The sequence below is a fragment of the Danio aesculapii genome, chromosome 4, assembly GCF_903798145.1.
Source record: "Danio aesculapii chromosome 4, fDanAes4.1, whole genome shotgun sequence".
In the NCBI taxonomy this organism is placed as follows: domain Eukaryota; kingdom Metazoa; phylum Chordata; class Actinopteri; order Cypriniformes; family Danionidae; genus Danio; species Danio aesculapii.
This window is the reverse complement of record NC_079438.1, coordinates 7,631,646-7,703,124: the sequence shown is the minus strand read 5'-3', so window position 1 is coordinate 7,703,124 and position 71,479 is coordinate 7,631,646. Positions and strand designations below refer to the sequence as shown.

Below are 71,479 nucleotides of genomic sequence, written 5' to 3'. Positions count from 1 at the left end.
CATTGCCTTTCGTCTTTGCTCCTTCATCACAACAGACAATCACATCAACTGCATCATCCAAGCTATTCAGACATTAAACACTGCCCCACAGAGAGTACCCCGATCCCAGGCGAGCTGGTGGGCACTGTTGGCCTGGAGGACGGGGATCTCGCCTCATCCAAGCTGTTCAGACATTAAACGCTGCCCCACAGAGTACCCTGATCCCTGGCGAGCTGGTGGGCGCTGGTGGCCTGGAGGATGGGGTCCCTCCCAGGGGCACCAATTCCACAGTTGGTTGAGTGAGAATTAGCGTTTGGGGGGTGGTGGGTCTTTGTAAGGTCCAGATGGCGCGTGGCGACAATGACGACGCTCACCGGTGGAGTTGATTAGACCCAGGCCTTTCCGAGACATCCCGCGCCTGGAGGTATGTGTCTGACGCCAATGATCTCTGACCTGCCATCAGGTTTTCGGAGAAGGCGAAAAAAAGTAGACTTAGGTTTTGCCGGCTTTGCGTTTCAACGAAACAGGGGGTCAGTGGCCAAGCCGTTTGCCCGAACTGATGCGTCCATTTCCCGTATGCCTCCGGCCGCACGTTCTTGGGTCATGGGAAAAAAGCAGGGGGTCAGTGGCCAAGCCGTTGGCCCGAACTGATGCGTCCGTTTCCTACATGCCTCCGGCCGCACGTCCTTGGGTCATGGGAAAGAAGCAGGGGGTCAATGACCAAGCCGTTTGCCCGAACTGATGCATCCATTTCCCCGCATGCCTCCGGCCGTGCGTCCTTTGGTCATGGGAAAGAAGCAGGGTATCAATGGCCAAGCCGTTGGCCCGAACTGATGTGTCCGTTTCCCCGCATGCCTCCGGCCGCACGTTCTTGGGTCATGGGAAAGAAGCAGGGGGTCAGTGGCCAAGCCGTTTGCCCGAACTGATGCGTCCATTTCCCAAATGCCTCCGGCCGTGCGTCCTTGGGTCATGGGAAAGAAGCAGGGGGTCAATGACCAAGCCGTTTGCCCAAACTGATGCGTCTGTTTCCCCAATGCCTCCGGCTGCATGTCCTTGGGTCATGGGAAAGAAGCAGGGGGTCAATGACCAAGCCATTTGCCCGAACTGATGCGTTCGTTTCCCGCATGCCTCCGACTGCGTGTCCTTGGGTCATGGGAAAGAAGCAGGGGATCAATGACCAAACCGTTTGCTCCAACTGATGCGTCCGTTTCCCGCATGCCTCCGGCCCCGCGTCCTTGTGTCATGCGAAAGAAGCAGGGGGTCAGTGACCCAGCCGTTTGCCTGAACTGGTGCGTCTGTTTCCCGCTGCCACAGAAAACACGTCCGAACATCCGGCACTGGAGGGTGGCAAACACAAAACCCCATATTATCTGCCGCTAGAACTACCTGCCGCTGGTGCACCCCAGCCACCTCACAAATTGAGCACTGCCCCTGGTGGTGGAACAGGGAAAGGCTGGTGCAGCCGAGCTATCTTTGAACCACAGTACGACAAGGTGGTGGAGAGGGTGGTGCGCCACAGCCAGGGGGGTCACCAACGGCACGTCTGCCTAGCGAGTGCTATTGGCTAAGTCAATGTTCCCGGCTTAAGTGTGGGGCGCCCAGGCACTGCTGGAGAACAGGTGTCAATCTAGAAGACCCTTTGGGCCCGGCGCTTGCCCCGTAAAGGCCGTGGGTCCCCGGGGAGAGGGGGTGCCAGTTGTGGCTCTGGAGGTCAGGGCCTCCAGCTCCTCTAACGTGGGCGCTTGCCCCCCGGGGAAGGGTGTGGTGGCTCGGGGAGAGGGGGTGCCGGGCGTGGTGCCTCGGGGAGAGGGGGTGCCAGTCGTGGCGCCGACTCCAGCCCCTGTGTGTGCGTGACCAGTGCTGCCGCTCCCGCCCATCCGCAAGCCCGCCCACCCCTTCAGGTTTATCCTTGCCGGCCCTCGGTGGTCCTCCCTGCTCCACCAGTCCCCTCCCCCGGGGGTGGGTGGTGGTGGAGGGTGGGCGCTAATAGTCTCCGGCGAGGTGAAACAAGCCGGGTTAGTGGTGTCCTGGGTTACGGTCTGGCCCCTCCTTTTGATGGTTGTGGTTCATGATGTGGTGAGCCCCGAAAAAGTGCGTGTTCGATGGGGTTCTACGGAACCACTTTGAAAATGGGAAAAGCTGTGCAAAAAGCCCCCGCAGCTGGCGCAGTTCAAGCTGCCCAAAACAGTGCGTGTTCGACGGGGCTCATGCCATCCCTTTGTGTGGGAAAATACAAATAAAAAGCAGTGCAAGAAAGTCCCCGCTGCTGGCACAGTAAAGCTGCCTGAAACGGTGCATTGTTCCTTGGAAAAAAATCCACCAAAAGTTGTAACAACTGCTTCTAAATATACATGCGTGGAACCAAAGTGATCTTGAAAGTATCGGTTTTACACCCCTGGTGCGTCGACGGGGTGTTTTCCTCTTAAAGAGGGGGGTCATCAGCGTCAATGACGCGGAAGTGAACGCCTCGTCTGCCATCTTTTAAACCGCTTCACGCGTCGTGTGGGTCTCTTTCCCCTCCAGCCTTGGTCTTGGACTGTCATGCCCGAATGTGCACTCTGCTTCAACGTCTACCGCCGGCTCTCGCCGCACCTGTCCGCAGTCCACAAGGTGTCAAACTCGGACGAGAAGAAGCTTTGGCTGGCGCTGGCCGCGTAGACACGCGGAAGATGGTGTGCCCGGTGGCCGGCTGTCGAAGGACGCTGGCCCGCCTAGTCAGACACCTGAAGCAGCACGCCGAGCTCTCTGCCTCTGCCAGGAAAGAGGCCATGGGGAGAGGGAAGCGTCAGAAAGTGGCTCGAGAGTTGCGGTGGTTGCAGTCCACTCAATCGACAGTACCCGTGGTGTCTCGGCTGGAGGTCGTCCTCAGAAGAGGAACAGGAACCAGACGGCCTGGAAGCCGAGCGTCCGTGCGCCGACCCCCGATGCAGGCTCGCTACGGAGTGCACACAGTCCCAGCTCTCAGACCTCCGCAAGCAGGTGGACAAGGTGAGGTCCACCCAGCTCGAATTAACCTGCCGCTATCGAGAGTTGAGGAGGGGGAAGAGGGGAGGAAGAGGAGGCGGACAAGGTCGTCTCCTGCACCGCCGACACCATCCCCCGATCCGGCCCCCGTTTTGTAGACCTGTTTTAGAAAGAGTTCGAGGGTTTCCAATTGGGAAGCGAGCCCATCTGCCATCTACAAAAGGCCATGTGGACCCAGAAACCTTGTCTTTTCTCAACCAGCCGGCCCGTATCCAAGCCTGGTCCGCTCTGCTGGGCCAAACGGGCATGGCTGGACCCACGAGACAACACTACCTGAAGAACGTCACGCAGTTCCTAGATTATCTCTGAAACCCCGCCGGCCTACTGCCGCCTCTCCAGCACCACCCTGGTGCTGATTCGCAGGGAGGTTCGAGCTCTCATTCGCGGCATACGCCGCCGCATCGTGGTACACGAGGTAAGAACCAAGCAGTCGAAAGAAGGTTGACTGATCTCCAAAGCCACCCTGCTATGCTGTCACCAGACCGCTGGAGGAAAAATCCCTGCCCTTCTAGGTGAGTGTTCAGTTCCACCACCACTTGTGGAATCGCTGACCTTTCCGTTCTTCCCTCTTCTGCTTTGGGGCACTTGCAGCTCTTGGTCAAACAACCCACGTCAATGTACCCCCCTTAACCCCCAAACAGGGAATGGAGGTACACTGACGTGGCTCGTTTGACCGAGAGCTGCTGGCGCCCCGGAGCAGAGATTATCCTTTTGCCTTGGGGCACCAGCGGCTATTGCTAAGTTAAACCATTCGTGGTGTAACAAGGTATGTTGGAAAAGTCTAATCCCTCTCGTAACTTACTGCCTTCCATCAGATGGCCTCGAGTCCAACCCAGACACCAGGCAGCAGTGGCGCTGCCATGGTTGTCTGACCAGCTACCTGACCTCCATCACAGGCCATCGCTGTGGGGTCTTCCAGAACCTGACCATCCAGGAGCTCGAGGTCATTAACGTGAGTGTAACTCCGCGGGTGGGGGCCACCAGTGGTATGCACTCACTCATCTTCTCTCTGCTTGTCCAGATCACCACGCGTAAGACAAACAGAACCTTCGGCTCGGCCCAGTTGTCTCTCAACAAGGAAGAATACAGCTGGTTCCGGAGGTTCTTGCAGCTGCGGGCTAGCCTCCCATGGGGGAGCGAGGGCTCCTATTTTTTTTTTTACTTTCAAAGCCAGTCCCTGTAGAACCCTGAACAAATATATTCAATCTGCGTGGACCAGAATGGGGCTTCCCTGCAAGCCCACCTTCACTGACGTTCGTACTGCCATCGCGACGCACGTGAGTATCTATGCAGTGACCCCCATGACTGCCAGCGGCTTTGATCCCAAAAAGGTTCTGTCTGTCTGTCTCTGACGCAGGCAAAGAATTCACATTCTTCTGAGGATCGCAGGAAGGTGGCGCAATTCATGTGTCATGACACTTCAACCTCAGATAAGTTCTAGGCACTTCACCTCGGCCCTCTCCAAGCACGTGAGCACCGCAGACTCTTCGAGAGGGCCTTGGTGGAGGAGGAGGAGAAGGCAGCGGGCAGAGAACGCTACTCAATGAAGGGGCGCAAGAGGACAGAGAGTCCCGGGTCACCCCTGGTAAATCAGTTCCTTTTTGGCATGGACGTCAACAGCAGGACGTGTGGTGTTAGCTAACTGGCCTTTCTGTGTCTCTTTTTCAGGAGGGAACTAGCAGGAGGACGCTGCCATGGCAGGCTTCAAAGGGGAAACGCCGCCTCGAAGCAACAGAAGACTCTAAATCTTCCTGAATAAATATTATACAATTTAACAATAAAGGTCATACGGTGTTCAGTGTCTTTATTATTCCTCTATCTGTGTGGTAAAAATAGCTTCAATCAGGACAAATGATCCCTATCTCCTGTGTTAAAAGTGTCGCGTGGGACGCCCGGGCTCAGGTTCAGCCTTGGCTAAGTGCCAATTGGGACAAATGATCCCTGTCTCCTGTGTTAAAAGTGTTGCGTGGGACGCCCGGGTCCAGGTTCAGCCTTGGTTGATAGCGCATCAGGACAAATGATCCCTTTTTCAGCACAAAGAGGTGGCAGGCTGGACGAGACTGTCCAGGTCTGCACTGGCGTTGAATGGCCATATGGCCCGTAGTCCAACTCTGGGTGTTTGCAGGTGTCTCCCAGGACGGCTCTGTCCTTTGAGCTGCATAAAGAGGTCGGAAGAGGACTGCCCAAAAGTGGCGGTTAACTTCTGTGAAGAGTTTTCCATTGTCATGTCTTTTTGGCCTAAGGGTATGAACCTAGCATTTTAAAGGTCACACTGGATTGTCTTGCACAGCCAACTTAAAAGGAACTGCATCAAAGACAACCTAGTTGGTACTTGAATCCACAATCCCCAGCTTCGAAGGCTGGTGCCTTATCCATTAGGCCGCTGGGCTGTGTTTTACTGTCTGTGAACTGTAATATGCATCTAGGGAGTTGCTGACACACATAACAAAAACAACATGAACAAAGAGTAGATTGGATCAGTTTCACAGAATTTTTTGTGGCACTGCAGACTGCTTCTACAGGGCTTGTTGGTCTAGGGGTATGATTCTCGCTTAGGGTGCGAGAGATCCTGGATGAGCCCTACGCCTGTCACAGAAAAAGCAGCGGTGCTGTGCTATCTATGGTGTTTGTATGTTAATTGTAGCAGCTTTTGCTGTGACTTTAGTTAATAACCATTTAATGGACTTCTGATCTAAATCAGTCTAAAATGTACAATTATACAGACAAAAAAAAAAGGAATGGCAATGATTCGGTTGTTAGATTTGTTTATGGATCTTGAACAAGCCACCAGCTTTATATGTAAGCATCATTTTTGTGTTTGTACACAGTCTCTTCTCTGTAGGCACCATGCAGGATTCAAAACGGCCTTTCGCGTTAGGTATCTCGTTACTCTTTTAGTCATAACAGGTAATATGCATGGCAATGCAGGAAGTTAATGACATGCAAACACATCTCAAGAAGGTTTTCACAGCTACCGTGTTTCATCCACCAAACATTGCTCCCAAATTGAAGTGAGACCTTCAAAGACAACCCAGATGGGACTTGAGCCCACAGCCCCCACCAAGCCCCGGAGGCTGATGCCTTATCCATTTTTTCATTTATTTATATTTTTTATTAAAATCAAATATTTACATTTTTACAAAGAAATGATTACATCACGTAAAAATCACATGATACTTACAACATTCATTATTAAACTTCATAATTTTCCCATAACCAACTGAAAATGTTGTCCTTGTATTCAACCATTACGTTCCCTTTTACCATTATTTCTATAAATACATCCTCCTTTTCTTTTACTATAAGATAGTTGAATATCAATTTTACTGCCATCTCCATTCTGTTTTTAAACATACGCCATATATCCACTCTCTTCCCATCATGTTTAGCCATATTTCTCCTTATCCAAATCACATACTTAGCAATTGCTATACATATATTAAAAGCATACATACCACATTCATTTTGACCAAATAAAAACATTTTTTCCCAGTTCTTTTGTTCATCCACCTATTTGTCCCCTATTAACGATTTAGCAATTTTCTTAAATTTTTCCATAAATTCCTCCCAACTTTTCACAATAGAAGAACAAATGTAATAAACCTTCCCCTTCCTTCATACACACCTTACACATTATATCTTGTTCAATTCCCATTTTACACAATCTCATTTCTGTTAATATGCAATTTTCTAAAATTGGTTCCATATATTTCATTCTGACATTTGCCCATATTTCTTTTTCATTTAAATCCTCATATCTTTCCTTCCAGTAGTTGAATGCTATAGGTCTTATAAAAACCTTTGATCTAAAAACAACATAAAAACTCTTAACTGTACATAAGCTCATATTGATCTTTTCTCCATTTTTCTTCTTAAAATAGACCTCTGGGAACCCAGCAAACATTGGTCGGACCGTCACGTGCTCTCCACGGCCAAAAGAGGTCGCACTTGGACCGCACAAATGGTGTGTGGTTGGTCTGATTGCGACATGCACTCCACGGCCAAAATTGGTTGCAGCTGGACGGCACAAATGCACAACATGTCCTAAAATGCATTGATATACGTTTGTATGCATTTTTACCTGTCTATATTCTATTGGGGTGGCGTATATTAACAATTTTATGTACATACAGTTTAATATATACCCCGTCATAATTAGGTCCATAAATGACGTCCTTTACACGTTCGCTTGTTGTCCATTAGGGCCCTTGAAAAAATCATTAAGTAATATGATACAAAAAGATTGTACTTAAACATGGATATGCCCTACATGTTGAATAAGCCACCAAATTACAGTAATAATCCTGAACTTTATTTCTACAATTCTACAATAATGATAACAATTATTATTATTATTTTTTTTTTTATTATTAATGTTTATATTATTATTTATGCATGTATAAAGTCTAAATTTCTCGGGCCATCACTATAAGTCTGGGTTGAAACTGTGTTGTCAAGATCTTATCCCACCGTGATCTTGCGAGAGCACCAGCATATTTCACTCCAGAACACTAGGTGGCGGAAGTCTACCTTATGGTTTACCTGTTCGGCAAAAAGCACACATAGCGCACGCTTCTTTCACAACCACGAGGAGACTGGAGAGAATAAGGATGCAAAGTTGCCATTGCTAATTCTGTTGCTGTTTGTTATCGCGTAAGTACAGTTTCAGTATTATTGTGCTTGAGTTTATACAACTTAGATTTATCTGTAAAGAAAGTATGTGCAAATTATTATCGGCAAATTTGGAGTTTTACCATTTTGGTTGGGCAAAAATTAGCTGTTTGGCTACAAGTTAGCCTTTTGCTTTATCCACAAAAAACTTCTTTGACCTGAATCCACAATTGTTTTACTTTTTAAAAATTCAATACAAAAATCAGGTCTTAAAGTTTTTATTTTTATTTTGTTACTGCTAATCCTTTCACCATTTCCAAATAGAGCTTTTTATAGTATTAAGTGGGCATATGCATGTTCACTGCCTCAGAAATATCTTTTGATAAATAAATAAAAAATTCATCAATCCACAAATTTGCTTATGTCAAGCGTTTTTTTTTTTTTTTGCAAAAACGCATTGTTAGAAATTTTTGTTTATAAAATTTCCTCTGATTTTATTCATTTGTCCATACTTGCCCATATATAGAATGTAAACCACTATTTAACATTTATACCAGTGTAATGTGAAAATGATACTATTTATAAAGCACCAAAAACATATTTTGTGCGTTTTTATATTCTTCTTTTGATATAATACTTAACTTCATCAGTTAATGCATTTTGTAGCAGTTGTAAAATAAATTTTAATGTAAAATTTAAGCTTTGCTTTATTTTTTTATATTTAATTTTGTTTGTTTGTTTTATTAATAATTAAGTAGTGAATCTCCTAAGCAATGTACTGTAGTCTGCAAATTATGCTTAATGTCAAAGTTTACGTAAATGTTAAAAGTATTTTGTACTTTTAGATTTGTTAAAATGTCCTCTGAGTATCAAAGGAAGTGGAGACGACGAAGATCAAGAGTTGATGCCTTGGCTGAAGATAGCAGCTCTGAGTCCGATGGGTCAGCGGAGCCAGTCTTGGCAGGGGAGAGCATTGCTGTTACCAAGGATTCAACACATGATGATTTACAACTTATGGAGGGTTGCAGTTCTTCTTTTAGCACAGCAGCAATGGCTGTTGGCAGTGAAGAAGAATGCACTACCGAAGATCACTATTGCTGCACTGATTCTACTGAAACTGAGTCTGATCATCTGGATGAGACCCTTCATTCTTCACTAGAAACAGCATCTCTCCACAAGGACTTGGCAAGATGGGCTACATCCACAAATCAGACACACAAAGCAGTTAACGAACCTCTTCATGTACTCAGACGTCATGGTCACAGACTTCCCAAAGACGCTAGAAGTCTTCTTGAAACACCACAAGGAGTGCCAGTTCAAAATAAATGTAAAGGACAGTTCATTTATTATGGTATTGAGCGTTACCTACTTGAACACTTCTCAAATGAGACACAGCCAAGGCAAGTGGAACTTTGTTTTAACGTAGATGGAGTCCCATTGTTTAAATCAAGTAAAATGTGTTTCTGGCCCATTCTTGGCCAAATCCCAAACAGTCAGCCATTTATTGTTGCACTGTTTTATGGGTCCAGTAAACCTGACTCGGTTGAGGAATTTCTTCAAGATTTTTTGGTGGAATTGCAGCAAATACTCCAAAATGGCATTTCTTCTCAGGATTTGCTTCATACAGTGACAGTCAAGGCGATTATCTGTGATGCACAAGCCAGGTCCTTTCTAAAGTGCATTAAAAGTCATAATAGTTTGCACGGATGTGAGCGGTGCATTGCAGTAGCACAAATGGTGGAGGGGAGGGCAGTGTATTTGACAAAGGGTCCTTCAGAACAAAGAGAAGATGAGGTGTTCAACCAAGCTGGATACCCTGACCATCAAAAGCAAGTATCACCTCTGGTAAGAGCTGGTATTTTATGTGTCAAACAGTTTCCACTTGACTACATGCACCTAGTTTGCCTTGGAGCTACAAAAAGACTTCTTACATACTTGTGGCGTGGGCCTCAGATCTGTCTACTGAGTAAGATTCAGAGAGAGAAATTAGAAATGAACATTATTCATTTGAAGGGTGCTTTGCCCGCTGAGTTTTCAAGGCAGCCAAGAGGCATGGTAGACTTAGACAGGTGTAAAACTACTGACCAGTACCATCACTTTCTTTGTCTAAGTGTTGGCATGAACATTCTTTTGGAAGACACAGATGGGAAGAGAGAATGTTATCTAGGATATGCTCGTGACATTTTGGAGCACTTTGTAGATACATCAGTGGATTTCTATGGACCCACCTTCCCAACATACAACATTCATTCCATCAAACACTTGGCTGATGACGCAGCTAACTTTCGTAGCTCCTTGAACCACATATCTTGTTTTCCATTTGAGAACCACCTGCAGGTTATAAAAAAACTTGTGAGAAGTGGAAAACAACCACTGGTGCAAGTCACAAAAAGTCTTGCAGAAAGAGAGTACTGAAATGCATGCAAGACAATTACAAAGAAAAACAAAGATCACATCAAAGATGCCAGACAACTGTGTGCTTCTCATGGATAATGCGGTGGGGTTTATCAGAGAGAAAATAAGTGATGGAACACTAAGGATTGATATGCTCCGAGAAACTGACTGTGATGGTGTGTTTGAAAAGCCATGCAACTCGAAGCTGTTCAACATTATGTTTGTCAGTCGTGACTTGAAAATGGCAAGAAGTGTAATTCTGAGAAACCGAGAAAGTGTCTACAGAAAGGCCGTGTGTCTCCCTTACAAACAGGGATTTGCAATATTCCCTCAGCTACACCAACCACAATAGGTACAATTGTAAACAAATATTATTAAGTGTGATTTTTGGGAAACCATTCCGAAAATAACTTGTGTAAACATTCAATCCGCTGGGTGCTTCTAAATTTGTGCTTTGCTTGCTTTGACTTGGGTGTAATTCATAGCAACAACTAAAACCACACAGCAACTAACATACTTGCATGTACAATTAACTGCATGTGTGATGCAAAGAAATAACCAATTGGGTTTACGCTCTTTCATGTTAAGAAATGTCTTAGTATGTTAAACTTCATGGTGTTTTTTTTTTTTTTTTGTAGATGATGGACAGACAGGGAGAGATGAAAAGAAAACGAAAGAAAAAAGTCTATCAGGACTTTGTTAATGGTATGTGGTGATTTTGTGCTTTAAAGTCACTTCCAATAAGATTTATTTTTGCAATAATTCATGTCTGACATCTGAAATTCAAATTGTCATTAATTAAAATTTTGTATTATTTGTAGACTTTGATAATGACAGTGATTTAACTGATATTGAGTCTGCACAACTCAGCCAGAGTGTTTTGCCACCCAAGAAACGTAAGTTCCATACTTTTGCAAGTTGCGCTGTTGTGATTCTATGACTTATTCTTAGTAATTCATCTGTATTTTTCCACTTTTCAGTGTATTTGATCGTTCCTGTTAATTACTGTTATTAACTCAGTTTTTTTTTTTTTTTTTTTTTTTTTTAACGAAGAAAAAGTACCACGTCCTCAAACTCAACCCAAACCACCAAATAGATCTAATGTGTCTTTCCCGGATTCTCCGACAAAATTTTATGATCTACAGGCCAAGACGGGTAAACTGCTCAATTCCTAAGTATACCTTTTCAATTAAAATGCATTTCTGTTTCTGCTTTTGGTGGCAATTTAAATGGTTAAAATGTTACTCCATATGTACAGCTGAGGTTGAAGAAAGTCAACATGGAGGCTTTTCCCCAATAAGCTCAGCAACAGAAGGTAGGTAGTTAACTGGGATTACTTGTGTAGATGTGGAATAAACGGTGCACAAATTTTTCATGTTTTAAAATTTGATGTTTTTTGTGATGTCCAGTTCGCTGTCCACAACACTTAGATGCGATCTGCCCAACACCTGAACTATTTAATACACAGTTAAATTGTGAGTTTTGCACATTTAGATGATTACAAAAAACTAATCATGCTGTTATTAACAAATCTTACTGAAGTCTAATCGTTTCTTTGTACTTTATGCAGTGGATATTCAAATAACCCCTACACAGCTACCAACATCCCCACCTTCACCACAGCAAAGTAGGTGACATTGAAAATAATTTTCACAATTTCCAAATTTTAATAACGGTACAACACAACTGCATGAAACTATGCGGCTGCAAGCCAGCCAAGTAATCAGGATGACAGAACGGGTATGCAACAAAAATTGAACTTGAAAATGGTACATTATTCATCAATAGGTTTTAGAGATGATGTTTTATGGCATGTTTAAACACTTAAACTATTAATTCAATAGGCTAACATGTTGCAAATGGGACATTGTATTTTAAGTTTGATTTTAAGCAATATCGTGCTTGCGTCATGCTTTTGTTACTTGATTTCATATTAAAGAATGGCCGATTTGATAAAAGTAAAAAAAATAATGATACATACTCTATGTATCTTTTTTTATAGGACAAACTACTTTAAGCCCGTTCACTATACGAATGAGACAAACGCAAACAACCACATCACATGCGCTACTGACAGGTACACCCAGAGGTATGCCCCCTCCCCTTTTTCGATCTGATTGACCTACTATATGAAATTTAAATTATTTAGAAACTATTTTAAATTTACAGTACTTGCATTTTTTTTTTATTTCACAGTGGAGTTACAGCAACAAACCTTCAGGGGTGAACACCTACAACCGAGAACCCCAGATGTGTCTCACAGCCTTCGACATGCATTAAGACGTAAGTGCCTTGTTAAGGAGATGAACAATAGTTGTGTTATTTACAGAAATTGTTAGTGATGGTCAAAGGGATGCCTCTATTATATAATGATATTATTGTTATATTATAAAAATTAAAACATGCACACTTTGTAAGGCATTTCAATAAATTGGCATGTTACAGTTGGTGATAACAGGCTTGATTATGTAGACACAAATGCAATCGAACTACAGTCTATTCTTGGAATGCAACATTGTGCAAAGTACATTTACAGGGTGTTAAAAAACAATTTCTTGGCTTTAAATTGCTTAGTATTTAGCCTATGTTGTTAGTTTCTATTTAACAATTGGAGCTTAATTAATAATAATTAATCAATCTTGTGGAGTTTGACTTATTTGGTAAGAATTTTATAAAGTTGTGAATTTTTTATTTTTTTTATGGATTTCAGACTAAATTTCTTTTTTTTTTTTTTTTTTTTTTTGCAGGTGAGCTAACATATGTAACCGGATCGGAGAGAAGGCAACATGGTTCATCACCAATTGCCTCAGCTTTGAATAGAAGTAAGTGCAGTTTCTTAAAAGTCATCAACGATTAAGGACAATTGAGCAACATTATACAAGAATACAAATTTGGTCAGCACTTACAATCTACTGGGCTTTGCAAAAAAAAAAAAAAAAAAAAAAATTGGATAGTAACCCATTTTAATTCATGTAACAGTTGCCATTACTAAAAAAAATAAACAAAAAAAAAAAAAACATTAGGAAAACAAAGAAACAGGTGACACTCGCATTCGTGAACATTTTGATGAAGTTGGTATGATTGATAAATCACCGGGTATCACCAGCCGAACTTGGAGACGTGTGTACTAGAGAGAGGTTTATGGGGCGGCATGTGTCAAGAAATTTGATTGATGACGGCCACGCCCCTTTTAGGCGGGACTTCCGGTTTAAGCCCCGCCCCTTTTAATATACATTTAATAATTCCGGTAATTAGATTCTTATCAGTTTAATTAAAATAATAATTCCGGTATTTAGATTCTTATCAGTTTAATTAAATGAATAATTCCTGTAATTAAATTATAAATCCGGTAATTAAATTATAATTCCGGTAATTAAATAATAATTCTGGTATTTATATTCTTATCAGTTTAATTAAATTATTATTAATTCCTGTAATTAATTCTTAATTGTAATATTAATTAAAAAATAGATATTATAATATTATTAATTAGATTTTAATCAAATGAAATAAAATTTATCAACCGTTATTAAAACCATATTTTAATTATTGTACTACATTATATTATATTTTAAATATTGTAATACATTATATTATATTTTAATTATTGTAATACATTATATTATATTTTAATTATTGTAATACATTACATTATATTTTAATTATTGCAATAAACTATTATAATTATATACTATTATACACTATTATGTTATACTAATATATTATATTTTAATATAATTAATAAACTATTAGTATCTCCCACGAGGTCTTGCCTGCGCTCTGGTATGACCATACTGGCTCTGTGTGTGTCTCTGGTACGGGTGTTGGGCTGGGTCTTGGTAAATTGAAGACGTTTGAAGTCTGCTTGTGAAAGATGCAAGACATATCTGATGACTGTTACAACATATTTCCTATATGGTGTTAGGAGATAAGGAAAAATTGTTGGTCGTTAGACCACAACCAGTCAGATGCTTCAGAACGATAGAATGATGAGTCAATCTTTGTCCTAATGTTAAATAATGATAGGAAATTGCTGACACGACATACAACTGCCAGAACGTGGGGTGTGTCATCTGTAGATGGTATCGCTCTATGTGTATATAAATATATATATAGACCTAGTAACACAGTGACTGTTATGTCAAAGCCATGTCGGCCTTCGAAGTAAGCGCTTGTTTAATAAACGCAAACGTCCGCTTACAGGGCTATCAGTCAGTGTGGCTCTTACCGGTTGTTTAGGCATGTGTGTGTGTGTGTGTGTGTGTGTGTGTGTGTGTGTGTGTGTGTGTGTGTGTGTGTGTCTCTGTTTGCGTGTGAGAGAGGGTGATTGATCAACATAGTCGAATATTTAATTACCATGAATATCATGGTTGTTTAACTTTATTTTAAGGTTATAATAAACAATAAACGATTAGCTATGTTGGATGACCTATTTCTAATGTAATATATCTCATACAATTTTTTAATCTATGATGCAGCCTGATGATTATTTCCCGGTTAAATGTTCAATCACAAATAATTTAAAATCCTACACATACATATTATTTTGACACAATATAAATATATTTGTTCATACTGTTTAAATTTTGAATTCACGACATTTTATTTAATGAATCTGCCTTTATTATTGCTCATTAATAGGTTTTCACATTATTTCACATATATTTTAAGACAGGCAAAGGATCACCAGTAACGTCATTTTAATGATTGCCGCGATCACATGTTTACAATAATAATATGGTATACGACAGAAAATCTGTATTGACCGCCTTATTTTAGTCTATTTAATTTTATTTGATATTAACATTAACCACCAATATACGTTTCTGTGAATTTGGCTGTCTGTTATGCGAATCAACAAACACCCGCACGACACCTCGGTCAGATTTCCGCATCGCAGCTTGAAGCGCCAGCAGGTCTCGGTGATAAGGTAAAAGGTGTTTGTCCGCTGTAATAAACAACGGTATTATCCAGAGAGATCTGTGAAAACGAACAGCGGGTTGTTCCTCGATATCCTTTTGAAGTTGAAAAGTGACCTGCGCTCCTGGCATCTCTGAGCACAAACATAGACCTCTAGCACCATCTAGTGGATACTCGACAAATATGTATTTATCTATTTTTATTTTTTATTTTGTTTAAATGATATTGAAATGAATGATATTTAGCATGGTCTGAATAACAAACGTTTATATTACGTCAATGTACATTCAATAGTCTAAAACACCGTATTAGTTACAATAATCATATTAGATCTTTTATCCAAACACAACTGATATTTTAATTAAAATTACAAGACATTTATAACATCATTAAAACAGTAATATTACAATTAAAACTGTTTCCGGATATTTATTTATAGATTTTCTGGTTACAATAATAGATATTATCAATGTTTTTATATTTCATGCATATATAGTTAAATGTTTCATTAAAGATATGTATATATCCAGCTTATTTCATTACGATATACATGGTTTTAACGATACTCATTAATAAATCAAAAAATTAATAAACTACCTGGTCATATAAAGGTCGTTTATATTTCTACTATTTTATATATATATATATATATATATATATATATATATATATATATACATATGTGTGTTTCTTAAAGTAAGACTTTCATGCCATTTTTATTGCCCCTTATCGTTCTCTGCCACCTGGTTCAACCCCCATCTTTTCTTACTTAAATACTACGGTCATTACGAGGGTCACCCCACAAAATCTATTCATCTGGACAACACGCGGTCGAAGTAACTCGTCTCCTTGATCAACTCCTCTACAATACTCTTTTTAGGAGTTATGGCTTTTCGTAAGTAAAATACTATTATCATGTAATTCAATATTTTTGTAATACTTCGTCGACCAAACTGCATCCTGCAATATTTTCAATCTATCAGCTTTTATGTTACAGAATTAAATTCTACAGAGACTGCTGCTTTTGATGCCATCAACCAATACTGTGAGTAAATATTATTATATATGGTTATTTTACATGTTTTATAATCGTTTGTTTTTAATTCATACATTTCTGCTTTATCACGTAGTGCATCCTCGGCCCACTGCTGATAACCTGAGTCAAGAAGGTAAATATTTTATTTAAATGAATTAATCTTGGTCCATTGTTACAGTGTGTGGATTCGAACCTGTATTGAAAATGCACGTGGCTCGGAGACGAGCGCTTTACATACAGGCCACAGCATCTGGCCGTTTAAGCTGTGCTCTTTAATGTCTGTAGAAGGGCTCTGCCGTACGGGCCCTGAATCTGTTATTAATAAACTATTTTCACTTTTCTGATTTAGATCTAATTGAGGTTATTGATTTAACCGTAGAGGATGAACAAGAAGCGCCCGAGGTGGTTCAAGCGCCGTCGGTGAGCTCCACGCGTCCGGAAAAAAGAAGCATTGAATACACCCCTGTTTTAAACAAGAGACGGATAATTTATACACGCGTACAGGAACAGCAAACTGAATATGACGGTGGTGATGAAGACGAAGGGGATTTAGGTAATGTATCATCTTGTTTTATAAGGTTTAAAGTTATGTCGTTTATTACTGGTGATTTGCGTGTGCGTCTACGCGGCCGTCCAAGCGTACACAGCCGTACACGTATGTTTCGTGCACGAACACTCTGAATGCTTAATTTATTAGCTTAATTTTTATTTGCTAATATGTACTAATATCTGTTTCTTCTGTAGTTCCGCGGTCGCCAGCTACCAGCCCGCTTGGACCTAATGAAAGTATTTTTGAGATTCATCAACGTGAGAGTTATTTTATCGAATGTAAAATTACATTAAACAGTTAATGTTGTTTATACATTTTTGTTAATTTAAAATAAATTACTTAAAAGTAATATAATGTATTGTTTATATTTTACTTACTACTAGTTTCTAAACAATATATTAATAACATTACTTTTTTAATGCTGTTTCAGAGATGAGCTCAGAACTCTGGAGTGATAACGGTGGATCCGCCGATGGCTACGACTCAACGCTGGGTGGCGATAGCAGTCCTGCATATACCCCTCAACAACCATTAGAAGAAGAAGAAGAACACGTGTTGGAAGAGGACCCGGATGTAAACAAAGAAAACACAGCCGGTGTTTTTAACCAGCACTCTGCACAGGCTGTACAAACATTCTCCAAAGGCATTGACGAATCCCGCTGTTATGATCTAATTCAACAGTATCTGGACCGAAATGAGGTAAAAATTAATCAGATATCCGAATATGTTGTAAATCAGTTGCGATCTATAGATGAACAGCAGAGGGCCACCATTGAGAAACTGACTGAAGTCCAGAATATACTGTGCAAGGGTGAACGCGATTGCCGCATCTTGAGTTCTATGGTTTGTTCAATTAAAAATTCGCTGGTACATAAATGATTCCTGAATAAGAATGGTTGGTTTTATCTCCCCATTGTTAGATTTTTAGATGTTAGATAAATGAGAACATTATGTTAGGTGATTTAGTTAAAGATTTTTGATCAATCCTATTAAGTTTTTATTTCTTCTTGTCAATTCACTTGCGTGTTTACCGATAGAGTTTTACATATTAAACTTGTATTCAATTATGTTTAATTTGTTTTTGATTTTACATTTTTAAAAGGATGTATTCAATTTTGTATATTTCTATCTGAGTTTTTACATTGAAAAATTGTATTTGGTTTGTTTAATACTGTTTCACCTATACATTTAAAAAAAAATTATGTGATTTTGCTTAATTCTGTTTGTGTTTTACATTTTAAAACTGTCTTCAATATTATTTTATGCTGCTTGAGTCATACATTTTTAAAAATTTATTCAATATTGTTTAATTCTGTCCATTCATACTTTGTATTTCTGTCCATTCATACTTTGTATTTCTGTACAATTATCATGTTATTCCATTACTGTTATTGTCGCTAATGTATTTCTAATAAAATAGATCTAGTTTGTTTCTATTTTCATATGAAAAAATAAAACAATAAATAAATAATAAAACAAGATTAATATAGAAATAATATAACAATAAAGTATACCTAAAAATAAATTAAATAAATAAAACAAGAGAGGTATACAACAATAAATAAAATAAAGAAAATAGCAACAAATTAAATTACAGTCATAGCTAAGATAAAATAAAAGTAAAATAATCAATAAAAGCAAAGAATAAAAAAAAATAAAAGTATTCATTAAAAATAAAACTTAGATATAAAATATTAATAAAACTAGAATAAACTAACTATAAATAATCAATAAAATAAATACTTTCAAAATAAATAACTAAAATAAAATAAATCTAAAAATAAAGTAAAGAATAAAAATAAGTGTATTCATTAAAAATAAAAGTTAGAAATAAATTATTAATAAAACCAAAACAAATTTAACTATAAATGATCAATAAAAGAAATAATTTCAAAATAAAAAATAAATAAAATAAATAAAAAGTATTCGTTAAAAATAAAAGTTAGAAATAAAATATTAATAAAACGAAAACAAATTTAACCACAAATAATACTTTCAAAATAAAACTAAAAAATAAACTGAAAGGTTAAATAAATAGTAAAGTAAAATATTCAATAAAAGAATTCATTAAATTATAAAAAAAAAGTAAAATAATGATTAAAAATTCAAAAATAGGAATCAAGTAAATAAAATAACTGTAATGGGTAACGTAAATACCACGGATGATACACACAAAAACCAGCCAGATCAATCATTATCAGTTACAACACAAAGACCTATCGAGACGCCTACAACTATATTCTTAGACGATTTCCAGTTGAATTCTAGAGACGATGCGTTTAACATCAATCCTATTTTACAAAGTCCAAATATAGATGTCATGGATCAGGAAAATGAATTAAATTTGACAGAATACGACCGATTGTTATTATCTAGCGAACAGGCCGGTGGTGCACTAACTCAGGATGCTAGCAGTAGGCCGTCAGATATCCCGATTGACTATGATCAACCAACGACTAGTAGTGTGATAGATAAAACAACGCATCCGTCAGTTGACGATGATCTGCAACCATCAACATCCGATATTGTTGATCCTTTAGGTCAACGACATATCGACATTGATACATTGTTGCGAGAGGGTGGTGACGTAAACGAATATCATGTTTTACCAAGACCTCGTTTCAACAGCGTGTCGTTGCGTAGGTCTTTGAATATGAGAGAAATAAGATCTCAGGATTTAGCGACGTACCACATACGTTTACACGAAACCATGGATGACATAGTGTCATTCGCTAGACATATTGGTGGTGATGGTAGTGTTATCAATTTATGCCTTAGATCCCCGGCTCTGAAATCCGATGTAAATGCTGTTTTAACACAGAGTAATAATTATGACGTCAATCTTTTTACAGACCAAATTGTAAATATTCTACAGAGCGATGACCAGTTAGCCGCTAACGATGCTGTTGAGATTGAAGCAGATGTTGTAATGAACAGACTAGGAGGTGGTCGACCTCGTCGTAAACTTACTGATTTGGCATTTGATCAGGTAATCAAAAGAAAAAAGACAAGCTTATTCATACCTACAAACATATCAAACAAACTATGCTTCTCTATATGTCTAGCACATTTTCTAGATCCTCAATTACCAGAGTGTGAATTAGAAAACCGTGCATCGATCATACACAATAAAGCTGGTCTTACTATCCAAGACGAGGTAGGCCTTCACGACATAGCTAGATTTGAACGACTGTTTGATATAAAAATAGTAGTTTTTTATAGGACTAATGCGGGTGTGTTACAAACCTACGTAAATAACAGAGAGCCACACCTTAAAACGGTGTTCCTTTATTTACAAGATGATCATTACTACATGATTCTTAATTTGAAGTCTTTTATAGGCGCTAGCTATGTATGTGAATTCTGCTATAAAGGGTTTGCGTACCTTAGACACCATCAATGCGATTACGTCTGCAACGTCTGTTTCGACAGCGAATGTTACAAATATCCCCGATTGTTTGCGTTATTGCAAATCGTCTTTCTGCTACGATGCTCATAAGAAACCTGTGCTTGAAAGAGAAAAAGTACCTTGTGACGTTATAAAATACTGCAAGGATTGTGGTAGACGTTACGAAAAGTATAAGTCTCAGCACAAATGCGCCCCGATCCGATGCGATGCATGTCATGAAGAACTTACCGACGCTGGGATACATAATTGTTTCATTAACCCTGAAATAATTAAAATCCCTCAGAATAAATATATTTTTTACGATTTTGAGACCCGTTATGAAAACGGGAGACACGTGGCTCTTTTTTGTCTGCGCGATGACATTTCACGGTGCACGATTTGTAGCCGCAGGAACTGACTGTGTGGAAAAAATGATCACACATTTCAGAAAACCCAAATACAAAGGCTACTGTTTCATAGCTCATAATGCGTCCAGATTTGATTCGTTTCTAATTCTTGAATATTTCTGCAAGGCAGGACTTCAAATGGACATCATCATGCAAGGATGCAAATTAATATTCATGTTCGATGATACGTTTAAACATCGTTACATCGATAGCATATCCTTCATACCGATGGCTCTGTCTAAGATGCCCTCTGCATTAAATCTCACCACGACAGAAAAAGGTTACTTTCCGCATCATTTCAATAGAGAAGAAAACGAGAACTATGTCGGTCCAATCCCAGACAAAAAGTTCTATGGCTATGACAACCTATCTGAAAAAGATCAGGCAAAGTTCGATGCATGGTATACCACTGCTTCACAATCGGTCTTTAACTTTAGGGAGCAGTTGTACCACTATGGTGAAAATGACGTTATCTTACTACGCGAGGCGTGTATGAAATATCGAGAATCCTTCATAGAGTGTACTCAAATTGATCCGTTCAGTTACACGACTCTTGCAAGTTGTTGTATGGGTGTCTTCAAAACTCATTATCTCAGATACGACACGGTGGCTCTAACCCATAATAATGCGTACATTCACCAAAATAAGACATTCTCAAGCGTATCGATCGAATGGCTGGAATATGTAAAAAAGTCTAGAAACGTTGACGTCCACCATGCTCTGAATCATGGTGAAATGCAAATCGGTAAATTTTTCTTAGACGGGTACTATGAACAGGCCGGATCCAGGTATGCTCTCGAATTTAACGGTTGTTTTCACAACGGTCATCATTGCCAGTATGAACCCCACAGACTGAACCCGCTCTCGGCTATCCCATATGGCGTTCTCAGAACTCGGTCTGACGAAAAGGTTGAAATTCTACAAAGTGTTTATGGTATGAAAGTAGAGGTTATCTGGGAGTGTGAATGGACTAAGATGAAACAGACAGACGCTTCAGTGATGGAATTTATGAACACTTATTCGGCTCCCGAGAGACTGAAACCAAGAGATGCTCTTTTTGGTGGTCGCACGAATGCTTACAAGTTGTATCACAAAGTGGCTGATGGGGAGAAAATTAGCTACCTTGATTTTACATCTCTATACCCGTACTGCCAATCAAAAAAGAGCTACCCTATAGGACACCCGGAAATAATTTTCAATGATTTTCAACCGATTGAAAATTATTACGGTCTTATCAAAGCCACTGTGTATCCGCCACGTAAATTACTACATCCGGTCCTCCCTTACAGATGCGGCGGTAAACTCATGTTCCCCTTATGCAGAACCTGCGCACATACTGAAAACCAGACATCAAGCTGTGGTCACACGGATGATGAGAGGGCTCTTTCTGGGTGTTGGGTCAGTATTGAACTTTTAAAAGCGATAGAGAAAGGTTATGTTGTAGCCAAAGTCGATGAAGTTTGGAATTTTCCTGAGAGGACGGACATGTTGTTTAGCGAATACGTTAAAACGTTTTTACGTTTGAAACAACAAGCGTCCGGTTACCCTTCAAACGTCGTCACCGATGCTGAAAAAGAGTCTTATATCCGCGAGTACTACGAGAAAGAGGGGATTCAACTTGACCCCACAATGATTTGTCATAACCCCGCCCAGCGGTCCATAAACAAGCTGTTGTTAAATTCGTTGTGGGGGAGGTTCTCCATGCGCGAGAACCTGCCGTGCACAAGGCTTGTGCATGACCCTGAAGATTTCACCAGGATCGTTTTTGGTACAACCGATAATTTGAAATATTTCACATTCGTCTCGGATGATGTAGCGCTCGTCCAGTATCAACTACCTCAAGACACTCCTAGTACTACTCGCGACATTAATGTGTTCATAGGGGCGTTCACAACAACGTTTGCCAGGTTGGAATTGTACAATCTGATGGACAAACTCGGCGATCGTGTGTTATACTCTGACACAGATAGCGTTATTTTTGTATCTAAGGACGGCGACTGGATGCCGCCTCTTGGTGATCATTTGGGGGAGCTGACGGATGAAATAGGTGACGGTGATTATATTACTGAGTTTTGTTCCAGCGGTCCCAAATCATACGGGTACCGTACCGCCGCCGGTAAGGTTTGCATGAAAGCTAAGGGTATAACTCTGAATGCTAAAAATTCCCAAGCAATAAGATTAGACACATTGATTGGTCTGGTTGAAGGGTATGTGACATCCGGTGATGACACCCAATACATTTTAGCTCAAGCTGACAACATTGTCAGGAATAAAAAACACCTCACGCTGCACAACAAATCAGTCGTTAAAAAGTTCAAGGTGGTGTATAACAAACGTAGACTTTTACTGGATTACACGACTCTGCCTTATGGCTTTTAATTCAACATACAGAGGAATGCGTGAAGCGGTTGATTTTGATTTCAGGCTTCAACATCCGTTTTCATGTGTTATAAGCGGACCATCCAATTCTGGAAAGTCCTTTTTTGTAAAAATGCTTTTGGAAAATGCTGTAAATACGGTTTCTAAAAAAATTGATAATGTTCTTTTTTTGTATGACTGTTGGCAGCCTTTGTATGATGAATTGCTGAAATTGTATGACATTAAATTTATTGAAGGTATACCTCAGAGTCTGAATGATGATTATTTACTACCATGTGATAAAACAAACTTGTTAATTATCGACGATATGATGAAAGAAGCTAGTGGAAATTCAGAGATTGAAAAAGTCTTCACACAATATGTCCACCATCGTAATCTCTCTGCAATTCTTATCGTACAAAATTTGTTTGTTCAAGGCAAATCCAGCAGAACCATCAGTTTAAACACAAATTATTTAATTTTGTTTAAAAATCCACGTGATGCAAATCAAGTAGCGGTGTTGGGTCGCCAGATGTATCCTGGTAACACAAAATATTTTATGGAATCCTACCAAGATGCCGTCAAGAGTCCTTTCGGGTATCTCATGATAGACTATAAAGCCAAAACTCCGGAGCAATTTCGTCTCAGAACAGGATTGTTTTCAGATCGCCAGGTGGTCTATCTCCAGAAAAAAAGAAGAGCGTAATAACGAACCATGTCCGCGAGGTTATGTAAGCATCTACCTGTATTAAAAATGTTACATAAATCTAGTCCAAAACAAAGACGACTTATTCTACAGTCAGCGTCTGACGATCTCATTGTAGCGTTGTGTGAACTCGCTCTCAACATCTTATACGGAGTTATCCCAATCAACAGACAGCAATACAGAAAGTTGAAAAAGAAGAGGCAGGAGATAAAATTCCTTGCTAATAAAAAAATCAACATAGCGGCTAAGAAAAAAGTCTTTAATCAGACCGGTGGGTTTCTTTTACCGCTCCTAAGCGTCGCTGTGCCATTTATTTCAAGTTTGATCGCATCTAGACGAGAGTAAAGGATGGAGTATACTGAGAAAATGTATCTCATACCGCAGAATCAGCTAGATAAAATGCAAACAACAAGCACTCGCGAGAACATTCAACAGGTCGTAGAAAACGATCTTGATACGGCTATAAGAAATATTTTACTCAGGACCGATTTGGATCAACGTGAAAAAGTTAAACATTACTCAAACATCTTAACCAGATATTTAACAATTGTTAAGCTAGGCGATCGTGAGAGTGGTGTTTTAACACTATCGCTACCACCATCAGAACATGATCATAAAGTTAACTCTGTCGAGATGCATGCTGAAGACAAGTTGAAAGATGATGTGACGTCTGAAGTTCTAAGAACGTACCGACGAGACGTGTAAAAAATAGCAGATATATATTAGACAAAATGTCTAAGGCTAAAGATCTCAGCTCCTGGTCCGAGTCTGGTGAGTTTGTGTTTAAGGGAAAAACCATACCTGGTTCACACATGCTCGATTTAATAAACAACGTTACAGCACCGCAGCAAGTACAAGATGACAGAAGACCTAAAGGTTGGACCGAGTTTCTTCAAGCATGCGCTGAATTAAACATTCCTTTTTCGACTGTACCAAACCAACAAGTTAGAAGCAAGATTATTACTTTAAAAAACAATCCTATTGACGACGCTCAGCAGACTCCTAAAAAGGCTCGTAAAAAAAAACCGTATCATAGGACACAATTGGCGGATCAGGACATGTTTAATTCACAGACTCCTGATAGCGGTCGATGGTTGGATTATTAATGTCAACATGTTTCGTGATCTTTAAATATTTTTATGTTTGTGTATCACATTCTTGAAATAAAATTCAACAAAACAGATGATGGTTGTGTTTTTTTTATTTGTCATTAAAAACATTCATGCATCATGGAAGAGTTACAAGTCTGAACACAATGGGTACACAAATACATGTTATCACTGCAAACATTAGAATTTATTTTTTTTACAAAAAGCTCAACCATTTTGTCATTTTTAACATAATTTTCACTATACATATTCATCACATGGTTATAGTCACGACCCCTAGACAGATGATACAAGAAAAAAACACAATGATGACCACATACATTTGACATAAAATCCTGCACACGTTTTGTAGAATATCTTGTCACTGTAGTATTTGTCATTAAAAACTTATTGATGGTCATTGGAAATCCATCATTGTCCGGTTTGTTGCCGAAACTGTCAAAAAAACATCCGATACCATCTCGCGATAAATAAACAGCAAGCCAGTGTTCACCCGGCATGTCGGAAGGGTGTGTGTTAATAATAACCATAGTTGGTAAGTTTGTTAACGGTCTTTCAGGTAGTTGATCAGATGGTAGAGTTCCGAGAAAATGTGTGTTACATGTAATTTTATCCATGATAGCGTTTAGCTGTATGGTGTTCATAACCGATTAATAGTAATCAACCAGAATCTGCCTTCGATTAGACACCTCAATGATGCTGTCAAACACTGAGTAGATGATAAGGTTGATGGTATGCGGCAATGCTTGTCTGAAACGGACTTCGAGTCTGATATTTCCCGACTTGATAAGCGATACGTGTTGACCGCAGTCTTCGTCCGGTGTAAGGTTGAATGCATACAGGGAATATCCCCTGGCAAATTCAGATCTGTTGATAGACAGAGCGTGGTTTTTAAGATGCCTGCCGGTAGCTGTTACGAGTTGATAAAATTCTCGCACCACAGAGCCGTCTGTAAAATTTGGCTGTAGAGGTTTAGCAGGAATTTGTTGCCCGTCGACGTAGATGGCCAAGAACTCCAAATCGTAATGTTTAAACGAGAAGGGGTTTTTATCATAAGAACCGGTAAAGGCGTCGTTATCGGTCATCCCCAAGACGATTGATTTTGGTAGAGTACCCAAAAATAGATTTTCCTGATTTGAGACTCGGGCTCCTTGTGGTATGGAGAAATTTTTCAGGCAGACCCTGTCAATCGGATACTTTGCATTGGTGGACAGTAAGGCCTGAGCATGGGCCAGCCGCACGTTCGGTGCGACTGTCACTTTCTTGACAAATAGGGATGCAGACACAATCTTTAATTTATAGGCTACGTCATCACTCCTCATCAGACAGAACTCGTCTTTACCTCTGATCATGCGTATTTTTATATCGACGCCATTGAGCATTAATTTTCTTGAAAGAAAATATCGCTGTGAATAGGTGCCATCAGATCGACAATCTTGCTCTTGGTTGTGTATGATGCCCTTTTCGTTAACCCCAGGTTATTGCCAGCTGGATCTTTGTCGTCCATATGACCGGCCATGTCTTTGATAAAAAGACCTGCAGAGAATGACGATTCCAGCGTGTCTTTGCTGTAGTTGATGAGACTCTCGATGATACATCTGTACGGGTGGGTGCTCGAACTTTGGGAGATTAATCGGTCTCCGAGACTTACGTCGACTTGTGAGAAAATTGTGGCAGCAGGGTAATTGATTAAACCAACTTTTACAGGATCTGCTATTTCACCACCATTAGGCTTTGTGATTTTAAGTCTTAGATGCATCAATGTGTTATTTAGATCGATGTATTCCTCCCCGGACCCTGCTATAAAAAACTCCAAAGGCGACGAATCCGAGATGGCCGACAGAGGAGGTACCTCCACATACATATTCTTCTCTATAGACGTCTGTGTTAAAGGTACTGTAAATAAGTCAAGCTCCGACTTAATACACTCTCCGGACATGCGGTGCAGTAGCGCCATGTTAGAAAATGGTGTTTATGTTTCTCTTAGCGGCTTTGTTACGTCTCACAGTCTTCCTACGCTTCCTGCGTGTAAGTGTCGCTTTCTTGACTGTGCGCTTTTTCTTTATAGGACGACCACGCCTCCTGACTCCTGGTGGTTTAGATAATCTCTTACGGGCCATAACCATGAGTCCTGAACCGTCTTGTTGTCTATCGTCACGAGCTCTTGACAGCACGTTTGAAATAACGTCCGATGCTATGTTTTTCGCAGCCGTTTTCAAGTGAGGTTTAGCGATGTTGAACCCTGTTTTTAACAACGGGACCGCCATCCTAAACAGACCTCTGAATAGTCCACCCAGGCCTGACCCGTACATGACGGCACCGCCTGCATATCCAGGGAGCCCGCCTCCGGCTTGATTTTGGTAGTAGTTGACATAATCGTTGATTTCACCACGGTGTGTATTGTAATAAGACATTTTAAAGTCCCGAATGTCTCGCTGGTCTAAAGTGTAGTTTCACAATAACTTTACCGTAAGCAAATCTGACCTTGCGGTTTTGATCGTCCTTTATTTCTATGTTTATGTCTGTGATGATCGATTTGTTGACCGATGCGTAATGCGGTTTGTCGTATCTGACACTGACGATATCGTTGTTTTCGCCGGTTATATGTACGCATCTTAAAAGGGGGACGTATGAATCACCAACTGATTGGTAGTCGATGATGTCGGAGTAGACATATAATGTGTAGAAACCTCCATTGATGTCAGCTTGATGGGGTGCATATGTGGTGACGGTCTTAGTAAAATCTGCTTTTTCATGGTAGGCTGAATGACCTAGGCTCTCTCCAGGTTTCACTCCTAATACGGCCCCTAGTTTCTCATAGAAACCTATAGATACGCTAGGTTTTGCCACCAAATGAATTTTATTTTTTAATTTATCGTAAAACAATGTCCCTGATGGTTTGATAGCATCATTTATAATTTGATCACGGTTGGTATATCCTTGTAGTACCCTCCGGGTATTCGAACCAGCCTCGAAACAAAGAAACCAGGTAGATCTTTAAGTACTTTTGTTTCTAGTTTTTTTTCTCTCTTCATTATCAGGGTCGGGGTATGTGTTTAGGTTGAACATGCCGTCATCGTCAGTAATGTTATACCAGCTTCTAGGATATTCAATTTCAGCAAGACCCACTTCCCAATCACCTTTCAGGTGTATAGTTTTAGACAAATTAGTCGTATAACTAGATATACGATTTTCAGGATATACAGATAAAGAGGCGTTACACGGGAGCCTAACGTAGAAACCGTTGTTATCCATAGCTAGATTGTACAATAATAAACAGCATAGAAAAAGAAACGGGTAATTTAAGGTTTTTGCAAATCCATCAGAGCTTTTTTGTCTATATAACTATTAAATTTCGAGGGCCATCCTAACCATTTCACTAAAACAAGTGTAGACCGCCCTTGCTTTTTCTCACCTAAAATCTTTTCCACTTTGAACGATTTGTTTTTATTGACCCATATTTTCTGTATCTCTTGCTCATAAAAAACTCCTTCGATAACATCACCGTCATAATCTTTGAGCCTGTAGACGGGTGGTTGGCGTGGAATACACTCAGAAACTGTAAAGAATTCTTCGGTGTAGTTCTGTTTGTAACCTTTGGCAAACGGACCTCTCACTTTGGAAATCCTAACTACATCGCCAATGGTATATTTGAACACTGGTTTCTGAATCTTTATGTTACCGTAAGAGTTTTGAAACACCGTAGCTTCGTTTTCCTTGCAGACATCAACGGGTCTCATCTTAATAGTCTTGTGATAGCTGTTGTTGTAGCCTGTCATAATATCTTGTAAGACATTGATGTATCGCCGGGAATTAGTAGCAGTTAGAAAACGCCACATTCTACTTTTTAATGTTCTATTAAAACGTTCCACAACGCTGGCCTTTAAATCAGTAGCTGTTGCAAAATGATTAATATCATGTTTTTTCATAAGATCTTGAAAATGTTTGTTGAAAAATTCCTTCCCCTGGTCAGTCTGCAACTTCCGTGGAATGCGACCCTCCTCGAGTATAGACTCGAACGCTTTAGTAACTTCGACTCCACTCTTATTCTTCAACACCCGACTCCATGCATACTTGCTGAATACATCTATACAAGTCAGCATGAATTTATTACCGTCGTTTTCCGTAGAATAGGCTGACATATCGACGAGGTCGGCTTGATACTGAGTATCAACGCCATATACCACTACTCTATTTCGTTTGTATTTTAATGGTGCTGTTTTATGTAAAGTGTAAGCATCTTGCCCGGCCAACCAGGCTGATACCTGTTTATCGCTTAAACGGACTCCGCTCTCCTTAAACACGGCATCTTTTAAGCGTTTTTTACCACCTAAAGCGCCGGGGCTTGATGGATCATAATAAACATTCTTCATTAAATCAGACATGCTTCTGTTTTGACAGCTCTCAAAGAATAACGCAAACATTGTTTGTACGAGTCTTTTTATTTAAAGCATGGAAACATACATGACATGAAATCAGAAAATGATTACATAACGATTTTACAAACTGTCTAGGTAGCATAGAAATTGTACACAAGATGACATGTCTTTATCTAGAATGTAAGTGACCAAAGATTCAACAATTTCAGATATGTCATCAACATCATTTTTTGCAATCAGCGATATACATACATCCGCCACATATGTAGACATACAGAGGACATCACCGACTCCGAACTGCTCAGATACTTCAGACATAGCATCTAGAACTCTTCTAATCATAAAACACGTTGGTTCGGTACCGTTAACACAAACATTAATCATATTGTCCCATGAATTATCCAGAGTTCTCACAACCTTCATTTCGTTCTTGAAATTTGCAACCCTTCTGGACCGAGATAATCGGTCAACATTCGTAGCTTCATTAATGACTTTACATAAAAGGCTATTTAACTGATTTTTGTAGTACTCTTTTAAAAAGCTTTCAAGTATCTTACTAGGTTTACATGTATTACCCATTGTGGAGTTTCACCCAATTCGAGGTCTAACCACTGCGGTGCCAGAAATCGACAGCGTCGCTGACGATTTTCTCACAGGAGTCGTCCAGAATCTTGGTTCTGATGTCTTCCAATCTTGCGACGATGAACGGTTCGCTCCTCAATTCATGTAGAATGCCCAGGACAGTCCCGTGGATCATCTGAGGCTGCGACTTTAAGCCAACACGCATCATAGCCTGTGACACAGCCGTGTGGAACTCTGGTTTGATTATTGACGAGTGTTCCAAAGTGTGTGTCGAAGTAGAATGGTGATGGTTCAAACAGACAAGTGTGTTGCAGCTGGCTGGGGTGGTCGATAACACAACCATTGCATTCCTTTTTCAGTTGCTCATCGATGAGGTGCTGCATGAGCACTGTGATCAGAGCTTTTATGATCTTGAAACCGGAACTCCAGAAACACCCATCCGTGACGTCAAACTTTGCATGATCATCTTTTTTGTACTTGTTGGTCAGGTATGTCAGGTTACGGTATCCTAGTTCGGTGCAGAATTTATCCAGCCAGTTTTTTTCATCGTTGTTTGGTTCAGAAGATTTGAATATCTCAAAGCATGGTAAGTCGCGGTCTAATACAGAAGTTCCGAATTTCGGAAAGCACGGTAAGGCGTTGTCATCAGGAGGATCCAAATTGGTATCCTCGGGCCTGAAGATGGCAAATTCTGAAGAGATTTGTTGAGACATGCTGTAGTACTGTGCTGGTCACTCGTCGATTAGGACTTTTTATGCTCGGAGTAGATGGGTGGAGATAGTTGCGAATGATCCCTCCCACGCCGCACAGACCTCTGGGGGTGAAACAGCTGAACTTTAATATTTCTGTATCGATCATTCAAATCACACCATTTGAACAATTGGTTTATTGATCCAAAAATGTCAGCCATCTTGTCGACATCTCTCCAGAGGATGGGAAGAACCATTTCATATCGTTCGTTATGCTCGTCAGCATGTATTATTCCGGAACGCTCACGAAGCTTTGTCTTGTCATCGCATAAGAATATGTAGATGCAGTCTTCAGGGTTCTTTTCACAGTTGTTTCCAACCACGCGAAACCGATTGTTTGGTTTTTCAGAATCCCATTCTGCGATAAACAATGGCTCCTGTTTAGAATTACGGACATCTGGCCAGACATGTTTGTAGAATAAGAACCAGTCTTTAACCGTTAGGACCAGGCAAGGGTCCTCCAGAGCATGCGGTTCTCCAGATTCTGTTATGTACAAGGTAACACACCGCTGCTTTTTGTCAAATAAGTAATGACAAATGAGCTCGCTGGGCATAGCAAACTCATTTTTCACGTATCGTTTATTTTCGTGAAGAAAATTTGTCAGTTTCACGCTGGCAATCCTTTTCCTAGGGGCCATCATAACCCTTCTCATTAGATGGTCACCGGATTTTTCTTCCATAGAGATAGGGTTACCGTTTAAGTCGGTATTGACCTCGTCGCACCAAATCTGACCGGGTCTGCTAGCGCTTACTTCAAAGGCCGACATGGCTTTGACATAACAGTCACCGTGTTACTAGGTCTATATATATTTATATACACATAGAGCGATACCATCTACAGATGACACACCCCACGTTCTGGCAGTTGTATGTCGTGTCAGCAATTTCCTATCATTATTTAACATTAGGACAAAGATTGACTCATCATTCTATCGTTCTGAAGCATCTGACTGGTTGTGGTCTAACGACCAACAATTTTTCCTTATCTCCTAACACCATATAGGAAATATGTTGTAACAGTCATCAGATATGCCTTCTATCTTTCACAAGCAGTGTTTAACCGTCTTCAAATTACCAAGACCCAGCCCAACACCCGTACCAGACACACACACACACACAGAGCCAGTATGGTCATACCAGAGCGCAGGCAAGACCTCGTGGGAGATACTAATAGTTTATTAATTATATTAAAATATAATATAATATATTAGTATAACATAATAGTGTATAATAGTATATAATTATAATAGTTTATTGCAATAATTAAAATACAATATAATGTATTACAATAATTAAAATATAATATAATGTACTACAATATTTAAAATATAATATAATGTAGTACAATAATTAAAATATGGTTTTAATAACGGTTGATATATTTTATTTCATTTGATTAAAATCAAATTAATAATGTTATAATATCTATTTTAAATTAATATTACAATTAAGAATTAATTACAGGAATTAATAATAATTTAATTAAACTGATAAGAATATAAATACCGGCATTATTATTTAATTACCAGAATTATAATTTAATTACCGGAATTATAATTTAATTACCGGAATTATTCATTTAATTAAACTGATAAGAATCTATTTACCGGAATTATTATTTTAATTAAACTGATAAGAATCTAATTACCGGAATTATTAAATGTATATTAAAAAGGGGCGGGGCTTAAACCGGAAGTCCCGCCTAAAAGGGGCGTGTCCGTCATCAATCAAATGACACATGCCGCCCCATAAACCTCTCTCTAACAGAGTGCCAGTGGCACAAAGGATAACGCCTATGACTATGGATGAGAAGATTCTAGCTTACGGAAACCATGAGACTATATGAGATCAGAAAGAACTGAAGTTTGTTCAGACTGGCCCTCACAAGAGATATCTCCCATATGGTCTAGCGGTCAGGATTCCTGGTTTTCACCCAGCGGCCCGGCTTGAGCGTTTTTGCTTCTGCCCAGCAGTCGGACTGTAGCAACCTTAAGAGGGTTGGCTTGTGGAAAGCTCTCATAAGCCTTCGATAGCTCAGTTGGTAGAGCGGAGGACTGTAGGTGGCTTGTTGGCAATCCTTAGGTCACTGGTTCGACTCCGGCTCGAAGGAGATCTTTTGCGCTCACAGCTGCTTTCATACCTGTGCAGTTCGAAAATATTTTGTCGCTAGAGCTCAAAGTTCACCATAGAGGTGAAAAGGAAGTTCCCTGACCGGGAATCGAACCCGGGCCGCGGCGGTGAGAGCGCCGAATCCTAACCACTAGACCACCAGGAAAGGCTGGCAGAATTTTGCCCTCAAGCCTAACTGTGGGCCTCCACGCAAGTATGCCGCAGCTGCTCTGTCAAAAATAAATCTAATGCTTGTAACCTCCTCCTGGCGAGGAGAATGTCTCAGACCCTGGATCACAGTTCTTCTAGGGAGGGACTGTCACATGCTCTGTGAGAGCATACTATCGACACCACAACTTGCCATAATAACAAAGCACAGCATGTGTTGAATGAACTCCGTGTTGACAGAGCCGTGTCCTTATTACAAGCAACAAGCTAACGATGACAAACTAAGCAGACAGCAACCTTAAGAGGGTGGGCTTGTGGAAAGCTCTCGTAAGCCTTCGGTAGACCACCAGGGAAGGCTGGCAGAATTTTGCCCTCAAGCCTAACTGTGGGCCTCCACGCAAGTATGCTGCAGCTGCTCTGTCAAAAATAAATCTAATGCTTGTAACCTCCTCCTGGCGAAGAGAAAGTCTCAGACCCTGGATCACAGTTCTTCTAGGGAGGGACTGTCACATGCTCTGTGAGAGCATACTATCGACACCACAACTTGCCATAATAACAAAGCACAGCATGTGTTGAATGAACTCCGTGTTGACAGAGCCGTGTCCTTATTACAAGCAACAAGCTAACGATGACAAGCTAAGCTGAGAGGGCCAGTGGCGCAATGGATAACGCGTCTGACTACGGATCAGAAGATTCTAGGTTCGACTCCTGGCTGGCTCGCTTTGGTGTTTTTGCTTTGCTGTCAGTCAGTGCACTGCGGTCGCCTTTCCCCCCGCTGGAGCTGTTCAGTTCCACTCTGGAGTGAATTGAGTTTCTGGGGCCGCCAGCACAGAGCCCGTGGGGTGCTCCCCTGGTTTCAAAGGCTATCCCAACTGCTGATTTTTCTTAACGTCTACTACAGCTACACCAACCGTAAACCCAGCCAACTTTTTGCAAAAGTCCCTACCACTTTGAAGTCACCCAGCCAACTTGCAGCGTAATCTCTTCCTCTTGTAAGTCTCTGAGCTGCAGCAATACCTAAGTGCTCTGATAAAACATGCATAAAATAAACTATGGCTTTTAACCTCCTCTTGGAGAGGAGAGAGTCTCCGACCCTGGATCTCAGGTCTTCTATGGAGGGACTGTCAGGAATCCTGTAAGAGCATCCCATCCACACAACCTCTTGCCATGAAAACAAAGCAGACTGTGGTGACGGAACTCCAGGTTGACAGAGCCTTGTCCTTGTTTCAATCAATGTTCTAACAAGGTGCTGAACAGAGTGCCAGTGGCACAAAGGATAACGCTTATGACTATGGATGAGAAGATTCTAGCTTACGGAAACCATGAGACTATATGAGATCAGAAAAAACTGAAGTTTGTGCAGACTGGCCCTCACAAGTGATATCTCCCATATGGTCTAGCGGTCAGGATTCCTGGTTTTCACCCAACGGCCCGGCTTGGACTCCCAGTATAGGAAGGCTCGAGCGTTTTTGCTTCTGCCCTTTTTGGCCAGCAGTCGGACTGTAGCAACCTTAAGAGGGTCGGCTTGTGGAAAGCTCTCATAAGCCTTCGATAGCTCAGTTGGTAGAGCGGAGGACTGTAGGTGGGTTGTTGGCAATCCTTAGGTCGCTGGTTCGACTCCGGCTCGAACGAGATCTTTTGCGCTCAGAGCTGCTTTCATACCTGTGCAGTTCGAAAATATCTTTGTCGCTAGAGCTCAAAGTTCACCATAGAGGTGAAAAGGAAGTTCCCTGACCGGGAATCGAACCCAGGCCGCGGCGGTGAGAGCGCCGAATCCTAACCACTAGACAACCAGGGAAGGATGGCAGAATTTTGCCCTCAAGCCTAACTGTGGGCCTCCACGCAAGTATGCTGCAGCTGCTCTGTTAAAAATAAATCTAATGCTTGTAACCTCCTCCTGGCGAGGAGAAAGTCTCAGACCCTGGATCACAGTTCTTCTAGGGAAGGACTGTCACATGCTCTGTGAGAGCATACTATCGACACCACAACTTGCCATAATAACAAAGCACAGCATGTGTTGAATGAACTCCGTGTTGACAGAGCCGTGTCCTTATTACAAGCAACAAGCTAACGATGACAAGCTAAGCTGAGAGGGCCAGTGGCGCAATGGATAACGCGTCTGACTATGGATCAGAAGATTCTAGGTTCGACTCCTGGCTGGCTCGCTTTGGTGTTTTTGCTTTGCTGTCAGTCAGTGCACTGCGGTCGCCTTTCCCCCCGCTGGAGCTGTTCAGTTCCACTCTGGAGTGAATTGAGTTTCTGGGGCCGCCAGCACAGAGCCCGTGGGGTGCTCCCCTGGTTTCAAAGGCTATCCCAACTGCTGATTTTTCTTAACGTCTACTACAGCTACACCAACCGTAAACCCAGCCAACTTTTTGCAAAAGTCCCTACCACTTTGAAGTCACCCAGCCAACTTGCAGCGTAATCTCTTCCTCTTGTAAGTCTCTGAGCTGCAGCAATACCTAAGTGCTCTGATAAAACATGCATAAAATAAACTATGGCTTTTAACCTCCTCTTGGAGAGGAGAGAGTCTCCGACCCTGGATCTCAGGTCTTCTATGGAGGGACTGTCAGGAATCCTGTAAGAGCATCCCATCCACACAACCTCTTGCCATGAAAACAAAGCAGACTGTGGTGACGGAACTCCAGGTTGACAGAGCCTTGTCCTTGTTTCAATCAATGTTCTAACAAGGTGCTGAACAGAGTGCCAGTGGCACAAAGGATAACGCTTATGACTATGGATGAGAAGATTCTAGCTTACGGAAACCATGAGACTATATGAGATCAGAAAAAACTGAAGTTTGTGCAGACTGGCCCTCACAAGTGATATCTCCCATATGGTCTAGCGGTCAGGATTCCTGGTTTTCACCCAACGGCCCGGCTTGGACTCCCAGTATAGGAAGGCTCGAGCGTTTTTGCTTCTGCCCTTTTTGGCCAGCAGTCGGACTGTAGCAACCTTAAGAGGGTCGGCTTGTGGAAAGCTCTCATAAGCCTTCGATAGCTCAGTTGGTAGAGCGGAGGACTGTAGGTGGGTTGTTGGCAATCCTTAGGTCGCTGGTTCGACTCCGGCTCGAACGAGATCTTTTGCGCTCAGAGCTGCTTTCATACCTGTGCAGTTCGAAAATATCTTTGTCGCTAGAGCTCAAAGTTCACCATAGAGGTGAAAAGGAAGTTCCCTGACCGGGAATCGAACCCAGGCCGCGGCGGTGAGAGCGCCGAATCCTAACCACTAGACAACCAGGGAAGGATGGCAGAATTTTGCCCTCAAGCCTAACTGTGGGCCTCCACGCAAGTATGCTGCAGCTGCTCTGTTAAAAATAAATCTAATGCTTGTAACCTCCTCCTGGCGAGGAGAAAGTCTCAGACCCTGGATCACAGTTCTTCTAGGGAAGGACTGTCACATGCTCTGTGAGAGCATACTATCGACACCACAACTTGCCATAATAACAAAGCACAGCATGTGTTGAATGAACTCCGTGTTGACAGAGCCGTGTCCTTATTACAAGCAACAAGCTAACGATGACAAGCTAAGCTGAGAGGGCCAGTGGCGCAATGGATAACGCGTCTGACTACGGATCAGAAGATTCTAGGTTCGACTCCTGGCTGGCTCGCTTTGGTGTTTTTGCTTTGCTGTCAGTCAGTGCACTGCGGTCGCCTTTCCCCCCGCTGGAGCTGTTCAGTTCCACTCTGGAGTGAATTGAGTTTCTGGGGCCGCCAGCACAGAGCCCGTGGGGTGCTCCCCTGGTTTCAAAGGCTATCCCAACTGCTGATTTTTCTTAACGTCTACTACAGCTACACCAACCGTAAACCCAGCCAACTTTTTGCAAAAGTCCCTACCACTTTGAAGTCACCCAGCCAACTTGCAGCGTAATCTCTTCCTCTTGTAAGTCTCTGAGCTGCAGCAATACCTAAGTGCTCTGATAAAACATGCATAAAATAAACTATGGCTTTTAACCTCCTCTTGGAGAGGAGAGAGTCTCCGACCCTGGATCTCAGGTCTTCTATGGAGGGACTGTCAGGAATCCTGTAAGAGCATCCCATCCACACAACCTCTTGCCATGAAAACAAAGCAGACTGTGGTGACGGAACTCCAGGTTGACAGAGCCTTGTCCTTGTTTCAATCAATGTTCTAACAAGGTGCTGAACAGAGTGCCAGTGGCACAAAGGATAACGCTTATGACTATGGATGAGAAGATTCTAGCTTACGGAAACCATGAGACTATATGAGATCAGAAAAAACTGAAGTTTGTGCAGACTGGCCCTCACAAGTGATATCTCCCATATGGTCTAGCGGTCAGGATTCCTGGTTTTCACCCAACGGCCCGGCTTGGACTCCCAGTATAGGAAGGCTCGAGCGTTTTTGCTTCTGCCCTTTTTGGCCAGCAGTCGGACTGTAGCAACCTTAAGAGGGTCGGCTTGTGGAAAGCTCTCATAAGCCTTCGATAGCTCAGTTGGTAGAGCGGAGGACTGTAGGTGGGTTGTTGGCAATCCTTAGGTCGCTGGTTCGACTCCGGCTCGAACGAGATCTTTTGCGCTCAGAGCTGCTTTCATACCTGTGCAGTTCGAAAATATCTTTGTCGCTAGAGCTCAAAGTTCACCATAGAGGTGAAAAGGAAGTTCCCTGACCGGGAATCGAACCCAGGCCGCGGCGGTGAGAGCGCCGAATCCTAACCACTAGACAACCAGGGAAGGATGGCAGAATTTTGCCCTCAAGCCTAACTGTGGGCCTCCACGCAAGTATGCTGCAGCTGCTCTGTTAAAAATAAATCTAATGCTTGTAACCTCCTCCTGGCGAGGAGAAAGTCTCAGACCCTGGATCACAGTTCTTCTAGGGAAGGACTGTCACATGCTCTGTGAGAGCATACTATCGACACCACAACTTGCCATAATAACAAAGCACAGCATGTGTTGAATGAACTCCGTGTTGACAGAGCCGTGTCCTTATTACAAGCAACAAGCTAACGATGACAAACTAAGCAGACAGCAACCTTAAGAGGGTGGGCTTGTGGAAAGCTCTCGTAAGCCTTCGGTAGACCACCAGGGAAGGCTGGCAGAATTTTGCCCTCAAGCCTAACTGTGGGCCTCCACGCAAGTATGCTGCAGCTGCTCTGTTAAAAATAAATCTAATGCTTGTAACCTCCTCCTGGCGAGGAGAAAGTCTCAGACCCTGGATCACAGTTCTTCTAGGGAGGGACTGTCACATGCTCTGTGAGAGCATACTATAGACACCACAACTTACCATAATAACAAAGCACAGCATGTGTTGAATGAACTCCGTGTTGACAGAGCCGTGTCCTTATTACAAGCAACAAGCTAACGATGACAAACTAAGCAGACAGCAACCTTAAGAGGGTGGGCTTGTGGAAAGCTCTCGTAAGCCTTCGGTAGACCACCAGGGAAGGCTGGCAGAATTTTGCCCTCAAGCCTAACTGTGGGCCTCCACGCAAGTATGCTGCAGCTGCTCTGTCAAAAATAAATCTAATGCTTGTAACCTCCTCCTGGCGAGGAGAAAGTCTCAGACCCTGGATCACAGTTCTTCTAGGGAGGGACTGTCACATGCTCTGTGAGAGCATACTATCGACACCACAACTTGCCATAATAACAAAGCACAGCATGTGTTGAATGAACTCGGTGTTGACAGAGCCGTGTCCTTATTACAAGCAACAAGCTAACGATGACAAACTAAGCAGACAGCAACCTTAAGAGGGTGGGCTTGTGGAAAGCTCTCGTAAGCCTTCGGTAGACCACCAGGGAAGGCTGGCAGAATTTTGCTCTCAAGCCTAACTGTGGGCCTCCACGCAAGTATGCTGCAGCTGCTCTGTTAAAAATAAATCTAATGCTTGTAACCTCCTCCTGGCGAGGAGAAAGTCTCAGACCCTGGATCACAGTTCTTCTAGGGAGGGACTGTCACATGCTCTGTGAGAGCATACTATAGACACCACAACTTACCATAATAACAAAGCACAGCATGTGTTGAATGAACTCCGTGTTGACAGAGCCGTGTCCTTATTACAACCAACAAGCTAACGATGACAAGCTAAGCTGAGAGGGCCAGTGGCGCAATGGATAACGCGTCTGACTACGGATCAGAAGATTCTAGGTTCGACTCCTGGCTGGCTCGCTTTGGTGTTTTTGCTTTGCTGTCAGTCAGTGCACTGCGGTCGCCTTTCGCCCCGCTGGAGCTGTTCAGTTCCACTCTGGAGTGAATTGAGTTTCTGGGGCCGCCAGCACAGAGCCCGTGGGGTGCTCCCCTGGTTTCAAAGGCTGTCCCAACTGCTGATTTTTCTTAACGTCTACTACAGCTACACCAACCGTAAACCCAGCCAACTTTTTGCAAAAGTCCCTACCACTTTGAAGTCACCCAGCCAACTTGCAGCGTAATCTCTTCCTCTTGTAAGTCTCTGAGCTGCAGCAATACCTAAGTGCTCTGATAAAACATGCATAAAATAAACTATGGCTTTTAACCTCCTCTTGGAGAGGAGAGAGTCTCCGACCCTGGATCTCAGGTCTTCTATGGAGGGACTGTCAGGAATCCTGTAAGAGCATCCCATCCACACAACCTCTTGCCATAAAAACAAAGCAGACTGTGGTGACCGAACTCCAGGTTGACAGAGCCTTGTCCTTGTTTCAAATAATGTTCTAACAAGGTGCTGAACAGAGTGCCAGTGGCACAAAGGATAACGCTTATGACTATGGATGAGAAGATTCTAGCTTACGGAAACCATGAGACTATATGAGATCAGAAAGAACTGAAGTTTGTGCAGACTGGCCCTCACAAGTGATATCTCCCATATGGTCTAGCGGTCAGGATTCCTGGTTTTCACCCAGCGGCCCGGATTGGACTCCCAGTATAGGAAGGCTTGAGCGTTTTTGCTTCTGCCCTTTTTGGCCAGCAGTCGGACTGTAGCAACCTTAAGAGGGTCGGCTTGTGGAAAGCTCTCATAAGCCTTCGATAGCTCAGTTGGTAGAGCGGAGGACTGTAGGTGGGTTGTTGGCAATCCTTAGGTCGCTGGTTCGACTCCGGCTCGAAGGAGATCTTTTGCGCTCAGAGCTGCTTTCATACCTGTGCAGTTCGAAAATATCTTTGTCGCTAGAGCTCAAAGTTCACCATAGAGGTGAAAAGGAAGTTCCCTGACCGGGAATCGAACCCGGGCCACGGGAGTGAGAGCGCCGAATCCTAACCACTAGACCACCAGGGAAGGCTGGCAGAATTTTGCCCTCAAGCCTAACTGTGGGCCTCCACGCAAGTATGCCGCAGCTGCTCTGTCAAAAATAAATCTAATGCTTGTAACCTCCTCCTGGCGAGGAGAATGTCTCAGACCCTGGATCACAGTTCTTCTAGGGAGGGACTGTCACATGCTCTGTGAGAGCATACTATCGACACCACAACTTGCCATAATAACAAAGCACAGCATGTGTTGAATGAACTCCGTGTTGACAGAGCCGTGTCCTTATTACAAGCAACAAGCTAACGATGACAAACTAAGCAGACAGCAACCTTAAGAGGGTGGGCTTGTGGAAAGCTCTCGTAAGCCTTCGGTAGACCACCAGGGAAGGCTGGCAGAATTTTGCCCTCAAGCCTAACTGTGGGCCTCCACGCAAGTATGCCGCAGCTGCTCTGTCAAAAATAAATCTAATGCTTGTAACCTCCTCCTGGCGAGGAGAATGTCTCAGACCCTGGATCACAGTTCTTCTAGGGAGGGACTGTCACATGCTCTGTGAGAGCATACTATAGACACCACAACTTACCATAATAACAAAGCACAGCATGTGTTGAATGAACTCTGTATTGACAGAGCCGTGTCCTTATTACAAGCAACAAGCTAACGATGACAAACTAAGCAGACAGCAACCTTAAGAGGGTGGGCTTGTGGAAAGCTCTCGTAAGCCTTCGGTAGACCACCAGGGAAGGCTGGCAGAATTTTGCCCTCAAGCCTAACTGTGGGCCTCCACGCAAGTATGCTGCAGCTGCTCTGTCAAAAATAAATCTAATGCTTGTAACCTCCTCCTGGCGAGGAGAAAGTCTCAGACCCTGGATCACAGTTCTTCTAGGGAGGGACTGTCACATGCTCTGTGAGAGCATACTATCGACACCACAACTTGCCATAATAACAAAGCACAGCATATGTTGAATGAACTCCGTGTTGACAGAGCCGTGTCCTTATTACAAGCAACAAGCTAACGATGACAAGCTAAGCTGAGAGGGCCAGTGGCGCAATGGATAACGCATCTGACTACGGATCAGAAGATTCTAGGTTTGACTCCTGGCTGGCTTGCTTTGGTGTTTTTGCTTTGCTGTCAGTCAGTGCACTGCGGTCGCCTTTCCCCCCGCTGGAGCTGTTCAGTTCCACTCTGGAGTGAGTCGAGTTTCTGGGGCTGCCAGCACAGAGCCCGTGGGGTGCTCCCCTGGTTTCAAAGGCTGTCCCAACTGCTGATTTTTCTTAACGTCTACTACAGCTACACCAACCGTAAACCCAGCCAACTTTTTGCAAAAGTCCCTACCACTTTGAAGTCACCCAGCCAACTTGCAGCGTAATCTCTTCCTCTTGTAAGTCTCTGAGCTGCAGCAATACCTAAGTGCTCTGATAAAACATGCATAAAATAAACTATGGCTTTTAACCTCCTCTTGGAGAGGAGAGAGTCTCCGACCCTGGATCTCAGGTCTTCTATGGAGGGACTGTCAGGAATCCTGTAAGAGCATCCCATCCACACAACCTCTTGCCATAAAAACAAAGCAGACTGTGGTGACGGAACTCCAGGTTGACAGAGCCTTGTCCTTGTTTCAATCAATGTTCTAACAAGGTGCTGAACAGAGTGCCAGTGGCACAAAGGATAACGCTTATGACTATGGATGAGAAGATTCTAGCTTACGGAAACCATGAGACTATATGAGATCAGAAAGAACTGAAGTTTGTGCAGACTGGCCCTCACAAGTGATATCTCCCATATGGTCTAGCGGTCAGGATTCCTGGTTTTCACCCAGCGGCCCGGCTTGGACTCCCAGTATAGGAAGGCTCGAGCGTTTTTGCTTCTGCCCTTTTTGGCCAGCAGTCGGACTGTAGCAACCTTAAGAGGGTCGGCTTGTGGAAAGCTCTCATAAGCCTTCGATAGCTCAGTTGGTAGAGCGGAGGACTGTAGGTGGGTTGTTGGCAATCCTTAGGTCGCTGGTTCGACTCCGGCTCGAACGAGATCTTTTGCGCTCAGAGCTGCTTTCATACCTGTGCAGTTCGAAAATATCTTTGTCGCTAGAGCTCAAAGTTCACCATAGAGGTGAAAAGGAAGTTCCCTGACCGGGAATCGAACCCGGGCCGCGGCGGTGAGAGCGCCGAATCCTAACCACTAGACAACCAGGGAAGGATGGCAGAATTTTGCCCTCAAGCCTAACTGTGGGACTCCACGCAAGTATGCTGCAGCTGCTCTGTTAAAAATAAATCTAATGCTTGTAACCTCCTCCTGGCGAGGAGAAAGTCTCAGACCCTGGATCACAGTTCTTCTAGGGAAGGACTGTCACATGCTCTGTGAGAGCATACTATCGACACCACAACTTGCCATAATAACAAAGCACAGCATGTGTTGAATGAACTCCGTGTTGACAGAGCCGTGTCCTTATTACAAGCAACAAGCTAACGATGACAAACTAAGCAGACAGCAACCTTAAGAGGGTGGGCTTGTGGAAAGCTCTCGTAAGCCTTCGGTAGACCACCAGGGAAGGCTGGCAGAATTTTGTCCTCAAGCCTAACTGTGGGCCTCCACGCAAGTATGCTGCAGCTGCTCTGTTAAAAATAAATCTAATGCTTGTAACCTCCTCCTGGCGAGGAGAAAGTCTCAGACCCTGGATCACAGTTCTTCTAGGGAGGGACTGTCACATGCTCTGTGAGAGCATACTATAGACACCACAACTTACCATAATAACAAAGCACAGCATGTGTTGAATGAACTCCGTGTTGACAGAGCCGTGTCCTTATTACAAGCAACAAGCTAACGATGACAAACTAAGCAGACAGCAACCTTAAGAGGGTGGGCTTGTGGAAAGCTCTCGTAAGCCTTCGGTAGACCACCAGGGAAGGCTGGCAGAATTTTGCCCTCAAGCCTAACTGTGGGCCTCCACGCAAGTATGCTGCAGCTGCTCTGTCAAAAATAAATCTAATGCTTGTAACCTCCTCCTGGCGAGGAGAAAGTCTCAGACCCTGGATCACAGTTCTTCTAGGGAGGGACTGTCACATGCTCTGTGAGAGCATACTATCGACACCACAACTTGCCATAATAACAAAGCACAGCATGTGTTGAATGAACTCGGTGTTGACAGAGCCGTGTCCTTATTACAAGCAACAAGCTAACGATGACAAACTAAGCAGACAGCAACCTTAAGAGGGTGGGCTTGTGGAAAGCTCTCGTAAGCCTTCGGTAGACCACCAGGGAAGGCTGGCAGAATTTTGCCCTCAAGCCTAACTGTGGGCCTCCACGCAAGTATGCTGCAGCTGCTCTGTTAAAAATAAATCTAATGCTTGTAACCTCCTCCTGGCGAGGAGAAAGTCTCAGACCCTGGATCACAGTTCTTCTAGGGAGGGACTGTCATATGCTCTGTGAGAGCATACTATAGACACCACAACTTACCATAATAACAAAGCACAGCATGTGTTGAATGAACTCCGTGTTGACAGAGCCGTGTCCTTATTACAAGCAACAAGCTAACGATGACAAGCTAAGCTGAGAGGGCCAGTGGCGCAATGGATAACGCGTCTGACTACGGATCAGAAGATTCTAGGTTCGACTCCTGGCTGGCTCGCTTTGGTGTTTTTGCTTTGCTGTCAGTCAGTGCACTGCGGTCGCCTTTCCCCCAGCTGGAGCTGTTCAGTTCCACTCTGGAGTGAATCGAGTTTCTGGGGCCGCCAGCACAGAGCCCGTGGGGTGCTCCCCTGGTTTCAAAGGCTGTCCCAACTGCTGATTTTTCTTAACGTCTACTACAGCTACACCAACCGTAAACCCAGCCAAGTTTTTGCAAAAGTCCCTACCACTTTGAAGTCACCCAGCCAACTTGCAGCGTAATCTCTTCCTCTTGTAAGTCTCTGAGCTGCAGCAATACCTAAGTGCTCTGATAAAACATGCATAAAATAAACTATGGCTTTTAACCTCCTCTTGGAGAGGAGAGAGTCTCCGACCCTGGATCTCAGGTCTTCTATGGAGGGACTGTCAGGAATCCTGTAAGAGCATCCCATCCACACAACCTCTTGCCATAAAAACAAAGCAGACTGTGTGGTGACGGAACTCCAGGTTGACAGAGCCTTGTCCTTGTTTCAAACAATGTTCTAACAAGGTGCTGAACAGAGTGCCAGTGGCACAAAGGATAACGCTTATGACTATGGATCTGAAGATTCTAGCTTACGGAAACCATGAGACTGTGTATGAGATCAGAAAGAACTGAAGTTTGTGCAGACCGGCCCTCACAAGTGATAGTTCCCATATGGTCTAGCGGTCAGGATTCCTGGTTTTCACCCAGCGGCCCGGCTTGGACTCCCGGTATAGGAAGGCTCGAGTGTTTTTGCTTCTGCCCTTTTTGGCCAGCAGTCGGACTGCAGCAACCTTAAGAGGGTGGGCTTGTGGAAAACTCTCGTAAGCCTTCGATAGCTCAGTTGGTGGAGCGGAGGACTGTAGGTGGGTTGTTGTTAATCCTTAGGTCGCTGGCTCGAAGGAGGTCTTTTGCGCTCAGAGCTGCTTTCATGCCTGTGCAGTTCGAACATATCTTTGTTGTTAGAGCTCAAAGTTCACCATAGAGGTGAAAAGGAAGGGACTGTCACATGCGCTGTGAGAGCATCCTATCGACACCACAACTTGCCATAATAACAAAGCACAGCATTTAAACAACATTTACCGATAGGAATGACGTCTTGGTTTACTCATTCTCTCTTTTTATTGCCGTATATATGGCTATTACACAATCATAATACACTGTGATAGCCTGGGTCGTTAGTTGCATTGTTTTGTTTTCTCACTACAATCGATCGGCTTAATCGAGCAGAGACCATCTCATTCAGGCGATCTCGGACCGATTGATTTGGTGCGGATTCGAGCGAGATTGCTGAATTCACCTATGCCAAACGAATTGCGCTAACGGGGCAAACAAGACAGATTCCGAAACAAACGTCTATGTGTGAAAGCACCCTAAGATTGTATTTACACGCAATTGACAGACAGTCACAGCCAAACTTGTGTGACAAGGCAGCACTGGCCTGATTGGGCCAGTAACATTCTGTACACTGGCCCAAACGCCTCGTACACTGACCCCGGGCCATCGGGCAGTCTGTCAAGCCCTGAATTATGTTTCCTTTGGTTTGTTCGTTTTTTTTTACTTCATAACAGGATCTGCTGCCTAATTGAAGGCATGTGATAGCGACACCCGGTGGTTATTCATTGAATAATGCATTCATTGAATGTTCATTTTTGTATAGCAAGCCAAATTCTATTGATATTTATAAAAAACCTCGCGGGCCCCCATAGTTTGGACAGCCCTGGTCTATAGATTCTAACTATCAAAATGTAACTTGTTTTTGTGCCAATTTTGTTTTCTTTCCTTCGGTTTTTAGTTGAACAGAACATGTGTGAGCACCTCAGCTTTCTTGATAGCCTCTTATTCACCTGGTAGGTAACAAAGATGTTTTTCCCTCTAATTATAACTTGTGTTTGTGCATACAAATATGCATAAACATTCACAAAAGCATATATAAGATACCCTGTGACAAAACCTTTTCCTTTTAAGCCAGGAAAGCGATCCCATACTGGCCATTTTTGGTACTTTTGGCCTTTGTAGATAATTGTTTGTACATTAATCACAAATGGATGAGAAACACTGTAACTTCAAACTCATTTGTGTTAATTCCAGGTGCTGTGAAATGTTGTGCATAATCTGCAGAGGTAATCAGGTGTAAAGTGCTATATATCTGATCCAGTCCTCCAGCATATTTTTTTGCTTCAAATTAAAGTCTTTTACACTAAAAGCATTATGAAATTGGTCTTTTGTCGGTGATAATTGATTTATATTATCTGAAATATAACTAATTGTATTATATTTAAATGTTATACATTTAATTAGTGTGAATTATCAATTAATATGAAAATATACATTTAAATATGCATCTAATTTTGCTTCAATATATAAAGATTTTATTGTGTATTGACCTGTTTGTGAAGCTAAATCTTTAACATAAGTTGATTGATTTGCACTGATATTATGTTTTAAATTGTCGTCTTAAAGATTTGCTGCATCAGCAGTGTTTATTTCTGGATTGTAAATGTATTCAGATTCATTATATTTTTATATCACGATATATCTATAATCTACAACAAAGAACTGAATTGCACTGACTCTGGAAAAATGAGTCAAACTGACTCTCTCATGTGTCTTATGATTGGCTGTTTACTGCACTTGTGTGCTTGTGAGATTAGCTGTTTGCTGCACGTCACACTTTCAGCTGCGTATGCTGCAGAGTTGATCACAAACTAAAATCAAGTCAACAGGAAAGGTTTATATCAAGCATTGTCAAATCAGTTAACATCATCGTGCCCAGGTTGGGTTTATTTGATTTTGTCAACTTCCAGAGCTTCCTCACTTAACCAGGAGGAGGGAAGATGCACTCAATCTGCATAGTGACATTCTGAAATCCAATTGAAACTAGCCTAATAGACAAAAGTAATCAATGCAACCGAACCAATGCACAAAAAAATCACAACACATTAAAATGTTACCAAGACAGACACACACAAGAGGTTTTTTTTTTTTGCTATGGGCACAAATTAAGCAAAATGTAACAAACTAATCAAGAAAGCAACTTCTTTTTTGCTTGCAAAATTCTGTTGTACAGCGCTGCGAAAAGGGGCGGGATAAAACAATATGATTAGACGTTAATAAAAGCAAGCGGTTTTGATCTTCTATTGGTCTCATGCACTCACATGATGCGATTTCAAGCTTTGGCCTTACCTTTGTCGTGTTATCGACTATCAAATCTGTCATGCATCTATATATTTAGAACTAGGAAATGATTACATTACAAGTAAAATTATTGTATAGGCAGTTTACACAGGGTAATTCAATGACAAGAGTTCACTTTCATATCTACACAATGCAGAACTTTTAATGTGATTAACCTCCTCCACCTACACCAACTACAGCATTTCTAAGACTTCTTTTTCACTATGGTGTAATTACAGAGGTGGACATCACATAAAACAACAACTGCACTTACTCCTGTAACTTGTTTTCAACAATGAATTTACATCTTTGTGTCACATATTCATTTAAATAAATGGCTCATCATCATGTGCAGTTATCTTTATTAATAGATGCCTAATAGGCCAGATCATTAACTGAATAGGACCGTTTTACATATAAGAAACCTGTTAACAGGTATAGCTGTCCATGCCAATACCAACTTGATAGCCTAAAGCATATTACATGAACAGGACCTGCCTTACATCTTTTAAGACAAATAAGCATAGGTGTCTATAACAATACATACTTGATTCCCCAGATCATTATAATCGCTACATCTGAATGGTGCCTTTTCACACGTTTTGAAAATAACAACAATTTGTAAGCATAGTTCTTCACCAATACCAGTTTAATACCTCAAATAATTACACACACACACACACACACACACACACAGTCCTACAGTGATTCCTACAATACTTCATATGCTGTTTCAAATGTCATTAGCTGATCTGCAGGTGCTCTGTGTGGTTAATGATGTCTAAAGTTAATAAATGTGTCTAAACATGTCAAAGTGGCACAATACAGCATATGAGAGACAAACATTTGATAATTCTTCAGTCTATACAGACTGAAAACCTCTGGCAGGAGCAGGATGTATATGAAGTTATTTGCAAAAACATAACAAAATTTTTTAGAGATGTTTGTAGTATTTTCAAAATACAGTATTTTATTTTGCTACATTGTGTGGCTGCTGTATTTTGTAGTTTATTTTGACACATGTAAAATTAGTATTGCACATTATAAGTTAATTAACATGAAGTTATGATATGGCTGTTTCTCACTGTTGATTGTTATGCATTAGCCAACGTTTAATGAATCTTTGTGACTGGACTATTACATGTAACCTTTTCTTTTAGTCCTCTGCATTTGACCCATCTAAGTGCACGCACACAGACACACACACAGAGTGAACATACACCCAGAGCAGTGGGCAGCTATTGCTTTTAGCACCTGGTGAACAATTTGCATGATTTGACGCCTATATATATATAATTTTTTTCTAATTTCTCATTTAAAGAAGTGTTACACGACACTGTTATAGACTTATCTAAAAAAGAATTGAAATTAATAAAAGTTATATTTTACCACAATAGTTTTGTTGTTCCACATTTTCACTTTGTCCTCCTTCTGTTGCCTGTTTCACTCGATCTTGAATCCCTTCTCGATTTCGAGACCAGTTAACGTAAAGTGTCTTTATGAAATATTTCGATGGCTAACTGAGACCAGACATGTGAGGAATAGTCTTTGTTTCTATTTAAAATATCAGCTTTGACAAATGTAGGTACTAACAAATCCAAACCACCAACAGATTCCCATTAATTACATCTCATGAAAGTCAATCCCTTTTTAAAATTACCCATTGTTCATGTTCTTGGAGGAAACACTTACATACATCTGTGCATTTGCATAAATGCAGGTTTTTGAAGTCAAAAGTCTGCCCCTCCAATCCCACCAACATTGCTGGTTTGTAGTAGTCGGATATTTATATATATATATATTAGTGCTGTCAAAATTAGTGTGTTAACGCATGTGATTAATTTGAAATATTTAACGTGTTAAAAAAGTTATATATAAATTTCATTTTACAAAGATTTTAGATATTTTCTAAAAACAATAAACACCGGAAAAGGTTTAAAATACTACTTATAAAGTATTCAAATACAATGATATTAATCAAAACTTGCTCTTATGTGCTGAAATACCTAACACTTTCCTTTACTTAAGATCACAGAATAATATGCAACATCCTTAAATAAAGGGGAATCACCTATTGTGTCATATAGCCTATAGGGAAAAATGAAGAAAAAAATAAAAATAAATGAATGTTTCAGGGCTCTCTGGAGCATTTGGGCTGAATGTTTGACAGCGTTGTTTTAATGGGTTAAAAATCTTACATTATTCCATCTCCACCTGCTGGTGAAAAAGCAGCTGGCGATCTTCAATCTGCAATCTACTGCTTTTCCTGCAGTTCCCGGATGTAATGTCGAATTCTAACAGTCGAATTTGAGCCACTGAATTTATGGAAGTGAATATTTGAGCTGAAATAAAATGAACTGAAAATTACCTTTTGAATATTATACATCGTATTTTTAAAGGGTATTGAATATTTTGTAGGTGAAACCTGGAAATTGAATATGAATTATTGAACTTACAAATACGAAAACGTGTTTGAAATATTGTTAGTTGAAATGTTCACAGCTTAAATAAACAGCTATGTTAAATTTCAGGACCTAAAAATACAAAACCTGAAATTCAAGTCATTAAAATGCAAGAACTTGTTAATACGGTGCATTATTTTTTTCAGTTTGTGTTATTCAACAAGCTTTTTAATTCAATACTTTTGGCATTGATTTTGTTCCATAAATTTTCATTAACAATTTCATTAAGAAGAACTTTCTGCTGCAGTTTTTATGTATGTTCCAACAAATAATGTTTTAGACATGATTTACCTGTTGCTCCTGTTTACTGTAGGTTCTGTTCAGCAATATATTTGGTAACATAGACCTTTATTAGCATTTGTAAAGGTTACTAATGGTCCAGTTACCTGCAGCAGTTTACTTTTTAAAATTTTGACTGTAGTTTGGTTTAATGAAGTTAATTTCATCTCAGTGTGATTAATGCCTTTGCTAAATGTTTTACTAAAATAACTAAGTGTTTTGCTTGAGTCTTAGATTTAATTTCAAATTAATTAAAACAAATTGAAATTGAAATTAAAGTGTCCCCTCAACCCTGTTACGGTCTTCAACCCCGTCACTGTATTCTCAACCCTGTAAAATTTATATTTCAACAATTAAATATTAAAAAAATCTTGCTGAGTACCAACCATGTTAAGGCCTAACATTGTGAATATGTTGTTTGGGTAAGACATCTAAATATTTTCTGAAATGTGGAGAGAATTTGACTCAGTGTAAGTTTATTCTGGAGCTGGCTATAGTCAGAAACAGAAACTGAAATGGCAGTTCATTCACTGTTTAGTTGCTCAAGAAAAACTTGCTCTACTTATCACAAGAAGAAACTAAATAGATGATGAACATGATCAAGAGATGTAGAGTTTTAAAGCATTCGTAAGATCCAGAATTACAATAGATTTGAAGTATTACAAGGCCATAAATGAAGCTGAAACCTTTGAACAACAGTGGTGTTATAAGGACGCTGTCTGGAATGTGGAGGAAGGAGAGCTGCTGTTAGATCTGCTGTGGAGTTACAATGTGTGAAATGAAAACACACACACACACACACACAAACACACGTACCTGCCGGTACTTGATTGTTTTGTTGTTTTTGTATTTTTGTTATTGTTTCATTTTCTTTGTATTTGCATTATCTCAAATTGTGAACCTTTTGTATATTCTAATAAAAAAACAAAGAAACGCACATTCAGAACAGCGACTGACACAGCTTTTTTTCTTCTCTTTCCCACAAAGAGTCAAATGTCATGACTTGACGTTGTAAGAGAATTAGCCGAAAAGCCCTGCGAATCCCATTGCCTTAAAAATAAACGGCATCTCAGGACATTTCAAGGCAATTCTTTTGATCCCCTTTCGTTGCACTTGCATTAAAGCCTACGTCCATTGTTTTGTTCACATGCTTTTCTGAGTTGCTGTAGACATTGCCTTGATGTTGCGCAAATGCCTCAAAACTTGCAGTCTACAAAGCCCATTAAGTTTGCCAGGGCCACTGCTACGCTTCGTAAACTGTGACGCAAAGAGATTGATGCTGCGCTTTGTCGGTGTTACTGCATCACTCGGACATGGCGCCAGAGAGTTAAATACTTGAGCCTGAACGCACAGCCAAAGAATAGGTTTGTCAGAAGTGGGATTCGAACCCACGCCTCCAGGGGAGACTGCGACCTGAACGCAGCGCCTTAGACCGCTCGGCCATTCCGACATGCACACTTAGTTGGAGCTGTCTCCTAGGGGCCACATCGCAGCACCATAACATGGAAGCTGGTGTTTCACAGCTTGCCCAGCTCCAGCAGTCCGCCTCGTTGGCGCAGTAGGCAGCGCGTTAGTCTCATAATCTGAAGGTCGTGAGTTCGAGCCTCACATGGGGCAAGGTCGTGCCTTTTGGCACACGGGAGCACTTAGGTGACCGGGCGGCGTACTTTATTACCTTCCGTGCCGTTTATGCTTCCCGGGGGCAAAATAGGCTACAGCTCCTCTGGAGGGCATGCGGCGTGACGTTCCAAGAACATCTCCTGAGTCTGAAACCATGATGGCAAGATGCTCCCATTCCTGTCACGTTATCGCTTGACGTTTGATGTGGAAACGCCTTAAACCTTGCAGTCTACAGTGCCCATTAACGCTGCCAGGGCCACTGCTACGCTGCGTAAATTGTGGCGCAAAGAGATTGATGCGACACTTTGTCAGTGTTACTGTATCACTCGGACATGGCGCCAGAGGGTTAAATACTTGAGCCTGAGATCTCAGCTGTGCAACAGCCACATCCTCACAGTGAGAGCATGAGCTGTCTGCAGGCACTGCATCGACATGCTGGATCCCCAGACCTGTGATGCGATACTCGTGCCAATCATCCGGAGATAGGAACCACAGCATCTAGAAACGCACATTCAGAACAGCGTCTTGAAAAAGACATGTTGATTGACTGACACAGCTTTTTTTCTTCTCTTTCCCACAAAGAGTCAAATGTCATGACTTGACGTTGTAAGAGAATTAGCCGAAAAGCCCTGCGAATCCCATTGTCTTAAAAATAAACGGCATCTCAGGACATTCCAAGGCAATTCTTTTGATCCCGTTTCGTTGCACTTGCATTAAAGCCTACGTCCATTGTTTTGTTCACATGCTTTTCCGAGTTGCTGTAGACAAAACTTGCAGTCTACAATGCCCATTAAGGTTGCCAGGGCCACTGCTACGCTTCGTAAACTGTGACGCAAAGAGATTGATGCGGCGCTTGGTCAGTGTTACTGCATCACTCGGACATGGCGCCAGAGAGTTAAATACTTGAGCCTGTACACACAGCCAAAGATTAGGTTTGTCAGAAGTGGGATTCCAACCCACGCCTCCAGGGGAGACTGCGACCTGAACGCAGCGCCTTAGACCGCTCGGCCATCCTGACATGCAAACTTAGTTGGAGCTGTCTCCTAGGAGCCACATCGCAGCACCATGACATGGAAGCTGATGTTTCACAGCTTGCCCAGCTCCAGCAGTCCGGCTCGTTGGCGCAGTAGGCAACGCGTCAGTCTCATAATCTGAAGGTCTTGAGTTCGAGCCTCACACGGGGCTGCACACTGAATCCACTGAAGGTTAGTGAAGCTATTCATAAATTAGTTGGTGATGTGCTGTTTGATAAAACATTGAGAGACGGAAACTTAATGATAATATGTAGAGATAAAGATCAGCTACATGGACTAATGACATGTAAGTCACTGCTTGGGAAGGAGGTTAAGCCACAAGTGAGAAAGAGGAAAACTCAGGAGATTCATATCAGGAGTATCAACAGAGATTACTGAGGAATAAATCAGAGTAAATATCAGAGGTGTGCGGGTCACCAAAGTCAAACGCTTACCATATACACGCGACAGAGTTAAGGGACCAGGTTTGTCTGTGCTGGTAACTTTAGATGAAGATAAATTACCTGAAAGAAATAGAATTGGATATGTCAGTTACATAGTTAAACCTTATGTACCTCCACCAACGAGATGCTTTAAATGTCAGCGCTTTGGTCATATTGCAGCAGCGTGCAAGGGCAAACATCACTGTGCTAAATGCTGAGGGGACCATGAGTATGGGAAATGTGAAAGTGGAGTAAAAATCAAATGCTGCAATTGCGGAGGAGAGAACAGCGCTGCTTACAAAGGCTATAAAGCACATAAAAGAGCATTTCAAATCCAAAATGTGAAGGTAAAAGAAAAGCTTACATACGCTTAAGCAATACAAAAGGTTAAAACTAAGACTACGACTAACAGAGCAATACCTGTTATTCATCCCCCAGCTCACCCCCCAAGTGTACAGACATGCTGTAATGTCACTAAAGACACGCTAGTAGTGGAAAAGAAGAGATTTGTAGCATTCATGGTGGAAGTCATTAACTATTCAGCTCAGACAAATAGCAGAACTAAGAGAACTAACAGAGAGTAAAATCTCTCCGTGGCAGGGGCACTAAACCCGCCACAGTTATACGCGCCTGCCACGGCACCCGCCACGATTATGTGCGGCTGATACAGAACCGACATGGTTAAACAGGTCTGCTATGGAACCCGCCACGGTAATATGTGTCTGCGACTGAGCCCTTAATGGAAGTACACACCAATGCACGGAATCCATCAGTTTTTTTATACGCGCCTTAAACCGAAGAAGTCACGGCTGTTTTTCTAAAGATAAAAGATAAAGTAAATTCTGACTCTGAAATACAGTGTTTTCAAATGAAAATATAACATTATACTTGCTAGATAATACTACTGTTAACACAATTTGTATTACAGAAGTGTATTGTATTTAGCTTATGTGAAATATAGGCCTATAGTGTTTGCCACTGTGTATTGATGGACAAATACAAGATCTATTCCAAACGTTTTTATTATTGTTTTTCAGTATTTTGCAATGCTTTCATTTTTTTATTGTAAAAAACAGACGTTTACTTTAATTAACATGTTACTATCAACACAAATAAACATTTACATAAATTTGCGTGTAAATAACAATGCATATTCTTAATTGTCAAGGAAATGAGTAAAGTGCATGCACTGCAGAAGCTGTAAACAGGTAATCGGTCACAGTATACTTTAATATTCCTCGTTCGTGACACAACTTGGAATAACACATTGACTCGTCTAGTTTCATCATTTCGGATTTTAAGTTTTCATCCTTTAAGAAGACAAACAGAAGAGTTATAACCTTTCAGAACAGTTTGCAGGACAGAACAAATGCAAAAGATAGACTTACTCCAATGTAACGTTTGACTGTAAAGCCATTTCTGCCTGAAACTGGTGGAAACCCTAAGTCTTGTGCAGAATTAACAGCGTCAACTTTAAAAGAGGAGCGTACAGAGCTAAACACTAAGTAACGAATTGCAGTAAGACTGTAGATTTACCTCAGGGGTCAAAACCTCAAGAACATAGCGAGTGTTTTCTATAGACACTTTGGCCAGTTGTGTTACTTAAAATATATTCTTTCTATTATCATCTGTGTCTGTTGCAAAACATAAGTCAATTGTTCATACATTTGTATTTGAATTATAACTGCTAATAACTGTAATTCTGCAAATATTTTACAGCAAATGTCCAGTAAATGTATATTGATTGAAATGTGATATTTATATCTTTTCAAAATAGATATTCTTTTATATTACAATTATGTACTGTACCTGTTCTTCATCAAACAAAACAAAACTTCAGACTAACTTTCATCTTGAGCTTAGGGCAAAATGTGGGATGCTTGAATAAAAACATCCTGTTAGATTTGATTGTGCCATTTCTCAAGCCTTCGTGTGATTTCTGAAATGGAACAAACTTTATTCAACAACATGTAGCATTTTTATAGAAATAAACAACAAATAAGTGTTGTAATTAGAAATATGTATTTTATTGCATTCACTAAATATATTTCTTTATAATAATACATAATTATGACAACCATAACAAAATTTAAATGTCTTTGGGAGACTACAACTTAACCGATAATAACCGATAAAATAATACAGCTATAATAAAGCTAATCCAAAGGTTTGTTGTAAATTATAATATTTACCAGGATCTCTCCATCCTCTATGACACTGTCAACTAACCAGCCTTCCTTCAAGAGTGCTAACGTTCTGTAAAAAAATCAAATTGGCATTATAATTTTTCTTAAAGAACTGTATATTTAAAGTATTTAAATAATGTTATAAATAATATGTACTTCTCAAATGTATGCACATGTTCATCACAACCACACTCGAAGAATGTTTGCTCTGTCACTGTTTCCATACTGATGCCAGCACAGTCTGCATGAAGCCACTTTTGGCAAAGGTCACACTGAATCCAATCTACTGTCTGGATTTGAGGGTGCATTACTCTGTAGACAAATAAATGAAAAAATGTATTGATACAACAACCAAATTAACCTAACTTTAACACATGGGAATATTGTAGTTATCATATACTTTGATCTATGTCTTTGGTAAATACAGACTCCAGCTTCCTGTGCCATACACATATTTTGTGTTGCGCCCTGCGCTGATTTGATCTCCGGAGAGTCCTAAAAAACAGTTTTAAGTAAAAAAAAAAATGCACACAGCTTTTAACATTTTTTTCCTACCCCTCAAATTACATTTGCTTGCAGATTTTGACCATGCAAGATGCATGGTAAAGGCGAAGGTGGGCTATCTGTTCAGTGTGCAGCATTTCATGACAAATTCTGATATTCTTTGCTTCCATTTCTGCCATCTGCACTCCCTCCACTCACCATCATGAACAGCACTGTGGCTGCAGTAGAGTCATTCAGGTTCCTGGGCACCACCATCTCTTAGCATCTGATGTATATATATGTGTGTGTGTGTGTGTGTGTGTGTGTGTGTGTGTGTGTGTGTGTGTGTGTGTGCGTGTGTGTTGAATGAGGGACAATCTCTCTGTGTGTGTGTGTGTGTGTGTGTGTGTTTTGTGTGTGTTATAAACTGATGTTTGTTTACTGACTGAAGGACAATCTGTGTGTTTACAGTCTGGATCATGGAGGAGAGACAAGGATTACAGCAGGACCACACAAATGCATGACCACACACACACACACACACACACTCCCTCTCTCTCACACACACTCCCCCTCTCTCACACAGTAACACACACACACGCACGCACACACACACACACACACACTCCCCCTCTCTCTCTCACACACACACACACTCACTCTCACACGCGCAGACACACACAGAACACGCGCACACACACACACACACAGACACACACACACACGCGCACACACACACACACACACACACACACACACATATATATATATATATATGTATATATATATATGTGTGTGTATGTATGTATGTATGTTTGTATGTATATACATATGTATGTATGTATGTATATATATATATATATATATATATATATATATATATATATATATATATATATATATACATACATATATACATACATATATATACATACATATACATACATATATATACATACATATACATACATATACATATATATATATATATTTTTTTTTTTTTTTTTTTTTTTTGGTAAAATAAGCGTAATCTAGAGGCTTTTGCCTTTCATATAAGCCACTTCTGATACCAAATGGTCAACTAGAAGTTATTTATTATAAAGACTTTTGTCAGGTAGTGTATATCACGTCACTTTAAAGTCTCCTTACAAAAACCAATTGAAGGTGAGCAAATAGTGAGTACATTCTCATTTTTCGGTGAACGATCCCTTTAAGCTCTGAATTGATTCAAACGAGTTGTATCGACGTCATTGCGAAAATTAATCTAATGTCAAATCCATATAAAAAAACATGCATTTTAACGTGTTGTAGATGGCTCCAACACATTATTCATTTATTTTTAAAATACCACACAACCTGCTCTTTAACATCTCTGTCAATTTCTTTCCTCAATTCGCGCTGTATTTTAGTGTCTGAATGTAGTCTTCTTTCTGCTGAGCTGGGATGTAAAGGCCAGTGTTTCTCGTCTCTGTTTCAGCGCTGGCTGTGCTTCACCTCTCGCTGCTGGTTTGCTGTTTAAAGCAGGTCAGTTGAGGGGGAAGATGCTAACACAAGCTGAAGTGCTGCACTCGCTTACATAAACACTGGAGGAGAAGCTCCGGACACCTTCCCACAGGCCTCTGAAGCCCACATTATCATGAAGAGCTCTGTCCGTCCGCACACAGAGCCGTCATTCAGCTCACACACACACAACAGGTCGCAGCACAATCACGCACTTTAAGGCACAAGTTTTACAATTTTTTTAATTAAATAATAATATTGCATGATTAAAATTAGCTTGTATCTGCAAATTAAATTAATCAGTGTTAATCATCATTAGTTAATAGTGTTATTCAGTTAATACTGACCATTGAGGGTGCACTCTCAATAACGTACATATGGTTGTTCCAATATTGACCATAGAGGGCGCACTCTCAAAACAGCACATCCGGTTGTTCCAATATTGACCATAGAGGGCGCACTCTCAAAACAGCACATCCGGTTGTTCCAATATTGACCATAGAGGGCGCACTCGCAAAAAACTGCACACACAGTTATTCCAATATTGACCATTGAAGGCGCACTCTCATACACACTTTTTACACACACACAGTTCATGTCTGATGAAACCAACCCCAAAAGGACTTTTGAGAAAATTCAGAAAAACACTGCCCCCTATGTTAAAATGGCCTTTTCTATCAGTTTCAATGGTTGTGCCGGTGGCTCAAAAGGTCCCCACGGGTTTGGTGTGCAAACAGGTCCAAGTCCCCGCCAGGATATAAAAACAAACACACACACACACACACACGCACACACACACACACACACACACACACACACACACACACACACACACACACACACACACACACACACACACACACAGCTGTGGTTATAAATGTGTGTGTTCTTGTGTTCAGATGCCTGTTTCCTCACACTGGATCCAAACACAGCACACACTCGTCTCGTTCTGTCTGAGGAGAACAGAGAGGTGAAGTGTGTGAGAGAGGATCAGCCGTATCCTGATCATCCAGACAGATTTGATTATTACGCTCAGGTGTTGTGCAGAGAGAGTGTGTGTGGACGCTGTTACTGGGAGACTGACTGGAGTGGAGATGTTGGTGTGTGTATATCAGTGTCATATAAGAGCATCAGGGGGAAGAGACGAGGTGTTGAGTGTGTGTTTGGATGTAATGCACAGTCCTGGTGTTTGCTCTGCTCTTCCTCCAGATTCTCATTCTCACACAATAACACACACACTGATCTCCCAGTGAAGCGGCTCAGCAGGAGAATAGGAGTGTTTGTGGATTACACTGCAGGAACTCTGATCTTCTACAACATCTATAGAGACACAATGAGCCTCATCCACTCAGTCCAGACCACATTCACTGAGCCACTCTGGCCTGGGTTTGGGCTTAGTTCTGGATCATCAGTGAAACTGAACTGAAGACTGACGAGAGATTTACCCAGAATCCTCTGCAGCAGCAGCAGCAGTCGTCAGCAGCAGTGTGTGAGAGAGAGAGAGAGTGTGTGTGTGAGTGTGTTGGTTGGGATTGGCACTGTGTACACTGTCTTTGTGGGAAAAATACAGTAAAATATGTTTGGTACCGTGTGTTTTGTATAACACAATATTGTGAAATATTTTACAGTGCACTTCAATGACCAAGTTATTATTATTTATTTTTTGTTATTTGCAGCTACAAATTGTGATCCTGCCTTCCCCATATTTAACATATTTAATTACTTTCTTTGTAACAAATTGCTACAATAAAAAATCTAAATCATTCATTTTCTTTTCAGCTTAGTTCCTTTATTAATCTGGGGTTGCCCCAGCGGAATGAACCACCAACTTATCCAGCATATGTTTTCATGCAGCGGATGCCCTTCCAGCTGCAACCCATCTCTGGGAAACAACCATACACACTCATTCACTACGGACAATTTAGCCTACCCAATTCACCTGTACTGCATGTCTTTGGACTGTGGGGGAAACTGGAGCACCCGGAGGAAACCCACGCGAACGCAGGGAGAACATGCAAACTCCACACAGAAACACCAACTGACCCAGCCGAGGCTCGAACCAGTGACCTTCTTGCTGTGAGATGACAGCACTACCTACTGCGCCACTCCAAATCTAAAACAATAAGTGATAAACAATATGAATGCATGTGCAATGAAACCTTTCATGCTAATATATCAAATGTACAGTATAGCTATATGAACAAAATTAGCAGAGCATTTATAATAGTGAGTTTCTCTATGCATTTATAGATATATGATAGTTTAATTGTTTAAACTAGAACAGGATTGCATTATATTACATGCTATTGACTGCAATGCAATTTTAACATTTAAAATCAAATCAGTTTTCAGCTCTTTTAAGATTTGTTTAGATTTATTTCAATATAAATTTAGGAAAGTCAAAGTTAGAGGAATAATGTAGTGTAGTTGTAGTGGGTATTTGGCTGACAACCCAGACCACGCTAGTGTATTGTTTAGCTAGTGATTTAGCTTAGCTTTACTTCATCAGCACAGCCGCGTGTCAGAACAATTATAAAGGAAGACGCTTCAGTCCCGGTTTGTGGACGTTAAATCAGGTTTATTTTGTACATTAATATAACAGATATCCATACAGCAATGGATATTAACCTGTATCCTGTCACATATGCGTGCAAAAAGAGTGCAAAGCTAAACGGGCGCTCTGTCTGTCTGTGTGTGTGTGTCTGCTGCGGTCTCCAATAATATCCAGCTGCAGACCCGCAGAACCACACACTTTTCAGGCACACACAGTCTAGCACACACGATCAAGGCAGGAAAGACCATATATGGTTATCCATTGGGGTATATAGCATACGCTGTCCCGAGCACAAAGAAAGAGAAATGTATAATTGATTCATTAATTATTAATCTCCATCATTATTTTTTTATTTAATCATTTTGATTAATCTAATAAACCATAACATGCTTGACTAGGTTATAATGAGATATTAATGTTTGCTTTGTGACAAATACTTAAAAGTCAGAGAATACTTCTGGGCCAGAAATGAGAGCAAACCATATAGAATTAATAAAATATGTATCACTGTTTTATTGCATTAGATGCAATAAGACCTCTCAAGTATGATCATAATATTTATATGTATTTATTACAACTCATGAAACACTTAAGACAGATCTTTTTTTACTTGATATTCATTTTGTAGTCAGGATGGATCATTTTAATTCATGTTTGCTTTGTGACAGATACATATAGACACACAAGAGTGGACGTTTTACATCAAAAAAGGTTTATTTTAAAATATTAAGTAAACATATACTAGTCAATTAACTGCAACCCTTTACAATATGCTTGCGTTATGTAATGTAATAGTTAACATGAATTATGATGTCATGATAATGAACAACACATCTGTTAAGCATTACTTGATATTTGTTTATGTTAACTGAACATATATGAATGGTGTTAGTAATGCATTAGTTGTGTTAACATTAACATTTAACGATGATTTTGTTCAGCAGTACATAACTTGGTTAGCATAACTTTTCAACATTACATAACTTCTGTTAACTAGCACATATTCTAATGCATCCCTTTACATTAACAGCTAAATTAGTTCATGTTTACGTACACATACACTAATGCATTTGTTAATGGATTAGATAAGACCACTTAATGAAACACACAAATAATGTAAACTTAGAAATATAGTAATGTGTTGGAGAATGCATTAATTCACAAGAACAAATAATGAACAGTGACTCACTACATAAGCACTACACAATAAACAGAGATTAATGGACATGGCTTCAGGGTGTTGAAGTAGAAACCACAGCTTCAACTTGTAGGTTATTCATTTTGTGTACTCTACTAACATGATTAATTATGGGAACCTTATTGTAAAATGTATACTATTCCTACATTATCTAATGTGTTACTTATATTTGAAGACTCTTTATTAACATGACATACCACTAGCACTAAATTAACTGATGTGTTAAACAGTTGAGGTCCAGTAAAATCAACAATCGCTGCTTTGTGATAAACCCATGCGTGTTAGTAACACATCAGTTATTATTAGGTTAAACTTCTTTAAACAAGATCAACTAATTAGCATTAATTAGTATGGGTAAGTTAAAATGAACAATGGTTATGTGTCATGCTGAAGCGCAGTCGTGATTCATTATTTGTTATTGTGAACTAATGTATTACCTAACGCATTACTATATTTGACGCATGCATGCTAATCCATTAACAAATGCATTATTGAATATGCAAGTAAACATTAATCATTTAAGCTGTTGATATAAAGATATGCATTGAGTTAACAATAACAACAAATAAGTTGAAGTAATGCTTAACAGATGTGTTTTAATTCATTTGAACTAATGCATTAACTAATGTTACCTAATTCAACATTACAAAGTATTACCAAACATTTGAACCAAATTACACAAAAATTCTGTTACAATGGCAAACTAAATTGGTTTATCTAGTATTAGCCAACTCTTTCATTCTCCAAACGAAGAATTCACTCTGAGATTCATTTTATCATGGTACTCTGTTCAACAAATCTCCATGTCTTTCCTCAATGAAAAACAAACAGTAAATGGGCTTCTGTCTCCCGTGTTGAAGAGGTTTTGGAGGGCTTTTTCCCTGTCTTCCTCTTCCATTTGGAGGAAAAGTGGCCCTTCCACAGGGCCCACGAACATGTCTCCACTGTTCTGCCATTTTCATGTCTCTGATCATAGGAAGCTCCTTAGTTAGAAAATAACAAGGAATACAGTTTCACTACTTTTTATAACTTAATAAACATTTCCAAATTCACATATACACTGACAAATACCTCACTGCTGTTGGATACAGCCCCATGTACCAATAGTGTCCTCTGAAGCTTTTCGGTCCTGTAACACACACGCACACGCACGATAGGATAGGGTGCAATGTGGTAGGAATTGTAGGGAAATAAACAAATACCTTTCTGGGAAAGTTACTTAAAAGACAGAATGCTTAAAGACAGAAATACAGAGAAATCTTTTAAATATCTAAATAGCATGCAATCCAGTTACAGTATTTGTGCTCCTAATAACTTACCGATGTGAAGTCAAAGGGGGCTCCCAAAACAACATATAGAGCATACTGCACCAAAATGAGTTTGAAAGATAAAAAATAACCATGATAGAAGAAACAAATTAAAGTCAATCTGGCAGCAATTATTGGAATAATGCATTAGTTTATGTATAGACAGAAATGATATTGCCTTACCATCAACATGAAGACTCCACATTCCACGTCGCCAAGTTGCTGGGCACATCCTTAATAAAATGAAAACGATTTAGGTTAAGTGTGAGAGATTGACATATGTTGACAAATCTAACCTTGTTTTTCAGTAGCATCCATGTTCCTTGCGCAATTTCAGCTGTCATTTTACTAAGGAAAAATACAGAAGAACAAACATGAATATTCACCAACGAGTACTCAAACTACAAAAACAGTAGCCCACAGTAACTGGGACTTTGCAAATTCAGAACATCATGCAAACATTCAAATAACTATTAAGGAAACGTTTTGAACGCAAACCTTGTATGAACTCTAAACCAAGAGCAATGAACCGAACCATAAACATTTCTAAAGCAACCTGAAACTGTGCACATAGCGCTCATCATCCAACTCATAAGGATTGGTTGAATCTAAGAAGTACATGTGTCTATCTTTTGGCTTCATTACATGGAAAATACAAGTGTTATTATGTTGGAATACTACAAGAGCAATTCTCAACTCTGATCACACAAGTGCGAGCAATTTACAGATGCAATCATGTATTTCCAAGAAACAAATCGCAAAATACTTACACACAACATCCAGTGTCCTGGCATCCAAGCAGGAAAGACAATTGAATCTTTTAATGCAATGTCATCCTACAGATAATTGCAACAGCAACAAACACAAAATAAATAATAATGAGTACATTGTTTTTTAATTTGATTAGTTACTAATTACATTTTCAGTACTATGATTACTGGAAAAGACAGTGAAGGGTCCAAATTATTTGGAGGTAACCAGGTAGCCACAACGTATGCATCTGCTGTCCAGACCAATAATATCCAGCTGCAGGCTCGCAGAACCACACACGTTTTAGGCACACACAATCTAGCACACACAATCTAGGCAAACCATGGTTACGACGGATGTTAATGTTATTAACATCTTCTAGGACATCGTCATTGATATATATTTTGATATATATAGTTAATAAATATTGTACACAATAAACAAGTGCTTACTTTTCCACAGATATTGCGATCGAGACGGGCGAATGAGGAGCGTTGTTTCCGATCGCCATTCAATATAATAGACTGAACAGTTTCAGTTTTCCTTGTTGAATGATCTACTTTGGACAGGTTTAATTTATATAATGGATTAATTTATAATGAAGGAAATAATAGCAAGTTAATATAGACAATAATATATTTTAAATGTGATAAATGTATAACACTATATTAAAATTTTACTCAAGCGATTTAATAGTGTGTATTTGCTTAATTTTCTAAAAACTTTTTCATTAATAATTTCCCTCATTAAATACTGTAGTAATTTATTGTAAGCAATATATTGTTTTTAAACCAAACTTTAGCAATAGAAACAAATTAACTATTAATAACTAATTAAAAAAATTATATATATATAAAAAACTAACAGCTGTGACAGTTTATTAAAGATAGTAGTTTATAATCAGATAATCAGTCAAGATAATCAGTTTATAACTATATTATACATTGTTTAAATGATTAACTATAGTAATTCATTTTAATGTGACACATTATTGTTTGCTTTTTATATTTTACAACAAACTTATTTTAACCAAGTATGATAATATAAAGATCCTGAATTAGTTTATTACACTTAATCCTACAGTTAGACGGTCTATTGTGTTTTCTTTGTGTATGTGGACACGTGAATAAAGTCATGTGTCTTTAACTAATTAATTGTATTTACATAATTTGAGTTCAGAAACTGCAGAGATGTTAAAATGATGGTTATGATATAATAATAATGACTGAAAGGGGAAATCATATTTGTGAACTTTAATAGGTGGCGATAATGCTAAGGAGTTAGTTAGTTAACATATATGGTTTGCCTAAATCGTGTGTGCTAGATTGTGTGTGCCTGAAACGTGTGTTGCCGTAGATCTGCCTGGATACAAGTCTGCAGACTCTTGTTCCACACTCCAGTCCAGCAGGAGGCGGTAAAGCACATTTAAGTTTGACAACCGCCAAAATACTGAAGAGGAAGCTGACAAACCGAAAGCGTCAAAAGAGCTCAAGTTGTGTTCCTGCTGCACAAGAGCGTCTGTACTTCTGCAGGTAAGTTTAATACTTCTACATTACGCTTATTTGTGGAGATGGTGAAGGGGTTTATGTGTGTATAAGCGTGTTCATAAGCGTGATTTATAGAACTGTCTGCTCCTGAAGCTCAAAGCCTCAAACACCGATTAAACTCGGTCCAAACACGGTCATTTGAACAATATAATGGGTTATTTTTATCCCTTGAAAGTGTTTGTGCTCTTCTATATCAGGTTGACTCGATAATTTCACATCATTCAGCACAAAATAAACTTTAAACAGAGTCAGGAAATCGAAAGTGAAAGCAGAGCTTCCGTAAACAGAAGAATGTGGATGATCCTTAAACTGCATTTAACTGGTAACGTTTTAGTACTAACTAACTACTAACTAAGCTAATAAATAATTAAAATAATAAGTTATAGTTGTGTAAAGCAGAAGTTATCGTGACAGACACATACATATCAAATGATCAAACCTGAAATATCTGAGGTGTCAGATCAGGGGTTAAACCAACTGCATTAATGTTAATCAGTATAAATATATCTGCTGTGAAATAGCTGAAAGTCAGTGTGTGTTCTCCCTCATCATGTGCTCTGTTTCAGTAAGGTCTTGTTAGTGAAGGCAGCATTGATTGCATATTGTCATCTCCAGGTGATGGTCAGCGGCTGATTGTTTCCTGAAAGCTCTGCTAATGTCTGCATTGGTGTTTTAGCTGCAGTATGGCAGAGGAGCGAGTAAAGGACTCTCTCTCAGAGAAACACAGGTATTGACTCTGTTTTTACACCATTAATTCAACACTTTCTCTAAAGAACAAAGACCAACAACAATGCACTTATTTGTGTTGCTATTGCCTGATCAAATGATGGACAAAGCTTCAGTTTAACTTCAGGTAATGTGTTTAGATCAGTCTAGATTACAGACAACTTGATCTGGTGTCATCCTCACCAGAGCTATATGTGTCATGTTTACCCATGATTCCTGTGTAGCAGACCTGATCAGACAGACCTTCAGCCAACTATTAGTTTCTGCTGAATTAACAAAACAAACTCTTAAAAACTCTTGTAAAGGAGACTGAAGTTTGTCCTGCAGTTTATTCCTCTGGTGTGTTTGTGTCTTCAGTGTGAGATCAGGATCATGTGTGTCTCTGAAGAGTGACCAGTCTAAAGGCAATCCACCAGAGTTCAGAGAGAAAACCCCATCATCTGCCATCAGGTATTTGGTGTTTTACATTATTGCTCACACATGGACTGTTTCAGTATTCATCAGGATATTTTAATTATACTTACACAACACTTTAAAGGCACAGTATGTAAGAAACACCAGAACAGTGTTATATAATTTTATTTAATTTTTCTGTCTTCATCCACACTCCTGATAAGGACAAATATCTGACCATTAAACATTTATCTACAGTTTTTAACTTTAAATAATGCATCTAAAATCTCTGGTAGTAAAATATCCTCTTTGTCATATAAAGTTATCTTATCATGCAAATTCAGCCACCGTAATATTTGAGATATGTATCATAAACGTCTTGACTTCTGAAACTCACTCTTCGGGGGCCTACCAGCAAGCTCTCTGAGACGTTTACAGTACATTCTGCTGCACGGGTTTTAACAAATACTTCCTCGTGCCACCATATCACTCCTGTACTTCAGCAACTTCACTGGCTTCCTGTTAATTTTAAGACTTATTTAACATATAAAGCAGTGCATGGGCTAGCACCTGACTACATCTGTGACCTGGTAACTCTGGCCACTCTCACCCGCAGTCGTCATTCTTCATCTGGACTGTTGTTGTATCAGCCACGCTGTAAACTAAAGACTATGGGTGGTCGTGCTTTTTCATACAGTGCGCTTAAGCTATGGAATGGCCTACCCATCAGCATCAGGAATGCTGTTTCTCTGGACTGTTTAAGAAACTTCTCAAGACTCACCTTTATATCGTTGCTTTTAACTGAGATTGATTATTTTAGTTAATTTTAATCATCCAATTGTATTGAATCGTTCATGTTTATTGTTTTATTGTGGTCTTTTTTACTGTTTTTATCGTTTTGCTTTGTTTGCCTTGTATGCCTGTTAGCGCTTTGGGTCTGAGAAAAGCGCACTTTAAATAAAATGTGTTATTATTATTATCTGTTCGACACTTTTAAAGGTTTTAATGAGTAATTTTCAATATTGGGAGGGTTAGCCTAATGAAGGTGATCTTACACCAAACCCCCGTTAGCCACGTTTCTATTATTAGACCTGTTTAATATAGGCTGATATAAATGTAATGAAAAATGACAAATCACATTAAAAGTAAATCAGTTTTTCCTTCTTAAATTATAAACAGAAATAAAATAAAACACGAGCTAAATGAACACAACCTTACAATACAATACTAGTTAGAGTATTTGGCAAGATTAAGGACAATTATGAGCAAATAATGAACAGTTTAGAGAGTGACACAAGTAATGCTTCATTAACTCCACTGAACATTTGAACTAATCTAACACACATTCAGCTGGTACAGGAAGAGGCAATACAAGTGAAGAATAAAGGTATAGCACTAGCTAATTGAGTTCATAGGGAATTATGAGTAATTAATCAATTATAATTCCCTATGAGCTAATTTTGCTGTAAAGAGACAATCAGGAGCACAGGGGCTGATGGGAAATGAAGTCCAGGAAGATAAAACCATGTGTCCTGTACTGTTCATAAGAGAGACTGCAGCAGGTTGTGAAGATCCGTTTCCTCTGGTGTGTTTGTGTCTTCAGTGTGAGATCAGGATCATGTGTGTCCAGCTCTGTGTCTCTCAAGAGTGACTGTTCTAAAGATTGGAATCCACCAAACTTCAGAGAGAAAACACCATCATCTTCCCAAAGGTATTTAGTGTTTTACATTATTCTTCACACATGGACTATGTGTATATATATATATGTGTGTGCGTGTGCGTGCGTGCGTGCGTGCGTGCGTGCGTGCGTGCGTGTGTGCGTGCGTGCGTGTGTGCGTGCGTGTGTGCGTGCGTGTGTGCGTGCGTGTGTGCGTGCGTGTGTGCGTATGTGTGTGTGTGTGTGTGTGTATGTATGTATATATCATTCACTTCAATTTAAATTCTTTATCATCGTTTCCTCACTTGTGGATCTAAAAGATGTTTATAGCCAAAACTGTTTAGTAAATGTATCTGAATACAGATTTGATAAATAATCATAGCTGTTGTAGCTTAAAAGTTTTGTTATAATAAACTGCAAATCAATTATTTCTTCCTAAAATATTTCTATCCACAGCTACTTTCTGAGGTCTTTCAGTGGCTGAACTCCACAATGACGTGTGTTTTGTGTGTGATTTCTCATCTACATTTAATATGTGACACAGCATAAAGTATGTATGAGTGTTTGTCTGTGTGACTGAGTGTGTATGGGTGTTTCCCAGTACTGGCTTGTAGCTTTAAGGGCATCCGCTGTGTAAAACGTATGCTGGAATAGTTGGTGGTTCATTCTGCTGTGGCAACCTCTGATAAATAATAGACTAAGCCAAAGGCAAATGAATGAATGAATATCTGTCTCTGTTTGCCTCTAAATGTATAATTACAGTAGTTTTATTTGTTAACAGTGATGAATATGAGTTAGCAGATTCAGGAGACGAGACTCACAGGAGACACAAGAGCTTCACAGACAATCTCCAGTGGATCTTTCAGGTTTGAAAAACTTAATTTGAGTCATAAAATCACTGAAATAACTCTATGAAACACAGAAATATTTGTTCACAAGACTTTTGAGAACTGAATCTTGTAACCTGCTTGAACTTGGCCCCCCACCCAACTAAAAACATCTGCAAAATAGTCTTAATCTATGCAAGTCCTAAGAGGTCATGCAATAAAACATATTTTTTCTCTCTTGTTTTCTTGTGATCACAACTTAATCTCTCATTTTGACACAGCAAAAATCTGTTTTCTAGTTATACTAACTTTTTCTTTTTGCTTTTATTTATTTCTGTAATTATTATTATTATTACTATTATTATTATTTTTTATTATTATTAATATTATTATTATTATTTTTATTATTATTATTATTATTATTATTATGTCTTTCTGGAATGACCTAATTTTTCTACCTCTTCAAAGATGTTGCCCTAGACATGCATACTGTAGCTTCATATCACATTATTTAACCCATGTTTTTTTGCTCAAAGGTGAAGACCCCACTCAATGTCTGTGCTGCAAAACTCCCCTTACTGTAAAACACATTTTACTGGACTGTCCTGCTTTTAATGATTCCAGAAGACTTTTTTATGAAATGAACTCTCTTAAGGACATTTTTAGCAAAGTGACACCAGAAAAGATTTTAGAATTCTTATCATATATTAACACTAAACATCTTATTTAACTTGTGTATTCATTTGTTTGTTGTTCTCAATTGTTTATTTAATACTGAAATGTTCTTGCCATCAAAATAGCCTTGGTTGCTGACATGGCAATGAATAAAAAATACATAACATTACATTACATATCACATTATCTGCAGGGATTCACACTTTAAAGTAATAGTAAATCACTTGCAGAAAGGACCCATTAAAGCATAAGCAGGATCTTTATAATTCTTCATAATCTAATTCATTCATGCAGCAGCTTATTTTGAGCCATACAGAACTACGCAGTGGCGCAGTAGGTAGTGCTATCATCTCACAGCAAGAAGGTCGCTGGTTCGAGCCTCAGCTGGGTCAGTTGGTGTTTCTGTGTGAAGTTTGCATGTCCTTCCTGCGTTCATGTGGGGGGTCCTCTGGGTGCTCCGGTTTCCCCCACAGTCCAAGGACATGTGGTACAGGTGAATTGGGTAGGCTAAAATTGTCCGTAGTGTATGAGTGTGAATGGATGTTTCCCAGACATTGGTTGCAGCTGGAAGGGCATCCGCTGCGTAAAACATATGCTGGATAAGTTGGTGGTTCATTCTGCTGTGGCGACCCCAGAATAACAAAGGGACTAAGCTAAAAAGTATTAAAAAAAGTAAAATCCTGAATGTACATTAGTCATGAGTAGGGCTGGGTGAGACATCGAATATTAGCGATAATATCAGAAGAATTTTGACGATGATGTAAAATCTTTAAATATCACGCTTATTGAATATTTTAAAAACACTCTTAAAATTCTCCTCATGTGATTAGCAGGCTGATGAGCTCAGATGAAGAGTTCTGCTTTGTATTCTTTTCATACGGATTACTAAAATAACAAGCATTTGTTTCATCAATGAGTTAGCTCCTGAAGATTCAGCTGTTTTCTCTGACATGTTTGCCAGTCATGTTGACAGAAAACACAGAAAGAGGAACGACTCCCTGTCAGTTTTACAAATTTTTGAAGAACTTCTAGTTTTGTTGTAATTATAAATGTACTAGGTGTCACTAGGTGACGTATGCATAAATTTGCATATCTGCATCTGTTAAAATTGTCAGCTGACCCCAGTGGTGTAAAGTAACTAATTACAAATACTCAAGCTACTGTAATTAAGTAGTTTTTCTCAGGAATTGAAATATACTAAGTAGTTTTATAAATGTTTCCTTTTTACTTTCCCTTGAGTACATTTTTAATGCAGTCTGCAGTCACGAATTTATTATTTCTTGTCTATGGGAATAAGAATAATCAGTCCTGTGAAGCCAATCAAATCACACATAGAAGGTACATCACATCATAATGGACTTCCTTAAGACGTGGGCGATTTATAACTGCAGCAAACTGTTTGGAAGCATTAAAAGTGTTCTAGATGTCCAAAATCTTTACACACATTGACCAGACACTGTTTAGATGCACGTCACTGATGAGAACACCACAGATGTTTACTGTCTAATGACCGAAATGGCCTTAAAACCCAGCAGGCACAAGACGTCAACATGACGTCAAATTGACGTTGTACCTCAGCATGGTAGAGGTGTTGTGTTTTGTTTGGAAATGAAAATCGGTTTGACGTCAAAACTCTACATCAGGCCAACGTCAATGTCCAACATCCAACCTAAAATCAACCAAATATCAATACCTAATGATGTTACGGCTTGACGATGTGTGGACGTTACCACTATAACGTCTATCAGACGTTGGATTTTGGTTGCGATGCCTGATGAATAAATGTCAGTATTTGACGTCAATATGATGCTGGTTCAAGATGTTGGCTCAACGTTGAATTTTGGTCACTATCCAACACAACCTAAAATCAACGTCGTTTAACATTTGTTATAGATGATAAAAATAATGTTGTCCTTAGACACTGGCTAGACATTGAATTTTGGTCACCTGACATCACCTGATGTTTTTTTTTCAGTGCATCTTGTTTCAATCTTATTTCATTCCATTCAATACAAGTCCTTGCTAAAGAATCTCTTGTCGCCGTCTAATCGTATAACAATTAAACCTGCATTAAGCCAACAATCATTATTAAAGGGGGCCTATTGTGTGGCAACAACCACAGACAGCCCTAAGTGAGAAGCAGCCATCTGCTATTTGAGTGTCTGTACTATACCAGTCAAAGATAATGTCAGCGACTAAGAGGCATTATAAATGTTCTGTTTTATTATACACTTCTGAGTTGCTTACTGTTGGAATATCTAATAAATTCCATGTGTGTTCAAATAAAAAAGGAGAGGTTTTTCTTTAATAATATTAGTACTTTATTGGATTGACGTTGGGTTAAGATGTTGGATCGACGTTGGATTTTGGTCCCTTTCCAACACAACCTAAAATCAACCAAATATCATCGTCATTTGATTTGTTGTTTGTGATTAGCTTTTTACAGCGTAATACTCACTACTCTTGAGTGTTTTTAAAAAGGCTAGTTTTTACTCATACTTTGAGTAATATTTACAACAGATACTTTTACTCTACTTGCACTACATTTTTAAGCAAGTAATGGTACTTTTACTTATGGCTGCTGTATTGAACATTAGTCATGAGTAGGGTTTGGCGATACATCAAATATTAGCGATATTATCAGAATAATTTTGTCGATGATGTAAAATCTTGAAATATCACGCTTATTGAATATTTCAAATTCAAGCATGACTACTTTGTCAATAAATCCACCGAGCGTCCAATATTACGCCCCTGTAAGCATTACCATGTGCACAAGAGATGTGAGTTAGCTCTGAAGATTCAGCTGTTTTCTCTGACATGTTTACCAGTCATGATGACAGAAGACACAGAAAGAGAAACGACTTCCTGTCAGTCTTATTCATTTAATAAGAACTTCTAGTTTTGTTGTAATTATGAATGTACTAGGTGTCATTAGGTGACGTATGCATAAATTTGCAAATCTGCATCTGTTAAAATTGTCAGCTGTGTAATGGCTGCTGCTTATATAGCCATGTGACAAGGATTGATTAGCCATGAGAAATCTGACTCCTCCCAAACCTATGTTGTGTACAGTAATCTCTCTGATATGATAAACACACAAGTTCAATAACTGCTGCCAAATATTAAACTGATCAAATTTGAAACAGAAGCAGAGATCTGACTGTACCAGGGAAAAACCTCACACTCTCGAGGTCCAGAAGTTGTTTTGAAATAAAGTTGCTAAATAATTTGCAGTTGGTGCTTTGAAATGGCTGAAATTCCTGCTCATTGAGAAGAGCAGAAACGGTACAGTACAGACACGTCAGAGTCTCTAAAATCTCCAGTGACTCCAGAAAAGAAAAGATTTGTCATTTTTTTGACATCTTGTTACTGGGAAAGTCTGCAAAGCCGCTAAATATAGCAACAAAGACACAAGATTAGCAAAA

General features: G+C 40.3%; 1 long non-coding RNA gene and 20 other non-coding genes across 21 annotated transcripts; 13 read left to right on the top strand and 8 right to left on the bottom strand.

The window, feature by feature from the left end:
- Positions 1 to 32,215: 32,215 nt before the first annotated feature.
- trnay-gua (transfer RNA tyrosine (anticodon GUA)) lies at positions 32,216 to 32,302 on the top strand. Its single transcript is given in 2 exon segments — positions 32,216 to 32,252; positions 32,267 to 32,302. It is a non-coding gene; the product is annotated as a tRNA-Tyr (tRNA).
- A 93-nt stretch (positions 32,303 to 32,395) lies between these two features.
- Positions 32,396 to 32,467, bottom strand: trnae-cuc (transfer RNA glutamic acid (anticodon CUC)). The gene has a single exon. It is a non-coding gene; the product is annotated as a tRNA-Glu (tRNA).
- Positions 32,468 to 33,116: 649 nt separating this feature from the next.
- Positions 33,117 to 33,189, top strand: trnar-acg (transfer RNA arginine (anticodon ACG)). Its single transcript has one exon. It is a non-coding gene; the product is annotated as a tRNA-Arg (tRNA).
- Positions 33,190 to 34,014: 825 nt separating this feature from the next.
- trnay-gua (transfer RNA tyrosine (anticodon GUA)) lies at positions 34,015 to 34,101 on the top strand. Its single transcript is given in 2 exon segments — positions 34,015 to 34,051; positions 34,066 to 34,101. It is a non-coding gene; the product is annotated as a tRNA-Tyr (tRNA).
- Positions 34,102 to 34,195: 94 nt separating this feature from the next.
- Positions 34,196 to 34,267, bottom strand: trnae-cuc (transfer RNA glutamic acid (anticodon CUC)). Its single transcript has one exon. It is a non-coding gene; the product is annotated as a tRNA-Glu (tRNA).
- A 294-nt stretch (positions 34,268 to 34,561) lies between these two features.
- Positions 34,562 to 34,634, top strand: trnah-aug (transfer RNA histidin (anticodon AUG)). The gene has a single exon. It is a non-coding gene; the product is annotated as a tRNA-His (tRNA).
- Positions 34,635 to 35,459: 825 nt separating this feature from the next.
- Positions 35,460 to 35,546, top strand: trnay-gua (transfer RNA tyrosine (anticodon GUA)). The gene is given in 2 exon segments: positions 35,460 to 35,496; positions 35,511 to 35,546. It is a non-coding gene; the product is annotated as a tRNA-Tyr (tRNA).
- A 94-nt stretch (positions 35,547 to 35,640) lies between these two features.
- trnae-cuc (transfer RNA glutamic acid (anticodon CUC)) lies at positions 35,641 to 35,712 on the bottom strand. The gene has a single exon. It is a non-coding gene; the product is annotated as a tRNA-Glu (tRNA).
- Positions 35,713 to 36,006: 294 nt separating this feature from the next.
- On the top strand, positions 36,007 to 36,079 carry trnar-acg (transfer RNA arginine (anticodon ACG)). The gene has a single exon. It is a non-coding gene; the product is annotated as a tRNA-Arg (tRNA).
- An 825-nt stretch (positions 36,080 to 36,904) lies between these two features.
- On the top strand, positions 36,905 to 36,991 carry trnay-gua (transfer RNA tyrosine (anticodon GUA)). Its single transcript is given in 2 exon segments — positions 36,905 to 36,941; positions 36,956 to 36,991. It is a non-coding gene; the product is annotated as a tRNA-Tyr (tRNA).
- Positions 36,992 to 37,085: 94 nt separating this feature from the next.
- trnae-cuc (transfer RNA glutamic acid (anticodon CUC)) lies at positions 37,086 to 37,157 on the bottom strand. Its single transcript has one exon. It is a non-coding gene; the product is annotated as a tRNA-Glu (tRNA).
- A 1,359-nt stretch (positions 37,158 to 38,516) lies between these two features.
- Positions 38,517 to 38,589, top strand: trnar-acg (transfer RNA arginine (anticodon ACG)). Its single transcript has one exon. It is a non-coding gene; the product is annotated as a tRNA-Arg (tRNA).
- Positions 38,590 to 39,414: 825 nt separating this feature from the next.
- On the top strand, positions 39,415 to 39,501 carry trnay-gua (transfer RNA tyrosine (anticodon GUA)). The gene is given in 2 exon segments: positions 39,415 to 39,451; positions 39,466 to 39,501. It is a non-coding gene; the product is annotated as a tRNA-Tyr (tRNA).
- Positions 39,502 to 39,595: 94 nt separating this feature from the next.
- On the bottom strand, positions 39,596 to 39,667 carry trnae-cuc (transfer RNA glutamic acid (anticodon CUC)). Its single transcript has one exon. It is a non-coding gene; the product is annotated as a tRNA-Glu (tRNA).
- Positions 39,668 to 41,569: 1,902 nt separating this feature from the next.
- Positions 41,570 to 41,656, top strand: trnay-gua (transfer RNA tyrosine (anticodon GUA)). Its single transcript is given in 2 exon segments — positions 41,570 to 41,606; positions 41,621 to 41,656. It is a non-coding gene; the product is annotated as a tRNA-Tyr (tRNA).
- Positions 41,657 to 41,750: 94 nt separating this feature from the next.
- Positions 41,751 to 41,822, bottom strand: trnae-cuc (transfer RNA glutamic acid (anticodon CUC)). Its single transcript has one exon. It is a non-coding gene; the product is annotated as a tRNA-Glu (tRNA).
- Positions 41,823 to 43,181: 1,359 nt separating this feature from the next.
- trnar-acg (transfer RNA arginine (anticodon ACG)) lies at positions 43,182 to 43,254 on the top strand. Its single transcript has one exon. It is a non-coding gene; the product is annotated as a tRNA-Arg (tRNA).
- A 7,285-nt stretch (positions 43,255 to 50,539) lies between these two features.
- Positions 50,540 to 50,622, bottom strand: trnal-cag (transfer RNA leucine (anticodon CAG)). Its single transcript has one exon. It is a non-coding gene; the product is annotated as a tRNA-Leu (tRNA).
- A 94-nt stretch (positions 50,623 to 50,716) lies between these two features.
- Positions 50,717 to 50,789, top strand: trnam-cau (transfer RNA methionine (anticodon CAU)). The gene has a single exon. It is a non-coding gene; the product is annotated as a tRNA-Met (tRNA).
- A 938-nt stretch (positions 50,790 to 51,727) lies between these two features.
- On the bottom strand, positions 51,728 to 51,810 carry trnal-cag (transfer RNA leucine (anticodon CAG)). Its single transcript has one exon. It is a non-coding gene; the product is annotated as a tRNA-Leu (tRNA).
- An 11,873-nt stretch (positions 51,811 to 63,683) lies between these two features.
- On the top strand, positions 63,684 to 64,938 carry LOC130222272 (uncharacterized). The gene is made up of 3 exons (XR_008836404.1): positions 63,684 to 63,758; positions 64,389 to 64,500; positions 64,857 to 64,938. It is a non-coding gene; the product is annotated as an uncharacterized LOC130222272 (long non-coding RNA).
- The last annotated feature ends 6,541 nt before the right edge of the window (positions 64,939 to 71,479 follow it).